This window comes from Mustela lutreola, chromosome 8 (genome assembly GCF_030435805.1).
Source record: "Mustela lutreola isolate mMusLut2 chromosome 8, mMusLut2.pri, whole genome shotgun sequence".
Classification (NCBI taxonomy): Eukaryota; Metazoa; Chordata; class Mammalia; order Carnivora; family Mustelidae; genus Mustela; species Mustela lutreola.
This window is the reverse complement of record NC_081297.1, coordinates 51,042,909-51,114,997: the sequence shown is the minus strand read 5'-3', so window position 1 is coordinate 51,114,997 and position 72,089 is coordinate 51,042,909. Positions and strand designations below refer to the sequence as shown.

Here is a 72,089-nt window from a genome sequence, read left to right as displayed (position 1 = left end):
ACCCCAACCATTCCCTGCCCCAGAGCGGTTTTGGGCTGAGGTGGTGCTGGTGATCGGGGCGAGCTCGGAGCTTGCCGAAGTCCACTCCGACGGCATCCGCGTCTGTCCCTGTCGCACTGCGGTCACTCGGGGTCATGGTGGCGGGCCCCCTCTGCATGGTCATGCATGTGGTCAGGCACGCGCACGTGCTCTCGCACGGCACACATTCCCTCTTCTGTACCACCAGCTGATATGTCAGTGTCTCCGTGCATGTGCGTGTGTCACATTTCCTCCCACAAGCGCCCACAGGCGCGCACCGAGCTGTCCCGTCCTGGCTGTCGTGAGCAACAACGACAACGGCGCCGTCGATACGGGGCACAGCTCCGGACCCGACGCGCCCGCTTCCTCACCTAGTGCGGAGGCCCCAGCGGCGTTCCCCGTGGTCCGGCTGCAGGCAGTGCGGTCCTGACCCGCGCTCCGACCACACGTCCGCGATGGTGCGCGGCGGCCGGTGTTCTCTCGCGCCCGCCGGCCAGCGTGGCTCCTGGGGCATCTGCTCGTATGTCCCACCTGGTGTCCAGCGGAGGTTCCAGCAGCAGCCGCACTGCGGTGTCCGGCCAGGGGACAGGTCAGGCCCCAGAGCCGCCCTCCAGGACCTGCGCCGCTTCTGCACTCCGCAGCACGCCACAGCGCCGGAGCCTGCGACAGCCGGCCTGCAGACAGCCGGGCAAGAACGAAGCGTCTTCTCCGCACCGACGCCTGCACGTGCCTGCGGCTCGCCCCGTGTACCGCTCGCCCCCGGCAGGCAGCGCCCTCAGCCACGCTCCGAACCAGCGGCTGCCCCAGCCGCGCAGCCCACAGACGCGCCCCTGCCTCCCACCCCTTCCTGGCAGCCAGCAGTCGCCCGCGGCCCCGCGGGCCATGGCGGCCCCCTGCACCCCCGCAGCCCCGGCTTGCCGCTGGAGCAGGAGAAGGCGCCCACTCCCACCGCACCACTCCGCGCCCGCCCAGCCAGCTCCGGCCGCCTCGCCCTCACCACCTGAGACAGCTTCTGGGGCTGCGCCTGCCCACAAGGCTCCACCGGGGCTATCCCAGAGTGCTGTGCGCTGAGCTCCCATGAGGGCCTCGGGGCGTCGCTCGACCCAGCGGAGGAGGGGACACGTGAGAGGTGCGGCGTGTGTCCCCGCGATGCCCACGAGCGTAGGTGGCAGTTGGCCTCGACCTGTTCCGCGTGGGGTGCCGGCCCCGCTCAAGCTGCCCTCTGGGAGCCTCTCCGCTGGCCTACAAGGCCGAAAGCCGGGATCGTAGGATGGTGGTAAGCTATGGACTGCGGGGGCGGGATGCAGGGGCGAGCTGCGGAGCACAGGCAGCCTGGCTGCTTGGAGGCCGGGACGGTGGGCCTGTGTCCCCTGTGAGCACGGACCTCCTGGGCCGGTGTTGGACGGCGCTGGTGACGGACCTCCCGATGTCCGTCCCCACGAGGGTGCCTGCTTCCTTTTCCGTATGGGGCGTTCCTGTCGTCCCACCTCCCTGGCGTCCCGGTAACCCCGACTTGAGCCACGTGATGCTCCAGTGCGTTGAGCTCCCGGCCGCCGCCTCCCGGCCGCCGCCTCCCGGACACTGCCCTTGTAGTCTCCCAGGGGTCCCAGGCTCAGCCCCTTTTCCGCGCTCCCAACCTCACGGAGCGACTGCCTCCCCAGGCTGTCAAGGCTGAAACCTGGGCTCATCTTCCCCATCCAGATGATCGTTAAGTCATTGGTCTCCCTTAAAGCCCATGCGTTTCTTATCTCAACTGTGGCTGCTGCCCCATTGCTCTGCCGTCCAGGTCTGGGACCACCAGGCAGCCTTCTAACACTGTGTTGTTAGTGACAGTCCTCAGCTAATGCGCCCAGTGCTTTCTGTCGGCAAGCTCCAGACCCTGCTGCAGTGCACGTGGGACCCTGGTCCGTCTGACTCCTGGCCCCCAGCATCCTGGACTGGTCTCTTTCACAAACACGGAGCGCTTTGTTCCAGCCACAGACACAGATTGCAGAATGAGCCGTGGTGCTTCACGCACCAGCATCAGTCTCTCTCTCACCCACCGCACTATTTACATCTTGGGCCAGATTCTTCTACCTTGTAGGGGACTGACCTGTGCTCTGCAGGGTGTTTGGCAGCCTGCGTGTTCTCTGCCCACTGATGCCAGTACAGCACCCACCCCACCTAGTTTTTACAACAACCAAAAAAAAAAACCCCACAAACTTCGGGATTTTAGCAAATGTTCCCTGGAAAATAGTCTTCAGGTGAGAACAACTGGTATTCGTATTTACAAATGCTGTTCGTTTTGCCTATGTATAATAGATACTTGATAGATAATTCTAATTTGAGAATATCCAATGAAGGGATAAGAAGAATAAAATTAAAATAAATTCACTAAGTGAGTCATTTTGCAAACAACAGCTCTTAGCTCTTCAAAAACAATGTCTTTTACCAGGCAGGCAGAACAAATCATTAAAAATCATTAAAAAATGAAGACTGCCAAAAATGATAAATATGTTGGTAAATATAAATTGTTTTTTTACAATAAGTTCTTGATAGTTTACTGCTTAAGCAGAAATAATACCCAAGTGTGACAGTGTAATAAAAATAGAACACCAGTACCATGCTGTCTTGGTGCTCACAGCTTTGTAGTAAAGCTTGAAATCAATGGAATGCCCCCAGTTTTGTTTTTCCTTTTCAACATTTCCTTAGCAAATTGGGGTCTTTTCCAGTTCCATACAAATTTTAGGATTGTTTGCTCCAGCTTTTTAAAAGATGCCAGTGGAATTTCGATACAGATGACATTGAAAGTATAGATGGCACTGGACAGTACAGACATCTTAATAATGTTTCATCCGATCCTTGAGCATGGAATGGTCTTCCCTCTTTTTGTGTCTTCTTCAATTTCTCTCGAGTTTTCTGTAGTTCCTCGAGTGCAGATCCTTTACCTCTTTGGTTAGGTTGATTCCCAGGTATCTTATGGCTCTTGGTGCTATAGTAAATGTAATCGATTCTCTAATTAACCTTTCGTATTTTCATTGTTAGTGTATAAGAAAGCAACTGATTTCTGTACATTGACTGAATTGCTAAATGAGCTCTAATAGTTTGGGGGTGGAGTCTTTTGGGTTTTCCACATAAAGTATCATGTCATCTGCAAAGAGAGAAAATTTGACTTCTTCTTTGTCAATTTGAATACATTTTACTTCTTTTTCTTTAACTCTCTCACCTCGCTCACTACTCTCGCATCTCGCACACACTACTCTCTCATTCCTTACACATTATTCTTTCATGTCTCGCTCACTACTCTCTCATGTCTCACACACTACTGTCTCGTGTCTTGCTCACTACTCTCATCTCTCACTCATTACTCTCTTTCATTCCACTCATTCATCTCACAACTATTTCACATTGGCTCTGGAGTCAGGGTCTCTGGCTTCTCTGTCTATCCTTTGTACCTACTTCATTAAAAGTAGGATTTTTTAAAATTCCTTGAAAGAGCACAAAAATAAAAATAAAAATAAATCCTTTTTATGTTAAGCAGGAAAAGTGAACAATGGAAAAATGAAATTCTTACAGAAAAGTTTCTGCAGCAGCACAGTCATTGAAAGGAGATGTCATTGAGCTGAGTCGCAGGGAGGTAGAAGGCAGGGAAGCTCAGGGAATCTCTAGCAGAGTCTCCTGGAGATTCTTACTAGCCCCTTGCAACTCGGGCAGCTGAGCATCAGAGGATGTTGTACCAAGAGTTGGTATCAGGTGGAGTGACCATCAACTCTACACTTTCTACAACTTGCAGATATCGTAAATATACAGAATGCGCAAGTGTGGTGTGTACTTATGCATTCTGTATATGTACAGTATCTCTGCAAGCTGCATAAATTGTGCCCATCTGCAGTTAGAACAATTTTCCACCTTTGATGCAGAGCACATTTTGTAAATTTGTATAGATAAAGGCAGCAATGAAATAAATAATAGTATTTTGCAGAAGAGGATGACAGGTTTTCAGTATTTAAAAAAATTTTAATGTAGCTGGTCTTAAAACTCTAAGAAGATGAGAATTTCTGATTAGCAATCTTCAGATTTCCAGCCAGTACTATTGGGGCATCAGTTAAGAAGCTGGAGGTCTTCTAAATACATTCAGATTTCTCATGATGAGAGGACTGCTGGTGTGTTCCAGGCATCTGCTAGCTTGTTCTGTAAAGGGGCAGCTAACAAATGTTTTCAGTGTTGTAGGCCATACAGTCTCTGTTGTAGCTCCTCCCTTGTGTGAAAGCAGCCACAGGCATTGTGTAAGTGAATGAATGTGGCTGTGTTCTAATAAAACTTTATTTACAAAAACATGCACTGGCTGCATTTGGCTTTGGGCTACAGGTTGCTTGATCCCTGGTTTAGTCCATTTTGTATCTGTCTAAGCTGTGAGGTAGGGATCCATGCTCATGAATTTTTCCAGATGGCTGCCTAGTTGCTACAGTATCATTTACTGAGCAGTGTTACGCAGGGAACAGGATTAACACGCATGTAAAACAGACACCTGCTCAGCAATCTGAAGGAGACCAGTGTTTTTCACGTTTCTGTCATGAGGTCTTATGGGTGACTTGTCTTCATAATGGGTCATCTTACTTAGGTAAAAAATAGTCTTTCCCCTTATTGTTTGTTCATCTCCAGATTAAGTTTTAAACTTCCAGTTCTGCCTTATTTCAGAACTTGTGTCAGAGATAATCAATCTGGGATATCCTTTACTTTTGAGAATTTGGAGGGCTTTTTAAAAGCACTTATCCCATGTGACCTTAAAAGGTGAACATGCAAAACCATCTTTTCTAAGCCTCTAACCTTACATTCTCAAGTTATGAAGTACATTCAGATAGAGAGGGAAATAATACAAGAGGCACAAAAATTAGAAATGAAGATAAATTATCATTGTATGTTCTTGGAGAACTATAGAAAATCTCCTGGGAAATAATTTTAAAAAATTAAATAATTCAGCAATATATCTCCTTATGAAAATAATTTCCAAAATTAATTAATTTCTCTTTGTACCTATAAGTAATTAGTTAAATGATAAAGGAACCATGGACTTCATTTATAATAGAGTCACAAACAATAAAATTTACAAGAAATGCTCCAAAAAATACTTAAAACACCATTAAGGAGCATCAAAGAAAAATTGGATTAATCCTTGTCCTTGGATATCAGGACTTGATAGTGTAATGATGTGTGATGTATGCTCTTCCTTAACTAAACCTGCAATAAAATAAAATGAAGGCTTTCTCTCTTTCTCTCTCTCTTTCTTACTTCCTTCATTCCTTTCTTTCTTTTGATTTTATTTATTTTACAGAGAGAGACAGTAAGAGAGTGAACACAAGCAGGGGGAGTTGGAGGGGGAGAAGCAGGCTTCCTGCCAAGCAGGGAACCTGATGCAGACCTCGATCCCAGGACCCTGGGATCATAACATGAGCTGAAGGCAGACACTTAATGACTGAGCCACCTAGATGCCCCCAAAATTAGGTCTTTCTAACTTTTATTTTAAAATGTTTGCATACAGAAGTAAGCACAGCAATTGGTAAAAAGAATATTCTTAAAGGGAATTATTCCTATTAAGTTAGTAAAATGCCTTACAAAGCTTAAGCATAGTTGTTTGAAACTACTTAATATTAATATTGTTTATATTATCATATTAATGCAAGATTAGTGAAGAAACATAGGGTTTGTTAATAAATATTTTTACATAATTAGCAAAAAATAAATGTGGCATTTCAAATTAGTGATAAAAAATGGATTATTCAATAAATGACAATGGGACAACCTGGAAAAAAAAAAGTTGGATCCCTATTTTATACCTTAAATAGACACAATTTAAAATAAGTCAGCCACAGAGAAAGGACTAGATGCAATTAGAAGATGTTTTGTGTGACTTATTGGAAATAGCATGCTAAGGAACATGGGAAACCCAGATGCTACAAAAAAATAAGAAAGATTGATAAATCAGATTAATTTAAAAATTATCTGTGGGGGAAAATTGCTGTGAGAAGACACCAAACATAAATTGGGGAAAATTTAAATATATATGACAAAGAGCAAGTTTTCTTCATTTATAAAGCATTCTTGTAAATAAATGGGTATGATTTAAAAAATCATTTAAAAAATGGGTAAAGATAGGGATGCATGGGTGGCTCAGTTTGTTAAGTGCCTCCCTTCAGCTCAGGTCATGACCTGAGGGTCCTGGGATCAAGTCCCACACTGGGTTCCTTGCTCAGCAGGAGCCTGCTTCTCCCTTTGCCTGCTCTGCTTGTTCTGCATGTTGCTCTCCGTGTTCAGCTCTCTCTCTCTCTGACAAATAAATAAACAAATAATCTTGAAAAAAATTGGGTAAAGATAGAAATAGGCTATAAACAAAATGAAAGAGAGAGTATTATAAATGCATGAAAAGTTGTTCACTCTCACAAACCTTGGAGGACAATTAACATAAAATTAAATAAAGGGGGTCCCAAACACCTGCTGTGTAGCTCTGAAGATGACAGTCCAGAAGGAGCAGCACCTTAAGTCCCTTCAGTACACAGTCTACACTGAGTAGAAACTCCACTCCTGGGAATGAGTGAGCTGCACAGAATACTCCTGTGAGGACAGTGCTCACTTCCTCACAGTCATGGTCTGGTTCTCTGCTGCTGGTGAGCGCAGAGATAAAGCATGCTACAGTGTAGTATTGCATAGAATGCCTTCCTTTGAAAAGACGGAGGTAAATCTATTTATTGATAACGAGCTTTAGGAAACAGTATTTTAAAGTGAGGATAAGTGATATGCACACTGTGCCTCCACCTGAAGTCCCCGAGATGAACGTGCACATATGCATGCATGTGTGCACACACAGTAATTCTGGAAAGACACACAACAAATTAGTAATAGCATTTCTCACTCTGCAGAAGGGGCTGAGGGCTAAAAATACAAAATAATTGTTATTTCTAACTACATGCATATATTGCTATTCGATTAAATACTGGGTTTGAAAGGATTTAGAAAAGAATATACAAAATGGTTAATTTATACTGTAGTAAAAAGCAAGTAACATTAAATTTATTATTTTAATGGGTTTTAGGTGTTTAGTTAAGTATAATTACTGAAGATAATTATATTAATATGTTAAGTATATTCATGTTGTCAAGCAACTATCTCTAGAAATTTCTCATCTTGTAAAATGAACACGAAGTTCCCCTTCCTCCTCTCCCTAGCCATCAGAAACCACATTTTATTGACTGTGTCTAGGACTCTGACTGTTTTAGGTGCTTCGTGTAAGTGGAATCCTATAGCATGAGTCCAGCTGTGGCTAGCTTACTTCACTCAGCATAAGGTCTTTGAGGTTCATCCACCTTGTAACGCGGGACAGGACCTTTTTCCTTGTAATGGTTGCATAATTTTCCATTGTCTTGATACACCATCTTTATCTGTTGTGAGGATCTAAATGCTTGTGTCCCACCTAAAGTCACCGCTCTAACCCAAACCCCCAATGGTGATGATGGTATTAGCAGGTGGAAGCTTTGGGAGGTGCTTAGGTCCTGGGAGTGGAATCCTCTTAAAAAGGACAGTGCCTTATCAAAGAGGCTCAGACACATGTCTACCCCCTTCTGCCCTGTGAGGACATAGTGAACGTGCATAGCCCACAAAAGGGTCCTCACTGGTCATGTTGGCACACCAGCCCCATACTTCCAGTCTCCAGAACTGTGAGCTGTAATTTTCTGTCATCTAGAAGGTACCCAGCGTTTTGTTTTACTAGTCTGAATGGACTGAGACTATCCCTTCATCCATCAATGGCCCCTTGAGTAGCTTCTACCTCTTGGCTAATGTGAATAATACTGCAGTGAACATGAGTGTGCAACTGTCTCTTGGAGATCCTGTTTTGAATTTTTTTGGACATATCCCTGGAAGTATAATTACTGGATATGGTGATTCTATTTTAAGTTTTTGAGGAAGCTCCAAACTCTTTTCCTCAAGGGCTGCACCATTTTGTATTCCCACCAACAGCACACCGGGGTTCTAATTTCTCATCTACACAGTGTGTTTCTCTGGTTCTCTTACCCTTGAGCTTTGTAAGGACAGTCAATCCCCATGGACCCTGAGCGGCCCCACACGTCCTTACTGGGTATGCCAGGTACACAAGACCCTGGCTGTGGTTAATGGAGGCCATTCTCAGGGTGTATCAGAATAGCAACCCTGAGAGCTGAGGGGCTGCCTCCCCCAGACCCAGTCCAGGTTTGCTTCTGATCACTCTATGTGGATCCCCTCCCAAGCTCTGTGCTCCTATCCTCTAAAGCAGCAGGACCCTTTGCATCTCTGTGGTTCCCAAGAAGGCATGATGAGCTGACCCCATATTCATGAAGCCACATCATCTCTGTCGGGTGAATGACTTCCAAAATGGTGTAATTCCTGGCTATTTTCCTGGATGACCATGACTTCCATGATGCCAGTCTCTCCCTGATGGCATTTGGAAACATCCAGTTACTGACTTCTCTCTTTCATGGTGCTCTGTGTTGGCTTTTCTCCCCAGATTATGCCCTTGACATAAATTGTGTTGATTCTAAGATCTACAGGTTAATGGCTACAAGGCACATCATTCATGCTGTTTTTATTACACATAAAAAAATAGAAATATGCTCGCTATTTATTTGAGATTGTCAGCTGAAATGAGGATTTAGGCTTGAATGTCCTTCATGTAAATAGAATCTTAAGTCATCTCCACTGTGACTATATTCCTAATATAGGCTTTTTGATGATACAGATAAGAATAAATACTATTCCAATTGAAGGAAAAATTCTTTAGGTGACTTTCATCTTGCATATGAAAGGGCAAGCTGCCTCTGGAATTATGGTACAGAGGCATGTGTGTATGGAGATGAGCATGTCTATCTGTCCCATTCCTGTACACCAGCTGAGCTCCATACCAGATCTCCTGCCAGTCATAGTCCCTGTGAAGTTTGAAATCCTCCCCATTTGATGTGCATTAGGCAAAGGCACTTTATTTGGATTTGATCCCGTCTTCTATTGTGTATTTTTTAATGGTCTTAATCATTCAAACCCAAGTGGCTTATCTTCCTTTCAGAGCTTTGATTACTGTATGATTCAATAGCCTTTTTTAAAAGAAGAAGAAAAAATTTTCAGGACCGTGGAAAGAGACTCCCAGGGAGCTGGGCGCATTCGGCAGCAAGAGCTTTATTATCGGAAGTTGCCACTGAGGGAAGATTCAGACCCAGCACAAACTCCTATTTCCTGGGAGGACACTTGAGGGTTAGCAGAAAAGTGTCTCAAAACAGAAGGCAAATTTACAGTGGTAGTGCTTTTTTCTCTATGCCCCCAAATAATAAGTGAAATGTTCAATGCATTCATCACCTTGTCAAAGATTTTCTACCCTTAAATTAAATAAATCCATTAATCAGTTATTAAGGAGGCACACAGTGATCTCCTGGCTCTCTTGGAAAACCTGCCTTTCAGAAACTCCTGGGCACCTTGAGGTGGGAAGGAATTAAGTCTATCCCTGTAAGATATTCCTAGGTACTGTTACTTAGTAACTCGGGCTCAACACAACAGAAATATATCTTGCATGACTCTGGAGGCTAGAAGTACAAACTCAATCTGTTGTAAGGGCCATGCTTCCCACAAGGGTCTAGGAGATAATTTTCCATGTCCTTTTAATAGTTTGATGCTGTTCGTGATTCTTGGGGCCCCTGGCTTGTAGATGGATCATTGCGATGTCTACGTTGGTCATCACATGGCATCTTCCATGTGTCTTTTTGTTGTCTCCCCTCTGCTCTCATCTCTCTTATAAACCGCCCAGTTGTACTGGACTGGGGCCCATCCCATTGACCTCATCTTAACTTGACTATTGCAAAGACCAGATTAACAAACAAGGTCTTATTCACAGGTCCCAGAGCTGGGATTCCAACACATCCCAACGTGACAATGGCCAGGAAGGACAAAAGCAGCTGTAGTCAAGTGATAGTTATTGGACAGAAGGAGAAAGACTTTCTCATTTTGTCTGTTGTGAGCATTTTTTATAAGGGAGGAAGAACATAATCTGGAATTGATAGGGAATTGAAAAAAAAATGCTTTTGAAAAATGTGGGAAGATGAGCAAACAGCACCCCAAGTGCAACATGCAGTGGGACCCAGAGAGGGAGTGGGGGTGTGAGCCAAGGTGATGCCAGAGGGCTGGCGTCTGACATTTAGTGAGCGTTTACTATGAGCCAGACGTGGTTTCAAGCATTCCAGGTGCCTTATGTCATTTTGTCTTGTTTAGCAGGTATCTTCATGTTGTAGAATGAGAAACTGAAGCTCCAAGTTACACAATGGTCAGTTTCAGGGCTACCCTGGAATAGTGTTAGATATGATCAACATAGTCCTTTATTTTCCTTTTCACCCTTGTTCTTGTTACCTGCTTTGAGATAACTCCCAGCACATGCAGAAGAAAGCCTGACAGAACAGGGGGAGGAGGCATGAGAGGATGGCTGTGCCCTTGGTGAGTTGAGGCAGATCTGGGTCCCCCAAGTCTTGGGTTTTGCAGGTGTAGGTGCACCCAAGGACCATGGTCAGGAGGTGTCTGAGCACTTGCTGCCCTCAGGGTCCTCTGTGGTATTCTAGAATGATGTGGTTTGGCTGATGTCCCAGCCCCACCTGGGCTTGGTTCCTAGAACTCTGGCATCTTGTTCAGAGTTCCTCCACGGTCCTCTGCTGATGATTTCTCTCCAGTGGGAGTGAGATGCAGAGCAGGCATGCCAGTTCCCTCCAGGTTTGGGCCCCAGCAAAGAGAGCTGCTCAGCATTGGGAAAACACATCGCCTGCCTCATCCTGGACAGGGGACTTGCTCAGCATCTTGGGGCATCTTAGTTCAGGGAAATGCAAGGCAGTGAAGATGGCCATCCTAGAAGTCTCTGGTTTTCTGTGGCCCTTGTCTGGAAACAGTGTCTCTGAGCTCACTTCTCTCTCTTCCTTTCTGGCTTTCATATCATTTCTCTCTGAAGCTGCTGTCATAGGAGATCCTCCTCTCCAGCCTTTGATCTCTGGATCACTCCAAACCTGGGGCCTGGTCCTGAGGAACCACTGTGGACTGATAATGAATCAGAATAATCAAGAGATTAGGAAAGGGGACACAGGGGAGAGGCAGCTAGAAGTTCCTGGCTCCATCACCACGTGCAGAGCTTCAGATGCCTGCCATTTGGCTGCCAGCCTCCCCCCAGCTCCCTGCAGGGGGCTGGACAGCACCCCAGAGCCAAGGCTCTCCATTCAGCAATTCCATGTCATTTTCAATTCTCATTTTAAGTTTCTCCTTCACACTTTGTGCTGAACATGTTTCGGTTTTGCTTTCTGTTTCATACTTCTGATTTTAGCATTGTGACTTCCAAGTTATACTTTATTATTATTATTATTATTAGACATTTTAGGTTGCCGAAGGTGGATTTTGTTACCTCGGTTCTGCTTAGCCTATTGGGCAGCCTCTGAAGATGGTCCCGCTCCTGGTTTGTGGTCCCCAAGAAGCCCAATGAGGACAGGCTCACAGACAACCTTCTGGAAGAGGCTGCTAACCGTTCTTGGGGCAGGAGGCAGTTTCAGTCAGACCTGGCTGCTCAGCTGTACGCTCTGCCCCTGTGCAAATCAGAAGGAGGTGGGAGGGGGAGCCTCTGCTTTTATCCCAATGGAGTCATGGATTGTAACTTCCTGTGTTAACTTCACTGCTCTGTGTGGATTAATGAGTCAGAGTTCATTACCCTGAAGATAAAAGGTATTGGTGGCGACTACATCTAGGTTAAGAGACTGGGCATTCTGAGTGCCTGGGGGGCTCAGGTGGTGAAGTGTCTGCCTTCAGCTCAGGTCATGATCCTGGGATCCTGGGATTGAGCCCCATCTCTAGCTCCCTGCTCAGTGGGGGAGCTGCTTCTCACTCTCTCCTGTCCCACCTCATGTGCTCTCTTTCCATGTAGGCACATGCATTTTCTCTCTCTCAAATAAATGAATAAAATCTTAAAAAAGTAAAAAAAGAAACACCAGAGTGGGCATTTTGAGGCCCTCAGTCTGTGAAGTTGGTGGTGGGTATATTCCCACTGTGTGAAGATAGGTGAGAAGTTGTGCCAAGCATTCTGCCACTCTGTGACTCCAAACGAGGCATGATGGCAGGTGGGTCCCATGTCACTGCCCTGATGTTGGGGGTGGGCATGGTGGCCAATGCACACTGTGACCAGGAGATCTTCACTGGGGGGCTGGGGTGGATGGGATTCCCCATCACCTCAGGGAGTGTATGTGCAGGAATTGGGTTTCTCACTGGATCACAAATCAGGCTGGGTCTCATTTGTTAATGAAAGGACACTTTTTGTTTAAATATTTCTTATTGTGGTAAAACAGGCATAACATAGAAGTTAACATTGTAACTATTTTTAAGTAGACGGGTCAATTGCATTACCATATACACATTGTGGTCTCCCCAGAATCCTTCCCATCTTCCCGAACTGAAACTCACTGCCCTCTAGATACTAATTCCCCATCCCTACCTTTCTCCAGACCCCAGCAACCACAGTTCCATTTTCTGTCTCCATGAATTTGACTCATCTGGGTACCTCATCTAAGTGGCATTGTACCATTTTTGTCCTTCTGTGATGGGTCGATCTCATGTAGCATAATGTTCTCCAGGTCCATCTGTGCTTGGGTGTGTATCGAATTCTGAAGAATGTTCTATGGCATGTATATTCCAGTTCTGCTCATCTCCAGAGGAATCCATGGATTTTTCCACCTTTTGGATGTAGTGAATAAAGTGAATTTGGGTGAAGAAATATCTCTTTGAGACCTTGCTTTCAGCTTTTGGGTGTATACCAACAAGGGCAATTCCTGGACGCTATGATAATTCTATTTTTAAGTTTTTGAGGAGCTGTCTGCTTTGCTGTGTTACATTTCCACCAGCGCACAATGACTCCAACTCACCCTCATCAACACATCTTATTTCCCATTAAAAAAAAGCCAAAGAGTGTGAAGTGGTGTCTCACTGTAGTTTTGATTTGTATTTCCCTAATGACTTCTGATATTGAGTATCATTTCATGGGCTCATTGGGCATTTGTATATTTTCTTTGGATAAATGTCTATTGAAGTACTTTGTGTATTTTAAAATCAAGGTGTTTGATTTTTTTGTTGTTAGGATGTACAAAATTCTTTATATATTCTGGATACGAACCCCAAATCAGATAGACGATTTGCAGATATTTTCTGTCATTCAAAATGGTTTGCTATTTCACTCTGCTGATGGCATTCTTTGATGCACAAAAGTTTTTTTTTTTTTTTTAAAGATTTTATTTATTTATTCGACAGAGAGAGATCACAAGTAGGCAGAGAGGAAGGCAGAGAGAGAGGAGGAAGCAGGCTCCCTGCTGAGCAGAGAGCCCGATGCGGGACTCGATCCCAGGACCCTGAGATCATGACCTGAGCTGAAGGCAGCGGCTTAACCCACTGAGCCACCCAGGCGCCCCACAAAAGTTTTTTTTAATTAAACTTATTTATTTTCAGCATAACAGTATTCATTATTTTTTTCACCACACCCAGTGCTCCATGCAATCCGTGCCCTCTATAATACCCACCACCTGGTACCCCAACCTCCCACCCCCCTGCCACTACAAATCCCTCAAATTGTTTTTCAGAGTCCATAATCTCTCATGATTCACCTCCCCTTCCAATTGCCCCCAACTCCCTTCTCCTAACTCCCCATGTCCTCCATGCTATTTGTTATGCTCCACAAATAAGTGAAACCATATGATAATTGACTCTCTGCTTGACTTATTTCACTCAGCATAATCTCTTCCAGTCCCGTCCATGTTGCTACAAAAGTTGGGTATTCATCCTTTCTGATAGAGGCATAATACTCCATAGTGTATATGGACCACATTTTCCTTATCCATTCGTCCATTGAAGGGCATCTTGGTTCTTTCCATAGTTTGGCGACTGTGGCCATTGCTGCTATAAACATTGGGGTACAGATGGCCCTTCCTATAGCACCAAGAACCATAAGATACCTGGGAATAAACCTAACCAAAGAGGTAAAGGATCGTACTTGAGGAACTACAGAACACTCATGAAGGAAATTGAAGAAGACACAAAAAGATGGAAGACCATTCCATGCTCTTAGATCGGAAGAATAAACATTGTTAAAATGTCTATACTGCCTAGAGCAATATATACTTTTAATGCCATTCCGATCAAAATTCCACCGGTATTCTTCAAAGAGCTGGAGCAAATAATCCAGAAATTTGTATGGAATCAGAAGAGACCTCGAATCGCTAAGGAAATGTTGAAAAACAAAAATAAAACTGGGGGCATCACATTATCTGATTTCAAGCTTTATTACAAAGCTGTGGTTACCAAGACAGCATGGTACTGGCATAAAAACAGACACATAGACCAGTGGAACAGAGTAGAGAGCCCAGATATGGACCCTCAACTCTTATGGTCAATTAATCTTCAACAAAACAGGAAAAAATATCCAGTGGAAAAAAGACAGTCTCTTCAATAAATGGTGCTGGGAAAACTGGACAGCTATATGTAGAAGAATGAAATTTGACCATTCTCTTACAACATACACAAAGATAAACTCAAAATGAATAAAAGACCTCAATGTGAGACAGGAATCCATCAGAATCCTAGAGGAGAACATAGGCAGTAATCTCTTCAATATCAGCCACAGCAACTTCTTTCAAGATATGTCTCCAAAGGCAAAGGAAACAAAAGTGAAAATAAACTTTTGGGACTTCATCAAAATCAAAAGCTTCTGCACAGCAAAGGAAACAGTCAAGAAAACAAAGAAGCAACCCACAGAATGGGAGAAGATATTTGCAAATGACAGTACAGACAAAAGGTTGATATTCAGGATCTATAATGAACTCCTCAAACTCAACACATACAAAACAGGCAATCATATAAAAAATGGGCAGAAGATATGATCAGACACTTCTCCAATGAAGACATACAAATGGCTATCAGACACATGAAAAAATGTTCATCATCACTAGCCCTCAGGGAGATTCAAATTAAAATCACATTGAGATATCACCTTATACCAGTTAAAATGGCCAAAATTAGCAAGACAGGAAACAACATGTGTTGGAGGGGATGTGGAGAAAGGGGAACCCTCTTCGACTATTGGTGGGAATGCAGGTTGGTGCAGCCACTTTGGAGAACAGTATGGAGATTCCTCAAGAAATTAAAAATAGAACTTTCCTATGACCCTGCAATTGCACTACTGGGTATTTACCACAAAAGTTTTAAATTTTGATTTATTTGAATTTATCTATTTTATCCTATGTTGTCTGTGCTTTTAGTGTCCTATCCAAGAAATCATCACCAAATTTAGCATGATAAAGCTTTTGTCCTGTTTTTCTTCCCTAAGAGTTTTTATAGCCCTAGGTCACATTGAGTTAATTTTTCTATATGGTATAAGGTGAAGGTCCATTTTTATCCTTTGCATACTATTATCCAATTTTCCTAGTCTTGGTTGTTGGGAAAACTGTCCTTTCCCTGTTGAGTAATCCTGGCACTCATGTTGAAAATTATTTGTAGATCCCTTTGCAAAGCATTAACATCTTAAAAATATCATGTTTTCCAAAACACGAATATGGTGTAGCCTTCCAGTTATAAGTGTTTTCTTTCATTTCTTTCAGCAACATTTCATAGTTTCTAGTGTACAACTCTACTACCTCTTGTCTAAGATTATTCCAATGTATTTTATTCTTTATGATGCTATGATAAATGAAGTTGTTTTCTTAGTTTCCTTTTTAAATTATTCATTGCTGGGGTATTGAATTGTAGCAGATTTTTTATGTTGATTTTGGTCACCTATCATTGATTTGTTCTAAAATTGTTGTTTTCCTGGAATCTTCAGGGTTTTATACATATAAGATCATGACATCTGCAAACAGATAATTTTACTTATTTCTTTCCAATTTGGATCACTTTCATGCCTAATGGTTCTAGACTGTACTGCCAGTATTATGTTTAGTAGAAGTGACAAAATCTGGCATCCCCAAATTATTCCTGATCTTAGAGGAAAAGTTTGTAACTTTTCCCTGTGGGGTATGATGCTCACTGTTTTTCATATATGGCTCTTATTATGTTGACAAAGTTTCTTCTATTCCTAGTCTGTTGAGTGCTTTTATCATGAAAACGTCCTGAATGTGGTCAAGTGCTTTTTCTACAACAGTCGAGATGATCATGTGACTTACCCTTCCTTTTGTAATGTGACCTATGACACGGATTGTTTCTTGTATATTGAATCATTCTTGCATTCCAGGAATTAATCCCACTTGGTAATGGTGCATAATCCTTTTCATATACTACCAAATTCAGTTTTCTAGTATTTTGTTGATGATTCTTGCACTTGTCTTAATCAGCGATGTTGGTCAGTAGTTGTCTTTTCTTGTAGTATCTCTGGATTATGGAGTAATGCTGGCCTCATTGAATGAGTCAGGGAGTTCTCTCTCCTCTTCATATTTCTGAAAATGTTTAAGAAGATTGGTGTTGGTTTATTAAAAAATATTTGGTAGAAATCACCAGTGAGGCCATCAAGTACAATATATTTTTTTGCTTTTTTTTAAAAAAAAATTTAATTTATTTTCAGCATAACAGTATTCATTGTTTTTGTACCACACTCAGTGCTCCTTGCCCTCTATAATACCCACCACCTGGTCTGATATTTTTCTTTGTAAGGAGACCTGATGACTGATTCTGTAGCCTTACTTGTTATGGATCTGTTCATGTTTTCTATTTCTTTTTAGGTTAGTCTTGGCGAGGTTTCATATTTCTAAGAATTAATCCATTTCATCTAGTTATTCAATTTGTTACTATACAGTGTTCTCAGTATTCTCTTATAATCCTTCCCTATCTATAAAATCTGTTGTAATGACCAACTTTCATCGTTGCCTTTAGCTGTTTGAGTATTCCTCTTGCCTTTAGCTGTTTGAGTATTCCCTCTTTTTTTAATTAGTCGTCATTGCTAACGGCTTGTCAATTTTTGATGTTTCATGACTCAACTCCTGGTTTTGTGGATTTTCTCTGCTTCTATTCTCTATTTTACTTATCTTGTTTTGCTAATCTTTATTATTTTCTTCATTCTGCTAGCTTTTGATTTAATTTGTTCTACTTCTTTTTTTCCTAGCTACTTGTGGTGTAAAGTTAGGTTGCTGACTTTGAGATATTTCTTCTTTTTTCAATGTAAGCATTGATAGTTATAAATTTCCCTATTAGCACTTCTTTTGCTACATCCCATAAGTTTTGCTAGGTTGTGGTTTCATTCCCATTTGTCTCAATAAATTTTAACATTTCCTTTGATTTATTCCTTGTTGTTCAATTTCCACATATTTGTAGATTTTCCAGTTTTCCTTCTGAAACCTTTCCGGTTCCATTTCATTTTGATCTGAAAATATATTTTTCCTGATCCCCATCTTTCTAAATTTTTTAAGACTTGCTTTATGGGCTAACATCTGGTCTATACTGGAGAATGTTCCATATATTTTTGAGAAAGTGTATTGTTCAATCTACTGTGTATTCTACTATTGTTGGATGGAGTATTTTGTAAATCTCTGTTGTGACCAATTGGCTTATAGTCTTATTCACATCTAATTTTTACTGATCTTCTGTCTGATTATTCTGTTTGTTATTGAAAATGTGGTATTGAAGTCTCCTTCTTTTCTAGATGAATCTATTTCTCCTTTCAGTTCTGTCAGTTTGATATGTAGGTTCTCTGATGTTGGTTGCACATTTATTTATAATTCTTATATCCTCTTGGTGAATTGAGCTCTTATCATTTTATAATGTTCTTCATTGCTTGAAACACTTCTTGCCATAGTCTGTCTTGTCTGATTTTAGTATATCCAATTTTGGTTACTAATTGCATGGAACATCATTTTTTATCCTTTTTACTTCCAAATCTATGTTTGTGTCCTTACATCTAAAATGAGTATGTTACAGATAGTATAAACTTGGGTCCTGAGTTTTTTGTTTTGTTTTGTTTTAGTTTTTTGGTATCATTCCACCAATACAGGTCTTTTGATTGGGGAACTTAATGCACTTTCATTTAAAGTGGTTACTGGGAGGGTGACCTACCATTGGCATTTTGTTATTTGTTGTCTTTATGTCTTAAATGTTTTGTTACTCCTGTATTGTCTTCTTTTGTATTTAATTTTTTTACTCATTTTTATTTAGTTTTCATTTCCTTTTCTGTAAATTCTATAAATATTTTCTTGGTGATTTCTATGGGGATTGCATGAAATATCTTAAAGTTATAATAACCTGTTTTTACCTGATATTTAATTTTATTGCATACAAAACCCCTTTTTTTAGCTCTTCTACCCACACATTATGTATGTATGTTTTTATTTATTTATATATTCACCCACACTTTACCTTATTGATGTCACAAATTACATTTTTATATATTTTGTACTTAGTAACATAGATTTATAATTATTATATATACTTAAATATATATTTATGGCTATTTGTTGTGAATCTTGTAGAAGAATAAAAAGTGGAGTTATGTATGTCAGTAATTTCTCAATAAAAGTGGAAAGCAGTAACAATTAAAAATTACAATAATACTTTGCTAGTTTTTTATATTTGTCCATGTACATACTTTGTCTCTCCTGGAGAATCTGATATCTTCATATGGCTTTGAGTTGCTATCTACCATCTTTAATTCCAACTCAATAGACTCTCCTTAGCATTTTTTGAATGGCAGGTTTAGTGGTAATGGACACTCTCAATTTTTGTTGTTGATCTGGGAATGTCTTTCTTTCTCCCTCATTTCTGTAGGACATTTGCCTATTGTTGAATTCTCCCTGACCTGCTGTTTTGCCCGAGGAACCCACTGATAGTTTTACAGAGGCTGCCCTATATGTGATGAGTCACTCTTCTTTTGGTGTGGGTCTGTTTTTATCCTACTTGGCATTTGTTAAGCTTATATTGCTATATCCATGACACTTCTCAGACTTGCAGAATGCATGGCCATTATTTCTCACGGTAACTTCTCTGTCTTTTTTAATGTCATTTCTCCCCTGCATGTCCCATAATGTCTGTATGGTCAGCTTGATATTCTCCCTTCATTAGTCTCTCAGGCTCTGTTCACTGCTCTTCCTTTTTTTTCTCATTTTACTTTTCAATCTCCATAGTTTCCAAGGACCCATATTCAAGTTCGCTGAGCCTTTCTTTCTGTTTGCCTCTGCAATTGAACCCCTCAAATGATTTTTTTTTCAATTCAGTTTTGTATTTTTCATCTCCAAAATTTCCATTTTATTGGGTTTTTTTTTTTAAGATTTTATTTATTTGACAGACCAAGATCACAAGTAGGGAGAAATACAGGCAGAGAGAGACGAGGAAGCAGGCTCCCTGCAGATCAGAGAGTCCAATGCAGGTCTCGATTCCAGGACCCTGGGATCATGACCTGAGCCGAAGGCAGAGGCATTAACCCACTGAGCCACCCAGGTGCCCCTCCAATTGATTGTTTCTAATAATTCCAAATTCTTTGTAGATATTCTCATTTTGCTCATATATTTTCTTGATTTCCTTTATTTCTTTTGTCTATGTTTTCCTTTAGCCTTTAGAGCATATTTAAGCAATTATTTTCAAGCCTTTCTCTAGTAGGTCCAAAGCCAGTGTTTCTTTAAGGATGGTTTCTGGAGATGTATTTTGTTCCTTTGAATGAGCCATGTTTTACTTCTTCTTTGTATGGCTTGTGATCTTTTATTGAAAACTATATAACTAAACTATATAAAACTAAACTAAACTATATAACTAAACTATATAAAACAGCTCCATCTCCCAAGCTCAGCATGCTGGCTTCATGCAGGGGAGACCCTTGCTAATCAGCGTGGCATGCACTTTTCTCATGCCTATGTTGTCCATACATCTGTGCATGTGCTCTCTTCCCAGGTCTCCCATTGGTATGGCTGCTTTTAATGTCTTCCTCTCTGTAAGGCTCTCACCCTTGCTCATTTTAGGGATGTTAGCTGTTCTGTTGTATTCCTCAATCAGCAGTCACTTGCTCCAGATGTCTGTGTCTGTATTTACCTTTAGGATGGTTTTCACAATTGTAGCTGCTGCTTCCAGTGATTTCCCCTTTTCTGAGCTGTGAGCCACTTTTGGTTGTCTGAACTCTGTCCTGGGTGTCCCAAAACCAGTCCCTCAGGTATCCCCTAGACAGGTTAGAAATCAGAGGGTCCCAGATTAGTCCACTCTGCTCTCTCTGGTTTGCAGAGGGGACTAGCTTGTGGTGACAACTCTGCTCAAGCTGTTCTGCCCAGCACGCTCACGGGATTTCCTGCCCTGCCACATGTGGCTCATTCTTGACCGGGCACTCACTTGGTTGCTGTCGCTCTTTCACTGTTCCCACAGTTCCCATATGTTATTTTAGTCAGTCTCTAGTTGTGTATTTGGTATTTCTGTGGAGGGAACAGGCATGGAGTTTTCTTGTGTGTCATCTTGCTGACATCACTCTCCTAAACTTTTAAGTAAGTTTTTAAAATATCCAGTCTATTTCAAAATGTGCTGGTGCATAAGTGTTCATGTTGTTATTTTTGTCCCCCAGTTTCCATATTTTTAAAATGAAAACACAGTGTGAGTGGGTTCCAGTCACTGCTGGAAGAAGTCTTTACCCTGCCAGCTTGATATGTGTGATGCCTAAGAGGACCTTTAAACCAAGTGACTGTGTGTGAGTGAAGATGCTCCTCCTTGCACACCGATGTGCTTCCTGCACTGAAGGCTGGTATCCATCTCTCTAGATGCTGCTGAAAACACCACGTGTCTGTGGACACTCATGGCATGAAAGGGTACCAGGCTCCCGGATACCAGGGACCATCCCACTGGTGCTCAGGCCATGACAGTGACTGTAATAACATGCCAGCAACCAAAGCAGCCTTCCCTCCTCAGGGGAGGTTTGTGGACAGCCTATGACACTGACGGAGAGCTGGAATCCACACCTGGGACGCTCCTCACCTGTCCCTGCTGACCTCTAGCCGTGTCCTGTGTGCCTCTGTCGCTGGCTCTGCAAAACCCCTCTGCCCTTCCCTCCTCCAACACATTTTCAGGCATCTGCACTTCCTGTTTCCTATCAGATGTTTCCTCGGGGGCAGCTGGATGTGACAGTCACCCGGGGGGGAAGCAGTGCCATCTCCGGGACTCAATAATTGACCACTTCTGTGGGGCACATCACCACAGCCCAGGGACCTCAACAAGCGCAGCAGGGATGCTGCTGACAAAGAACGGACAGGTCCCCAGCCCCGCCCCCCGTCAGGGCCCTCTCCAGGGCAACCCTTCCAGAGGAAGGAGGGACAGTCCTCTCTCTGACCTCAGGCTGTGGAGGCTCGAGGACTTGGGATCCACACAAGTCTCTCAGGGTCCTGGCCCTCCCCCCGGGGAGCCCTGGGTGAGCCGCATCCACATGAGAAGATGGGGACCCTGCTTCCTGTGGCCCCCACCCAGGCCCAGCTAGTCACTGGAACTCTGTCAGTCACTGACTTCACTGCAGGTGGTTGGAAAAGAAGGGAAACCCAACCACAACAAAAGCCAGGCTGGGCACCAGGAGGCAAACCACCTTGCAACCTTCCAAGAACTGGTCTTACTCCATTTTACTTAGTCCTGATTACTAATTAGCTCCATTTCAGATAGTCTAAAGATAGATTCTCAGCCCAGGTTTGCAGCAGCCCCACTCCCCTCCCCCACTCCAGGTCCTGCAGGGTTGTCCCACTGGAGCAGGTGCGGATATGCACCCCAAAGCCTCCCTGGGTGCCCCTTATCTGGGGACCACATCGCCCTTCCTGGCTTGGACACTCCTCACAGTGTGGCATCCTGACCCAGTTTGCAGTCTTGTCCCCTGGCCAGCCCGTGTCCTAAACGTCCTCCCATGTCCTGGGGGAGGCCTGCCAGCACCCCTGCGGTCTCCTTCCAGCTTGGTTTCTTCCCTGCAGGTGTGCCCTGCCCCAGTCGTCCCTGCTCTGGTGACCTCCGTCTAAAATCCATGCTATGAAAACCCCTCATCCACTGCCTCCTCCTCCAGGGAGCACCCCTGACTTCTGGACTAATACACCTACTGCATTTCACCACCAACCCTGGGCTCTGGGACTACCGATCTGGTGGTGCTGGCTCCTGGCCTGTAGTCCCAGCCTGCATTACCCTGAGAGCCTGGCTATGACCCATTGCACTCAGTGTCCGGTGTGTTTTCTCACCCGTCAGTCATTGTAATCTTGTAAGGAAAGTTTTTACTGTATTTTCAGGTGAAAGCAGCTGTCATATTATAGAAAATAATCTCTTTACATGATTCTCTGTATATAGAGCATATCATAGTTCTGTCACTGGTGGATGGGCAGGGCTGATATAAAATATTTTATAGGATTCCTAGTGCCCAATCACCAGAGTGATGATGAAGGGCAAGGACAGCTATGACAGCTTCTGCAGAATAATTTTGAATTCACAATACCCATTCATTGTAAGACTGAAAAGTCGTATATGACATAAGCCTATGGTGACAACATCCACAAGCACATTGTTCTGGGTCCCCTGCCCTTAGATTCTCTCTGCGCGGGTTAGACTTTCAGCTGTATTCAGGACTTCTGACTTACTCATGCTACAATATCCCATAGCTTTATGGTTCATCTCATTTAGTAAAATGAGGCTTAAAAATCACACTTGAATAAATACTGAGCAAAGGTCAAACTAACTCTTTTCGTAATCATAAAAAGATAATATCAGGAACTCTGTCCTTTTCGTAAAGCATTCTAATATTATATACATTAAGTTACATCTACTTAGCACACACTGTCTTCTTAAAATCAGTCATAGATCGTGAGTGTATGGGACAGAGCTACATAGCCTCCTGTGCTAGACGTCCTGACATCTTCTGATTCATATTTTAAGAAGTTTCATAGTGTTGTAAGAGACTGGCAGAAGTATGACTTCTTCTGTATCAATCATTTCTCATGCAAGGTCCTCCTTCTAGTGTATTTTACACAATCATATTTGTCATAAGCCACGGCTGATGGTTGTGAGAACGGGGTCAGTCATGAGCAGAGTAGCAAGGATTTGGGATGGAGAGGAACTGAGCTGTTGTGATCCACTGTGCAGGAAAAGGGCTCTCTGAGTTCATCAGGCATCTAGGATGCAGGGCACCTTCTAGAAGGCTGGTTTAGTAAGTCACTTAGCTTTCCCAGACCATGTTTATTTGTAATGAAGATTCTGTTTTCTGCCAATACCACTGTGTTGTGAGTGGGGGAGATTAGTCTCCCATGTGGGGTCTTTAAGGAACATTCCAGATTGATTGTGGAAGTCACACACAGGAAAGCTAAGAAATGACCGGATTTGTTATGCTCACAGGTGCTAGGGTGGGAGGCACAAGTGGCACTCTTTGCTCATGGCAGCATGGCAGGTGGGCCCAGGAGGTGACTGCATCCAGCAGGTGAAGACCTGAACCACTGAGAAACCCTGGGAAGGTCCCTGTATTCCAGGTTGGGATGGCCACAAAACCTTGAGGGTATTTCACTGTTACACTTGGAGTTCCTGGGTCACAGACAGTGGAGGGCAAGATGGGGACCTTGTGACAAGAGCCAGCCTGGTCACCCTGGTGGGCCCAGGAGGGCGCTCACAGCCTCTGCCTGGTGATGTTGACTCCTCAGGAACAGAGGAGGTGCTAACAATTTACGATCAGTCTTCACCCTTTATTCTCATTTTCAACCTTATTTTCCTTCTCAGCTAAGAGAACCAAGACTCTGGTACTGCCCAGGACAGTTCCAAAATATATAAACATCACCTGAATCTGACAGAGAGATAACATTTCTGTTCATTAATGGTGACGTGGAACTGAGGTTTGTGCATTCTGATAAGGCTCAGGGGTCTGTGGTGTCCTCAGGGCCCTGGACCTCAGCCCCTGGCCACCTTTAAGACTCCTCAGTGCATCTGTTACTGTCTGAAAGAAAAGGACACTGCACCATTCTATTTTTGTTCCTTCTTTTACTTCTTTCTTCCTACCTGGCCTGGTTCCACAAATCATCACCCTTGGGATTCCTGTGCTTTCTCTCAGTCTATAAATCACAAGCACCCCTTCCCTCCTCCATGGTGGGGGCTAGCCAGGGCATCACTGCCCCCTCAATTTTGCAGGGAAAGAGTGGAAGTCCATGAAGAGTCAAAGATTTATGCACAGACGCTACAGGACAGTCAGGAACTCTGCATTAGAGCTACTTAACAGATACTGTTTTCTTCCCTGGTCCTTCACTGCTTCAGTAAATTACATGTATGTCACATGTGGGCAGAAGACTCTCATAACCCTAGTTTGTAGCAGCCACCACTGCATCCTGGGAGTGGGTAGCCAGGAGCTGAGGTGGAGTGCTGCCTCCAGTGAGGGGGGCAGGGAGCCCAGGGGAAGCAGTGCTAAGCGTTCTCATTGCACTTGATCTTCCCTGTTACTACCCTGGGCTGTGGTAGGACTCTGTGGGCACATCATGTGGTCTCCAGGGCTCTCCCAGTGGGTCCAGCTGAGAAGCCAGGATCCCAGAAGACAGACCCTCAGCGGTCCCATAAACTCAGTTGGCTGCACAGAGGGGGCAGGTAAGCTCAGTGATGGGACAGGCAGAGCCCGCACGGCAGCAGCAGAACATGTCAGTGGCTCCTCTGGGCTGAAGTGAATCTTGAAGTAACAGGCATTGAATGGAAAACACCACCCTTGTATCAGGACACCCAGCACACACAGGTGACTTTCAATGCACAGCGTTCTCAAAAACAAACTAAAAGGCTTTGAGGCATGAGAACATAACAAGACAATTATATCTTTTAAGATTTCCACAATATTTGAAGTGGGTTTGTAGAGTGAAAAAAGTAGTCAAAGTATTTTTTCTAAATCACTGCTTAAGCAGCTATAAACATTAAGAAGAAAAATAGCCCAGGACAGAAACAAAAATAGAGACTGCACACATTCATGAATCTGTCTGACCCCTAACAAGTTTAGCTTGGGAGGCATGGAACATTTCCTGTTAGCAGCAGAATTATAAAACGCTAAAATGCCCACTTGATCATAGTACAGAACATCTTTATGGCTTCACTCGAATGCTCACTTAAGAATTTTCTCTGAGGGGCAACTGGGTGGCTCAGTGGGTTAAGCCTCTGCCTTCGGCTCAGGTCATGATCTCAGGGTCCTGGGATCAAGCCCTGCATCGGTCTCTCTGCTCAGCAGGGAGCCTGCTTCCTTATCTCTCTTTGCCTGCTGACTTGTGATGTCTGCCTGTCAAATAAATAAATAAATAAAATTTAGAATTTTCTCTGAAGAGTACTCAGAGCAGAGACAATTAAACAATAAAAGTGAGGTATTGTAAGACCATAATACTAACTTAGGAACAGTTGGGGTAGAAATCACGTCCCCTGGCTCAGCCTTTCCTCATGTTTTGTTTGTTTATTTTTTGGGTAGTAAGTTTTGAATGAAGGAAGGATGGTCTTTCCATGCTTCAGGAAGAAGTGCCAGAATTTTCTGCCTTCCTTCCCATGCAAAGCAGGCCTCTGAGGGGCTAAGCTGTACCTTTCTCCTCCAGATGTTCCTGGCTTCTTCTGATGGGGAATCTTGGCTCTCTCTGCTGTCCTTTAAACTCCTGGGCATTGGTGAAATCTTGTCATGGGGTCTTTCTTTTAGTCAAGAGTTTGTAGGGCTTCTGAGCCCATCCGTCCAAACCCTCCGCATGCTGACGGGGTAGTTGAAGGCATGAGACAGATGAAGGATTGACTAAAGACAGTCACTCAGCACACTAGTCTCCATGTTTCTTTCTTGGTGTTTCCCCTAAGAATTCCTACTGGTGTTTCCATCACTCATCAATCCTATTTGGTAGGAAAACCAAGGAGTGTGTATAGATAAAACCTCCCATCAGTAAATGGATTCCTCCCAGCACGTGCCCTAGTGTGGGGGACATTATTCCGGAAACCTCCCACACTCAGTGTCAGGGGCAGATCTCTCAGGGGATGACCCCTTGGCCAAGAAACTTTCCTGACCTCAACATCTGTTTTTCTTTCTTTCCATAAAAAAACAGCCTGATTAACCTTAACATCATGGCATGGATTTTTTGAGATCCTGCTTATGAAAAAAATCATGTTTAGTGTCCTGGAAACAGACCTCAGCACAGATGAGCCCCTTTTCTTCAGATGTCTGTCTGGTTCAAACCAGTAGAGGCTGATGGGGGTGTCCTCTTCCAGGCTCCATACCAACCCTGTCTGTTCGACAAATACGTTTGGATGAATAAATGAAGGAGAGAAAGTGACTTAAAAGAATGCCACAAAAGGGTAGTTCCATTTCAGAATGGGACTTCTCCAGATTGAAAAGCTTTTACGACTCATGGTAAATCAAAAATTCGAGGACTCTGTGGGAAAGAATAGGAGGAATGTCTTGAAAGACAATGGCCATTTCTAGGATTTTTCAAATCCCACATCATAGTTTGCCCTGTGATTGCAAAGTCGGCGTCACTTACTTGTACTTCCTTCTCTATAGTTGATCTGCTGTAGGTCTCTGCTGGTCTGCTTAAGCCTCAGACTTAAAGGCTTCAATCACTAATTTGCTGTCTTGTTTTCTTAGCATTTACATGAATGAGATAAATCTTTGCTTCTAAATAATTTGTAGAAAATATCATTACCTTGGCATTTCTGAAATGTTTGTAGGAAAGGTTTGTGATAAAATGTGGGAGGATCCAATCTCCTAGATGAGGGAGAACTTTCTTCTAAAGCATTGTCTAATGTCTGTGAAATAATCCAGAAGAGAAGTGGCAAAAAACAATCTTGCTTCACTAAGCAGACAACAGCAACTAACTTTCCTGCTCTTCATCACTTACATGGATTGATTCCTGTGAACATGGGAGCTGTTAGGGGAGCAGTTAGGGGAGTGGTTAAAGAAGGGGTTAGAGGATGGGATAGGGGAGCAGTTATTGGGCGTGGTTAGAGGAGGCTTTAGGGGAGAGGTTAGAGGAGGGAGTTAGGGTTGTGAGCAAGGTGCTCTAAGCCAAGGTCCTGACTCAGGGTTTCATGTGGAGGAAACCTTCCACAAGCACAGAACATCATCATCAATACCATTTTGTGAATACTTCGGTAACTTATTTCCTCCTCTTGCACGTACTTCAAATGTTAGTTAAAAAATGTCAGGGGCACCTGACTGGCTCAGTCGATTAAGGTTCCTCCTCTCAGTTTCAACTCAGGTCATGATCTCAGGTCCTTTTCCCCTCCTCCTTTGCTTCTCCCCCTCTGCCCCTCCCCCCCATAGATAGAGTCTAAGAAACAAAATTTTTAGTTAACTTAAATTTCACAAAATTTTGTAAACTGATGGTCTTCAATTACATTAAGTGGTCAAACACCATCAGAAATGGATTGTGAGGATGCATAGCAAAGCTCCTCCGTCAGAGGGGGAAGCGTGGTCTGTAGTGGTGTGCACACAAGCTTCTGGAGGAGATTCTCCTTGTGGGAATCAGCAGTGCAGGATGCCTGCCCTCAGGGCGCCCTCCCCACTCCCCATTCAAACCGGGGCGTTCATGGCCCATGCCATGGTGTTTATCACAGCCCAACAGCAACAGCTGCCAGGCGTCTCTCAGTACAAAATGGGCTTGGTCTCCGAGTGTTTCTGAGAAAGCCTTGCTGTCTACAAAGTGGATGATAATAAGTAATGGTAACATGATAAGCAGAAACAGTCCCTGCGCCTGTGAGTCTTTTATGGAGATCTCTGCATAGGGTTGTGCTGAGGGGTCTCTGTGGAGTCTCTGTGTGCATCTCTGCAGAGGTCTGTGTACACCATCTCTGTGTGGGACTCTGTCAGATGTCTCTGCACGTGGTGTCTGTCAAAGGTCGCTGTGTGGGGTCTCTGTGTGGGTCTCCATCAGAGCAATGTATGGGGGGCCCCGGAGGACGATGTTGGGCTGGGAGCGGGACATGCAGGGGGGCAGCCCTCCTAGACTCCACCCTCCTTCTGGACATGTCCCTTCCAGCTGGGGGTGGGAAAAGCCCCAACCGAAGGTCTCCTGCCTCTCCAGACTCTGGGATAACCAAAACCAGGAGCCAGGCCATTCCCTTGGTCCTGAGTCCCCACCAGTCCCCTGGGAGCCATCCTTGGTCCACATGTGTATGTAAAGAGCACAAACCACAAGTCCGTCCCGGGCCCTCAGTCCTACAAGTTTATCAAATTGTGTAGAAGTTAACTTCTCTGCCTGAAGGCCTTGCTGCCTCTGGGCACCTGGCCATCCATGTGGGAGCTCAGGTGGCTTCCGTACAACACCCACCCCACTCCTCCCCTCCCACCCCTGTGCTTGGCACATGGAGTGGGGCCAAGGCCCTGTGGCAACAGCCCTAGGGCCTCTTAACTTCTCCCCTCTGGGCCCTTGGGTGGCAGTGGGACACCAAGGGTCCTCAGTCATCACACCAGGCATGGGCACACCCTGTCACTTGGCCTCCTTCCTGGACTCCCATCCTAAGTGCAGGGTCCCCCCCACCCACAACCACACACTCCATCCCCCAGAAGGGGAAGGGTATGCTGGTGATCAGGTCCCTTTAGTGCCCTGGGGCTGGGCAGTGGTCCCTGGAGGTCTCTGTGGCACCCCATACTCATCCCTTGCTGCTCCAAGTGTGAGAAGAAGGACTGCATGGAGCTAAGATGGGATTTCCTTGGGAGAGGCAGCTCCTGGGGTAGCCGTCCTCTACTCCCTGCAGGAGACTGTGGGTGGGGTAAGGATTTCTCACCTCTCCTTCAGGGCTAGCCTTGTGCCTCCTCACTGCGGGCCCCACTCTGAGGGTCTGCCTCAGCAGACCCTCCCTACAGCCACACAAGTTCCAGATGGAGGGAAAGCAGGAGAGGATGGGCAGAGCAAGGTCCTGGTCTGGGTCTTGTTCACCTTCTCATGGAAACTGAAGGAGAGCGAGGAAGGGGACAGGAGTAGACCCCTAGGTCACCCATCCTCCAAGGCCCCATTTGTTCTGGAAACCAAAACAGGCCCTCGGGGAGAGCGGACCCGGATCCTTCCCTCCCACTCCAGCAGGGCACACACAGAGGCCAGCAACACTCATGAGGGGGGAAAAACACATATATTTTGAGGAAGCAAAATAATTGTGGCACATAGAAGCCATTAGCTCATAGTTGATGTGCTAATGTGAGAAAAAAAAAAGTTTTTCTCTGCACCGCTTGCATTTTTCCTTGAAGCAAAGTTGTCCTCCCAGGAAAGGCATGAGAAGCACACAGTGACTGGCCAGGTGAGATGTATCTTTGAAGGAGGCAGTGCCTGGAGCAGTGGCAGTGCTGGGTGTGGCCTGAAGGGCCCAGCACCAGCGACCTGTACTGGCAGGGTCTGCCTGGGCACCCTGGCACACTGGTGGTGAAGGGCCACCAGATCCACTCAGTCCTGTTGGAATAGCTCTGGCCCCTGGGGGTGCCCTGTGGACTGGCTGTCTCCCTCATCACTCTCCTCTTCTCTTGGTAGGAGAGGACCCTGTGGTAGCAGACATTGGGGTCTGCCAAAGCCTGGAGATCGTTTTTGCACCAGATGAACACCGGGGCCCTGAGCCCCTGGTGAGGCACCATTTTCTCCTCAGGATGGGCCCACAGCAGACGCAACCACCTGAGACTTGGCAGAAGTGCTGTCCATGGCCGACCTGCCCATGACTTGTCCCTGGCCCTGGGATGATGAAGCCTTTCCCTTTCAAAGGAAGTCTTCCAGTCTTTTGCCTCTATTGGGAAAGAACCACTGGAGCAAGTGTTTCATCCTTCTCCTGAAGTAGTTTTCTGGAGGAGCCTCCTCCTTCTTCAGCAAGATCTCACAGACCTTGCTTCCCGAGGCCTCTGCTGACTCCTTGCTCTGGATGGGACGTCTCACCTCACTGATCTGGAGGACCTTCAGTTCTGACAACTTTTTGGCAGGCTCTCTCAAGGGCGACCTCCTGGAACTTTCTCTCTCCTCGGGAGGGGGGAAGGGAGACATATGACCTGCTCAGGCTCTTACATTGGTGCTGTAGTCCCAGGGGTCCTGGTGACTTTGGGGGTTCTGGCCATGGGATCTTCAGCCATGCAGCATCTGGGAAGTATATATGTCTTCACTGGACCCGCTCTGGAAGCCAGACAGAGATCCTTGAGAAGCCAAGACATTGGCAGCAAGGAACACGTTGGACTAACAGTCTTGAAGGAGACTCTCGACTGCCCCAGCTCAAATCCTGGGACACAAGTTGAGCTTTAGTACTGTCATGTCCCATGAGACCCAGCCCCTATTCACCCTCCTTGGCTCCTTCATGGCCGTTGCTGGACTTGGACTTGATTCCAAGGTGCTGTTTCTAAGAGTCCTCAAGGCAGTCTCACTTTGCCAGATTCTGTCAGATTCTTCCCAGAAAGCTGTATGTGAAGGTACAAGAAGGTGGCCTGACCCCCTGTCCAGCCAGAAGGCCACCACCAGGTGAGTTCCCTGCCAGAGTCTGATGGATTTCCTCACACATAGGCTGGGGAGCATCGAAGGGACCCTCCATCACGTGGGATAAGACTCTTTCATCACCTCTCCTTGATCGGGCTGAGGAGGATTTCCCACAAACTTGGGCCCTGAGCCGGCCTAGGATGTGCAGGAGGAGTGGGGAGGGGAGGACCAGGAGAGGAGGAAGCCGTTCAAATTGAAGAGGTTTATAGGCTTGAGAACCTTGAGGGGGAGGCCCCACCAGTGCTTCATCCCATGTGCTTCTAGCAACCGCTGAGTGTATGGACTAAGGATGGAAAAATCATGGGAGGTGGTCATGCAGGGTTCCCAACCCTTGGAAAGTGCTGACTTTCCAGGTTTCCCATGAGGGCTTGGCTTTCCAGGAAGGTCCGGTGTGGTGGGCAGCGAGCTGGGAAGGATGAACATCCAAAGGGATCCGACCCTCTCTGAACTGCCCCAACTTCCTGAAAAGGGCTCTCAGATCCTTCGCTGGGCTCTTCTCATCTTCACTGCTTGTGGAGGGCTTCAGGTCTGTGTCTGACTCCTCAAGATTTATTCCTGGAGCCTTTCCTGGAGAGCTCGTTGCACCCTGTGTAGATCTTTCTGTATCCTCCCTGCACTGGACCTTGAATCCTTGCCCAGGCTTTTTCCTGGCATGGTCCTTCCTGGCTGTGTGGACCCAGTCTTCTGTGTGGCTGGCAGCTTCCATTAATAGACTCAGACTTGGACTTGAGACTGTGCCAGCCATGTGCCTGGGGCACCTTTTGGAAATTGTGGTGAGGCTGTCTCTTCAGGGATAGCTGGATCCTGCAGGGTGGGCCCCTTTCTTGCTTCATGAACCTCTTCCAAAGGTGCCACTCCAGTTGCTCCCAGAGTGCAGAGTCCATCAAGTCCCCAAGAAGGACAGAGATGGACCCTTGGCCTTCAGGGTCGTGACCTGGGCTAAAGACTTCCTGAGATTTTTTTCACCACAGCGGGTACCTTGCTGATTTCTAGTTGCTTCTTCAGAAAGTGACATTCCACGTTTTGAATGGCAGTTGACATGTAAGACTGTGTCTTCTGGGCTACAGGGCAAGACACCTCACAGGTCCCCATCTCCAGTGGCAGAGAAGGCGGTCCCACTGGGACAGAGGATGCAAGGCAGAACTGCGTCTGGGGCTGAGGGGGGCCTGGTCCAGAGGGAGTGGAGGGAACTGATGGGGAAGGGCTGGGCCTGGTCCAGAGGCTGGGGCTGGGGCTGAGTCAGAGGGTGGGGCAGGGGCTGAGCCAGAAGTAGGGGCAAGGGCTGGGACTGATCCAGAGGCAGGGGCTGGGGTGGGGACATGCTCAGAGTCAAGGGTTAGGATGGGGCCAAAGGGTCATTTAAGACATGGGTCAGTGAGAGGCAGGGAGCCACATTGGCCTGAATCTGGAGCAGCAAGGCATGAGAAAGCTCATGGCTGAAGGGCTCCAACTGGCAGTCCTCAGTGTACCTGTCCAGGGGCTGCTTGCCATAAAAACTGGTGAAAGCCCCCCTTGTCAGAGAGCCTCACCAGGTGGCTACAGGAGACAGGAAGTGTGAGATGCTTCTGCAGCACCTAGGGCCCGGAGAGGTACCCCCAGTCCTCCACGCCCCACACCCACATCACAATGCTCCTGCTGTCCCTCAGCCAGGGGCTTTGGTCACAGTTTGTTCTCATGGATCGTCCCAGGCCCACTAACAGCCCCAAAAGACATTCCCTGCAGCCCTGGGGTCACACCATAGACTTGGGGAGGCCCACCCATGGGAGAAGGGGGCAGATCCATTACCTTTGCAGAAGAGAGAACAGGTCCTGAACCTCTACCAGATCTTGCAGGAAATCTCTGAAAACTGGAAACAGGAGACCAGGTCACAGCAGAAGGAAGGGCCCAGGGGTCTTCCAGGAGGCTGGGTACTATGTCCCTTTAGGGGAGATCTTTAGGGGATTGGGCTCAGGACCCCCAAACAGCATTGTCCAAGGCCACGTGTACACACAGTGATTACAGGATTCATGATGGGAATCGCTTTGTTTTTTTCAAAGTGCTTCATCAGATTCAAGGAATCTGAGCAGAGTTGAACAGCTTGCCCACAGTGGGAGCGAGAGGTCCTGCCCCCAGTCTAGGCCCTGGGGCCCCTGCTGAGTGATACCCATTTCCAGCGCAGAATCTGTGAAGCCTCCAGGTCTCTGATTCCTCCCAGGAGCCCCCCACCTCCCACCCAGTGCTCTGTTTCCTGAAAGATGGGCTCAGGTCCTGGTATCCTGGAGACAGTGGGGCTGGGCCCTCAGAGTAGGGGTTTCAGTGTAACTGGAGCACGCAGGGTTGAATGGCAGAAGCTAACCTTTCAGAGTCTGGTGTTTCTTCTCTTGCTCGTTCTTCTCCGTGGCTCCCCTTGGTACTGAGATAAGAGAACACAGGGAGGCTGGGCTCCCCACCCCAACAGCAGGTGACCCAGTGCTCAGGAGCCCGACCTCCACTGGAGAGGCAGCTCTTAACCTCCGGCCCTTGGCCACTGGTCACTGTGTTTGGGATGCTGTCCTGGACCCCTCCACCACACCTGGACTCTAGCCAAAGATCTTCAGGGAGAAATCCTCATGTCCCTCTAACCCTTGCCCAGGCTGGCTTGTCCTGGATAGATGATGGTCTACTCTCCTGAGAATACACGTTCTATTTTTTCCAATCTCAAGAGTATCTCCATTGACTCAGAAAAGTGGAAAGAATAATAGAAAAGATAGAATCACACTTTGCTGGGTCTAGGCCAAGGGTTCCTTACCTTCCTGCTCTTCCTGTATTTCTTTGTGGTGGTAAGGACGCATCAGGCTGCAAATAGGAAACTAATAGGAAGAAATGCCCCAGTCCACATATGAAGGCAAGGATGGCATTAATTTGCCCAGGAAGTGGGACCGGAGTTCAGTCAACCATCTGAAAATAATTTCTGAGGAAAGAGATAACTGTCCATTTCTTCCCTCTGAAAAGTATTAGTATCTGATCACACTGCTGCCTTCAGGCAACAGAGCTCTGGGTGTGGAGGTGCAGAGACAAGCCCCATGCCCACATCACAGAGCTGTGGTCTGGTCACAAAGGGCCCTTGAGGGCAGGTAAGGGACACAAGTAGCTGGACCACATCCCCTCTCCACCACCAGCCCTGTGGCTCTGTCATCCCTCCACCCTCCCAGGCCTGACACTCCTACCTGCTCACCCTGCTGGAGACAGAGCTTTGTCAATTTGCCAGGTGGCTGTGGGCAAGAGGAGGCATGAGCTGCCACTGCAGGAGCTGTGGCCGGGAGCAGTCCCCATGGCCCTCCATGCCCCACACCCACGTCACAATGCTCCTGCTGTCCCTCAGCCAGGGGCTTTGGTCAGGGTTCCTGTACCCATGGTTCCTCCCAGCCCCCCCCCCCCCAGACAGCCCCAGTGGCTGTTCCCTTCAGCCCTGGGGTCACACCATAGACTCAGGGAGGCCCACCCAGGAGAAAAGAGGGCAGATTCTTTACCTTTTCAGAAGGCACAACAGGTCCTGAACCTCTACCAGATCTTACAGGAGTCTGGGTCACAGCAGAAGGTGGAGCCCAGGGGTCTTACAGGAGGCTGGGTACAGTGTCTCTATAGGGAAGACCTTTGGGGTATTGGACTCAGGAGCCCCAAACTGCACTGTCCAAGGCCACGTGCCCGCACCGTGATTACAGGGTTCATGATGGGGATCGCTTTGTGTTTTCCAATATGCTTCCTCATTCATGACCTTGCTGGGGGAGGAAAGATAGCATGGCCTCAAAGAAGAATCTGAGCAGAGTTGAACAGCTTGTCCACAGTGGGAGTGAGCGGTCCCACCCCCAGTCCATGCCCTGGGGGCCCTGCTGAGTGATACCCATTTCCAGCCCGTCAGGGCTTTGTTCTGGCCCAGAATCTTGGAAACCTCCAAGTTCCCTGCTTCCTCCTGGGAGCCCCCACCTCCCAACCAGTGCTCAGTTTCCTGAGGGATAGGCTCAGGTTCTGGGGTCCTGGAGACAGTGGGGGTGGGCCCTCAGAGCAGGGGGTTCAGTGTAACTGGGGCACGCAGGGGTGAGTGGCAAATGCTAACCTTTCAAGGTCTGGTGTTTCTTGCTTCTCTTGCTTCTCCTTCTCTGTGGCTCCCCTTGGTACTGAGATAAGAGAACAGAGGGAGGCTGTGCTCCCCACCCCAACAGCAGGTGACCCAGTGCTCAGGGGCCTGACCTCCACTAGAGAGGCAGCTCTTAACCTCTGGCCCTCGGCTACCGGTCACGGTGTTTGGGATGCTGTCCTGGACCCCTCCACCACACCTGGACTCTGGCCCAAGATCTTCAGGGAGAAATCCTTATGTCCCTCTAACCCTTGCCCGGTCTGGCTTGTCCTGGATAGATGGTGGTCTACTCTCTCCTGAGAATACATGTTCTATTCTTTCCCATCTCAGGAGTCTCTCCATTGACTCAGAAAAGTAGAAAGAATAATAGAAAAGATAGAATCACACTCTGCTAGGTCTGGGACAAGTGTTCCTTACCTTCCTGCTCTTCCTGTATTTCTTTGTGGTGGTAAGGACGCATCAGGCTGCAAATAGGAAACTAATAGGAAGAAATGCCCCAGTCCACATATGAAGGCAAGGATCGCATTGATTTACCCAGGAAGTGGGACTGGAACTCAGCCAACCATCTGTAAATAATTTCTGAGGAAAGAAATTCCATTTCTTTCCTTTGAAAAGCAATAATATCTGATCACACTGCTGCCCTCAGGCAACTGAGCCCTGGGTGTGGAGGTGCAGAGACAAGCCCCATGCCCACATCACAGAGCTGTGGTCTGGTCACAAAGGGCCCTTGAGGGCAGATAAGGACACAAGTAGCTGGACCACATCCCCTCTCCACCACCAGCCCTGTAGTTCTGTCATCCCTCCACCCTCCCAGGCCTGACACTCCTACCTGCTCACCCTGCTGGAGACAAACCTTGTCAATTTACCTTTCATTCTGCGTGGACCTCAGAGAATACCTGTTCCCCTTAGTATCTCCAGTTGCGCCCCATCAGTTTCATAGCTTAATACCCTGATGTTGTCCCTGGAATTTTGGTTAACTCCCAGGAACTTTTGTCCCTTGTCTGCAGCTCCAGTCTCCCCACATAGTATGTTCTTGCCTTGCATCACCCTAGTACAAAAGGAACTCAAATTTCTTTTGTGCTTCTTTAGCCATGTGCATTTTGAAATTATCTTAAGATGTTTTATTTCAATTCACTTTCACTAACTTCAGCTAGAGAGACTTGGATAATTCATGATTATTCAAAATTTTCAAAGCTAAGGAAGTATAAAACAAAGTGAAATAGTGAAACCTCCCAGGTATGTTTCTCAGTCATTTTGTGAAGGCCAACTTAATCAGAGGGAGCCATATTGTTGTTTATGTAGTAAACTTATATTGACCCTGCCCCTCACAGAGGAACTTACTTGCAAAACCTAGATATAAGGGTGGATCAGGCCAGGTAGAGACAGCCAATTAGTCATGCATGCATACTGTCTCCCTAGCTACCAGTCCCAGGTAGCAAAGCCCAGATACAAGGGCGGTTCAAGTCAGGTAGAGACATCCAATCAGTGGGGAATGCATATATCTACTAGGGGAATTTTAATTCAATTGGACGCCCATGTGTGACCTAACATGACTGTGCAATTTTCTCTGTGTATTGTAGTCTCATTGGCCACCTGTGTGTAGCCAGGCTCAACCACATAGCCTTTACTCTAAAAAAGTGAGTCTGTGAGGCAGGGAGGGGTCGCCTCTTTGCAAGAGGTGGCCCTGACCGGTCAGTTTGATTCTCCATGCTTGGCGTGAAATAAAGCTTTGCTTGACCTTCACTTTGGATCAGTTTTGCTCCTTTGATCATGGATCCTAACACTGGGGGCTCATCCGGGATTAAAGGATGAGAACTGAGCCAGCCTCAGAATTTCTGGGAAAAGCCTCTGGAGGTAAGATCATGGGATCCTGTCTGGTTATGGAGCTCCAGGGAATGGCCCTCTGGGGAGAAGTTGGATGCAGCCATGCTCCCCAGGGCTGGAGTGGATGCGGGGATGCCCCTTCCCTCCACTGGGGGATCACCAGGGTGTTCAAGTCCCCTGGGCAGTCAGGGGATCGCCGAGGGTTCTAGTCCCCCTAAGCGGTCTCTGTGGGTTTGAGTTCCCGTAGGCGGTCTCAGGGGGTTCGAGTCCCCCGACGTTTCAGAGGGTTAGAGTCCCCCTAAGCAGTCACCAGGGGGTTCATGATCCACTAAGGCAGTCAGAGGGTTCAAGTCCCGCTAGGCGATCAGGGGGTTTGAGTCCCCCTAGGAAATCCCCAGTGGCAGGACCGCTGAACCTGCAGTTGTGTTTGTCTTGTCTTTTTGTTGTCTGTTATATTGATTGCTGTGATGAAGGAATGGGGCAAGCAGAGAGTAAGGGGACTCTGACTTTAGTCTCTCTATTCCTCATAATAGATGTGGGGCTTCTCCCTCACTCATTTCGTGTGTTAAGGGCTATGACTGGAGCCAACTGGGTTTAGTGTAACTTGAGACAGAATTCAAGGAATATTCCCAAGCAGCTGCCAAAATCCCCTTTGTTTTGGGGAATTCCTGTCTTCTCTGGCCCGAGATGGACTGCCTATCCCCTTACCCTTGCTGGCGGGAAAGCATGGTGTCTGAAGTAGAGTGGGTCCAGGGGGAATGTGAAATCTGTTAACAAAGAGATGACTAAACTAATGGTTAATTGTCTGTCTCAGGATTTTAATGGGTAACTGTTAAAGTAGCTCTCAAAGTCTTTGGTAACCTGAAACTGTGAAGGGTTGCTTGAATTACAAATGGAATTAAATTTGTTGGACATCAAGGTCTTAACCAAATGGGATATAATGCTAGAGTGTTGGTTGCTGGAAATGGTTTTGTGCTTTTGAAATCTGTTGGTGAACATGTTTTGCGCTTAACTGATTCATTAATTTGCCTTCGAAGAATTCTCTTGTAAAATGACTTCTGCCTTAGAGGAAATTCATATGGAAAGACTCTCAGGACAAATACAGGTCTTTGATATGTTGAAATCCTGGAACTGAAATGGGTAAGAATTTACAGAAGTAAAAGCTGCATTTGGACTAAGCCAGAATTCGTAACATGGGACAGGTGAACTGAAAGATTTTAACTCTCAATGTTTTGTCTTATTTTAAACATTAATGGTTCTATAATGTTTGCTCTTACAGACTAGGGAAACTTTCTTAAGTTATCTGTAACTTACAGAGATGTAAAAGTACTCATTTGTAAACAAATTAAGGTATTCAACTCTTTCTCTCTATCTGAAACCTCTGAAACCAAAAGATCTCAGCAAGTATTCTTTCTTCCATGGCAATCAGTCCTTTGCATAAGTTCAATAAGAATCTGTTCTCCTCTCTTTTGATGGCTGCATAGTATCCCATTGTGTATATATACCACATCTTCTTTATCCATTCATCTGTTAATGGACATCTAGGTTCTTTCCATAGTTTGAGTATTGTAGACATTGCTGCTATGAACATTCAGGTGCACGTGCCCCTTCTGATCATACATTTGTATCTTTAGGGTAAATACCCAGGAGCGCAATTGCTGGGTCATACGGTAGTTCTATTTTAAACATTTTGAGGAACATCCATGCTCTTTTCCAGAGTGCTTGCACCAGCTTGCATTCCCACCAACAGTGTAGGAGGGTTCCTATTTCTCCGCATCCTCGCCAGCATCTGTCATTTCCTGACTTATTAATTTTAGCCATCCTGACTGGTGTGAGGTGATATCTCATTGTGGTTTTGATTTGTATTTCCCTGATGCTGAGTGATGTGGAGCACTTTTTCATGTGTCTGTTGGTCAGCTGGATGTCTTCTTTGCAGAAATGTCTGTTCATGTCTTCTGCCCATTTCTTGATTGGATTATTTGTTCTATGGGTGTTGAGTTTGCTAAGTTCTTTATAGATTTTGGACACTAGCCCCTTATCTGATATGTCGTTTGCAAATATCTTCTCCCATTCTGTCAGTTGTCTTTTGGTTTTGTTCACTGTTTCCTTTGCTGTGCAAAAGCTTTTGATCTTGATGAAATCCCAATAGTTCATTTTTGCCCTTGCTTCTCTTGCCTTTGGTGATGTTCCTAGGAAGACGTTGTTGTGGCTGAGGTCAAAGAGGTTGCTGCCTGTGTTCTCCTCAAGGATTTTGATGGATTCCTTTCTCACATTGAGGTCCTTCATCTATTTTGAGTCTAGTTTCGTGTGTGGTGTAAGGAAATGGTCCAATTTCATTTTTCTGCATGTGGCTGTCCTATTTTCCCAACACCATTTATTGAAGAGGCTGTCTTTGTTCCATTGGGCATTCTTTCCTGCTTTGTCAAAGATTAGTTGACTATAGAGTTGAGGGTCTATTTCTGGGCTTTCTATTCTGTTCCTTTGATCTATGTGTCTGTTTTTGTGCCAGCACCATGCTATCTTGATGATGACATCTTTGTAATAGAGCTTGAAGTCCAGAATTGTAATGTCACCAACTTTGGCTTTCTTTTTCAATATCCCTTTGGCTATTCGAGGTCTTTTCTTGTTCCATATAAATTTTAGGATTATTTGTTCAATTTCTTTGAAAAAGAATGGATGGTATTTTGATAGGAATTGCATTAAATGTGTAGATTGCTTTAGGTAGCATAGACATTTTCACAATATTTGTTCTTCCTGTAGGAGCATGGAACATTTTTCCATTTCTTTATGTCTTCCTCAATTTCTTTCATAAGTACTTTATAGTTTTCTAAGTATAGATTCTTAGCCTATTTGGTTAGGTTTATTCCTAGGTATCTTATAGTTTTGGGTGCAATTGTAAATGGGATTGACTCCCTAATTTCTCTTTCTTCCATCTTGTTGTTGGTGTAGAGAAATGCAACTGATTTCTGTGCATTGATTTTATATCCTGACACTTGACTGAATTCCTGTACAAGTTCTAGCAGTTTTGGAGTGGAGTCTTTTGGGTTTTCCACATATAGTATCATATCATCTGTGAAGACTGATAGTTTGACTTCTTCTTTGCTGATTTGGATGCCTTTAATTTCCTTTTGTTGTCTGATTGTTGAGGCTAGGACTTCTAGTAATATGTTGAATAGCAGTGGTGATAATGGACATCCCTGCTATGTTCCTGACCTTAGTGGAAAAGCTTTAGGTTTTTCTCCATTGAGAATGATATTTTTGGTGGGTTTTTCATAGATGGCTTTGATAATATTGAGGTATGTGCCCTCTATCCCTACACTTTGAAGAGTTTTGAGCAGGAAGGGATGCTGTACTTTGTCAAATGCTTTTTCAGCAACTATTGAGAGCACCACATGGTTCTTGTTCTTTCTTTTATTGATGTGTTGTATCACATTGATTGATTTGCAGATGTTGAACCAACTTTGCAGCCCGGGAATAAATCCCACTTGGTCATGGTGAATAATCCTTTTAATGTACTGTTGAATCCTATTGGCTAGTATATTGGTGAGAATTTTTGCATCTGTGTTCATCAAGGATATTGGTCTGTAGTTCTCTTTTTTGATGGGATCCTTGTATGGTTTTGGGAACAAGGTGATGCTGGCCTCATAAAATGAGTTTGGAAATTTTCCTTCCATTTCTATTTTTTGGAACAGTTTCAGGAGAATAGGCATTAGTTCTTCTTTAAATGTTTGGCAGAATTCCCTGGGGAAGCCATCTGGCCCTGGGCATTTGTTTGGAGATTTTTGATGACTGTTTCAATCTCCTTACTGGTTATGGGTCTGTTCAGGTTTTCTATTTCATCCAGTTTTGGTAGTTTATATGTTTCTAAGAATGCATCCATTTCTTCCAGATTGTCAAATTTGTTGACGTAGAGTTGCTCATAGTATGTTCTTATAATTGTCTGTATTTCTTTGGTGTTAGTTGTGATCTCTCCTCTTTCATTCATGATTTTATTTATTTGGGTCCTTTCTATTTTCTTTTTGATAAGTCTGGCCAGGGATTTATCAACCTCACTAATTCTTTCAAAGAACCAGCTCCTAGTTTTGTTGATTTATTCTATTGGTTTTTTGTTTGTTTGTTTCTATTTCATTGATTTCTGCTCTGATCTTTATGATTTCTCTTCTCCTGCTGGGTTTAGGGTTTCTTTATTGTTCTTCCTCTAGCTCCTTTAGGTGTAGGGTTAGGTTGTATATTTGAGACCTTTCTTGATTCTTGAGAAAGGCTTGTACTGCTATATATTCTCCTCTCAGGACTGCCTTTGTTGTGTCCTACAGATTTTGAAACATTGTGTTTTCATTATCATTTGTTACCATGAATTTTTTCAATTCTTCTTTAATTTCCTGGTTGACCCATTCATTCTTTAGAAGGATGCTGTTTAGTCTCCATGTATTTGGGTTCTTTCCAAATTTCCTCTTGTGATTGAGTTCTAGCTTCAGAGCATTGTGGTCTGAAAATATGCAGGGAATGATCCCAATCTTTTGATATCAGTTGAGACCTGATTTAGGACCCAGGATGTGATCTATTCTGGAGAATGTTCCATGTGCACTAGAGAAGAATGTGTATTCTGTTGCTTTGGGATGAAATGTTCTGAATATATCTGTGATGTCCATCAGGTCCAGTATGTCATTTAAGGCCTTTATTTCCTTGTTTATCTTTTGCTGGGAGGATCTGTCCATTTCAGTGAGGGGAGTGTTAAAGTCCCCTAGTATTATTGTATTATTGTTGATGTGTTTCTTTGATTTTGTTATTAATTGGTTTATATAGTTGGCTGCTCCCATATTAGGCGCATAGATATTTAAATTTGTGATCTTCTTGTTGGACAGACCCTTTGAGTACAATATAGTATCCTTCCTCATCTCTTATTATACTCTTTGGCTTAAAATCTAATGGATCTGATATAAGGATTGCCACTCCTGCTTTCTTCTGATGTCCTTTAGCATGGTAAATTGTTTTCCACCCCCTCACTTTAAATCTGGAACTGTCTTTGGGTCTAAAATGAGTTTCTTGAAGGCAACATATAGATGAGTTTTTGTTTTTTTATCCATTCTGATACCCTGTGACTTTTGATTGGGGCATTTAGTCCATTAACATTTAGGGTAACTATTTAGAGATATGAATTTAGTGCACTGTATTGCCTGTAAGGTGACTATTACTGTATATTGTCTCTGTTCCTTTATGATCTACCACTTGTAGGCTCTCTCTTTGCTTAGAGGACCCCTTTCAATATTTCCTGTAGAGCTGGTTTGGTGTTTGCAAATTCTTTCAGGTTTTGTTTGTCCTGGAAGCTTTTTATCTCTCCTTCTATTTTCAATGATAGCCTACCTGGATATAGTATTCTTGGCTGCATGTTTTTCTCGTTTAGTGCTCTGAATATATCATGCCAGCACTTTCTGGCCTGCCACGTCTCTGTGAATAAGTCTGCTGCCAATCTAATATTTTTACCATTGTATGTTACAGAATTCTTTTCCCAGGCTGCTTTCAGGATTTTCTCTTTGTCACTAAGACTTGTAAATTTTACTATTAATTGATAGGGTGTGGACCTATTCTTGTTGATTTTGAGGGGGGGTTCTCTGCACCTCCTGGATTTTGATGCTTGTGCCCTTTGCCATATTAGGGAAATTCTCTCCAATAATTCTGTCCAATATACCTTCTGCTCCCCTCTCTCTTTATTCTTCTTCTGGAATCCCAATTATTCTAATGTTGTTTCGTCTTATAGTGTCACTTATCCCTCGAATTCTCCCCTCATGGTCCATTAGCTGTTTTCCCCTCTTTTGCTGAGCTTCTTTATTCTCTGTCATTTGGTCTTCTATATCGCTAATTCTTTCTTCTGCCTCATATATCCTAGCAGTGAGAGCCTCCATTTTTTTTATTGCACCTCATTAATAGCTTTTTTGATTACAAGTTGGTGAGATTTTAGGTCTTTTATTTCTCCAGGGAGGGCTTTTATATCTCCAGAGAGGGTTTATCTAATATCTTCAATGCCTTTTTCGAGCCTGTCTAGAACCTTGAGAATCGTCATTCTGAACTCTAGATCTGACATATTACCAATGTCTGTATTGATTAGGTCCCTAGCCTTTGGTACTGCCTCTTGTTCTTTTTTTTGTGTGTGTGTGGTGAATTTTTCTGCCTTGTCATTTTGTCCAGATAAGAGTATATAAAGGAGCAAGTAAAATACTAAAAGGGTGGCAAAGACCCCAGGAAAATAGGCTTTAACCAAATCAGAAGAGACCCCAAATTGTGGGGCGGAGAAAGGGGATAAAAAGAGGTTTAGAAAAAAAAAAACAATTAAAAAAAGAAAACAAATAAAAATATAAAGAAGAATATATATATTTATACATATATATATATGTATATATATATTAGATAAACTGGTTAAAAAACATTAAAAAAGAAAAGGGTAAAAGTTAAAAAAAATTAGCAGCAGAAAAGAAAATGAAAAGAAAAAAATTAAATTAACTGCAAGACTAAAGAATCATGGGGAGAAAGCCATGAGTTCTGTGCTTTGCTTTCTCCTCCTCTGGAATTCCACTGCTCTCCTTGGTATTGAACCTGCACTCCTTGGTAGGTGAACTTGGTCCTGGCTGGATTTCTTATCTTCTGGGGGAGGGGTCTGTTGTAATGATTGTCAAGTGTCTTTGCTCCAGGCGGAATTGCACCACTCTTACCAGAGGCCCAGCTGAGTAATCTGCTCGGGTTTGCTTTTGGGAGTTTTTGTTCCCTGAATGCTTTCCGTAGAATTCCGGAGGATGGGAATGAAAATGGCGGCCTCCCAGTCTCCAGCCTGGAGGAGCTGAGGGCTTGGGCTCCACTCCTCAGTGCGCCCTCAGAGAAAAGCGCCCAATCACTTCCATCTCCCTGGCCTCTGGCCGTGCTCTGACCTCACCGAGCCTGTGACCGGTTCAAGGTAATCCCGAGCTGAGAGTTCACTCCTCGGCTCTGTCTCTGTAGCTGGCTTCCCTGTTCTAATACCTGCAAGCTCTGCGACCCTCAGAGGCCCCGACCCTTCTGTGATCCTGCAGGACCTGGGGCCATGCTATCCCCGCATGGGCTTCACCCCAGTTTAGCCTCTGGAGCGATGTCCCTCAGTGGAACAGACTTTTAAAAGTACTGATTTTGTGCTCCATTGCTCTGCTGCTTGCCGGGAGCCGGCCCCTCCCCCCGCGGTCTATCTTCCCATCGCTTTGGCTTCACTTCTCTGCTAGTCCTACCTTTCAGAAAGTGGTTGATTTTCTGTTTCTAGAAATGCTGTTCTTCTTCTCTTCCATCTCCCGTTGGATTTGTAGGTGTTTGCAATGTTTAGATAAGCGATCTAGCTTATCTCCTGCTACCTGATGTAGTCTCAGCCTGCTACTTATCCACCATCTTGACTCCCAAAATCCATATAATACCCTTTATAGAGAAAAATAACTTACTAGATCCTTGCATGTTGCGTTTATCATCTTCCATGAGGAGCCAAACACATTCTTCACTATCAATAGTGTGCATTTTTTTTTAACCTTACCCACACACCTCTCTCCAGAGAGGACCCTCTTCCCTCTCATAACTCTGGTTCCATCCCTACCTCTCAAAATCACCTCCTTTGAAGTCTATGGTCTTCACCTACACTTTCCTTTTTCCATTTAATCTCTGCTGGCTTTCTTAGATCAAATGCTGAAAGGTTCTGTGGTGTTTCTTAACTAGCTGTTCCACATTCCCCCTTCCCTGTTTCCTGCTCTGCTCCTGAGGGATCAAACTATCCACCTTGACTGCTTACCAAACACACCATAAATCAGCCAGAAACTGTTGGACACATTTCACTATTATAAATAATGCCTAAAATTTGTATCTCTCTATGGTTGTTTCCTTAGGTATGTTCCTAACCAAGAAAGTTCAATGCAACTGGAAGTTTAATTGATACTGAATTTTCTCTCAAATAGTACTAAAGTTTATTGACATTCTTAACAATGTGAATGACCTTGCCTAAGGAATTATTAAAATAGAAAGATAATATATAATATAGTGATGTATAGCCTATGCTATATAATGCAAAAATATAAGGGATTTTATTCATTCATTCATTCTTGGCTGACCTTTATTTTTCAGACTTTTCTGTAATAAACATAACTAGAGGAGACTTGTTTTGTAAATGATATTTAGACACACAGCGAGCAACCTATATGTTTAAAATTTAATATATGTACACGTCACAAGAACACTAAATGTTTGCAACATAGATTTAAAAAAAACAGTGAATTTCACACATTACTGAATGGGATTCAGAGCATTATCAACTCTTTGTATTAGGAAAGAAAAGTTTTATGACATGATTTCCTTTTTTGGTGCTTAAGAGAAGTCCATAAAGATTGTCCTTCCTGAAGATTTACTCTTTTGGGGTCATAGAGCTACCTTCTGTGTAATTTCAGAATTCTTTTGATAAACTATGTTTACTACATGACTCATCCAACAGAAGTGCTAGTACTTAGAAGCTGGCAATGAATATGGATCCTGTGGATTTAAATTCTTAAGTTTTTAAATATGGGATTTTTAGTTTATGTTTACCTTCCAGCACTGGTATATACCAGATGTTTACCATAATTCCATTTTATTTTGCTTTCTCTAATCTCTACCAATATTTTAACACAAAATTGCATCCAACTAATTTGGAAATATTTTAATCATATTAGACCTATGTGTTAAGAAAAATCTAAGTCATAAAAAACAAAAGCGTTGGGGGCGCCTGAGTGGCTCAGTGGTTGGGCCGCTGCCTTCGGCTCGGGTCATGATCTCAGGGTCCTGGGATCGAGTCCCGCGTCGGGCTCTCTGCTCGGTGGGGAGCCTGCTTCCTCCTCTCTCTCTCTCTGCCTGCCTCTCTGCCTACTTGTGATTTCTCTCTGTCGGATAAATAAATAAAATCTTTAAAAAAAAAAAAAGCGTTGGGGCACCTGGGTGGCCCAGTTGTTAAGCATCTGCCTTCAGGTCATGATCCCAGGGTCCAGGGATCGATACCAGAATCAGACTCCCTGCTCAGCAGGAAGCCTGCTTCCCCCTCACCCACTCCCTTGCTTGTGTTCCCTCTCTCACTGTCTCTCTCTCTCTCTCTCAAATAAATAAAATCTTTTTTAAAAAGTGTTCCCTAAGATATTTGTAATGAATGCATAAGCATCAATATGACAAATCTGAAGGGTTCAGTATCAAACAGGTCATAATACAATCAGATAAGTTTTGGGGCAATTCCTGGAAGACGTTCCATCATAAATTATTTTTAAAATTTACTAGTGAGGGACACCTGGGTCACTCAGTTAAGCATCTGCTTTCAGCTCAGGTTATGATCTCAGGGTCCTGGGATAGAGCCCCACATTGGACTCCCTGCTTGTACTTTCTCTCTCTCTCTCTCTCTCTCTCTCTCATTCTCTATGATTTTCACAAATAAATAAATTAATTAAATTTTTAAAAAAATTATTAGTGACTTCCCACTTTACCCAAAACTTTAATGTTTAATAGTATATTGTTCATCCTTTCTTCTTCCTTTTTAAGCCACCATATTACCTCAGAATAATTTTCTTCCAAATTTCTGAGTAAATGTAAAAAGTAGAAGCTTTTTACCAGAGGTAAGACTTATTTTAAATAATTTATTTAATAACATAAAACAAAGGATTTGTAGTAAATTATTCTGGCAGTGAATTGTTAAGTCATGTTGCTAGACTCTCTCTTTCCTAATAATAGGAATATATGAATGTTCCTACACAATGGATTAAGTAAATTTGCATCAAAACAATGCTAAAATCTGGTTTTAAAGTGGTAGAGTAATAGGAAAAGTCCTCAAAAGTCTGTATTTTTATTTATTTTTATTAATATTTTATATTTTTTATTTTTTTAAAATATTTTATTTCTTTTCAGCATAACAATATTCATTGTTTTTGCACTACATCCAGTGCTCCATGCAATCCCTGCTCTCTCTAACACACACCACCTGGTTCCCCCAACCTCCCACCCCCTGCCCCTTCAAAACCCTCAGATTGTTTTTCAGAGTCCATAGTCTCTCATGGTTCACCCCCTCTTCCAATTTCCCTCAACTCCCTTCTCCTCTCCATCTCCCCTTGTCCTCCATGTTATTTGTTATGCTCCACAAATAAGTGAAACCATAGGATAATTGACTCTCTCTGCTTGACTTATTTCACTCAGCATAATCTCTTCCAGTCCTGTCCATGTTGCTACAAAAGTTAGGTACTCATCCTTTTTGATGGAGGCATAATACTCCATAGTGCATATGGACCACATCTTCCTTATCCATTCGTCCATTGAAGGGCATCTTGGCCCTTTCCATAGTTTGGAACCTGTGGCTATTGCTGCTATAAACATTGGGGTACATATGGCCCTTCTTTTCACTACATCTGTATCTTTGGGGTAAATACCCAGGAGTGCAATTGCAGGGTTCTAGGGAAGCTCTATTTTTAATTTCTTGAGGAATCTCCACACTGTTTTCTGAAATGGTTGCACCAACTTGCATTCCCACCAACAGTGTAAGAGGGTTCCCCTTTCTCCATATCCCCTCCAACACATGTTTCCTGTCTTTTAAAACAGACACATAGACCAGTGGAACAGAGTACAGAGCCCAGATATGCACCCTCAACTCTATGGTCAAATAATCTTCAACAAAGCAGGAAAAAAAATATACAGTGGAAAAAAAGACAGTCTCTTCAATATATGGTGCTTGGAAAATTAGACAGCTATGTGTAGAAGAATGAAACACGACCATTTTCTTACACCATATACAAAGATAAACTCAAAATGGATAAAAGACCTCAATGTGAGGCAGGAATCCATCAGAATTCTAGAGGAGAACACAGGCAGTAACCTCTTCAACATCAGCCATAGCAAGCAACGTCTTTCAAAGGCAAAGGAAACAAAAGTGAAAATGATTTTTTAGGACTTCATTAAGATCAAAAGCGTCTGCACAGCAAAGGAAACAGTCAACAAAACAAAGAGGCAACCCACAGAATGGGAGAAGATATTCGCAAATGACACTACAGACAAAGGGCTGATATCCAGGATCTATAAAGAACTCCTCAAACTCAACACACACAAAATAGATAATCATGTCAAAAATGGGCAGAAGACACGAACAGACACTTCTCCAATGAAGACATACAAATGGCTATCAGACACATGAAAAAATGTTCATCATCACTGGCCATCAGGCAGATTCAAATAAAAACCACATTGAGATACCACCTTACACCAGTTAGAATGGCCAAAATTAACAAGACAGTAAAAAACATGTGTTGGAGAGGATGTGGAGAAAGGGGAAACTTCTTACACTGTTGGTGGGAATGCAAGTTGGTGCAGCCATTTTGGAAAACAGTGTGGAGATTCCTTAAGAAATTAAAAATAGAGCTTCCCTAGGACCCTGCAATTGCACTCCTGGGTATTTACCCCAAAGATACAGATGTGGTGAAAAGAAGGGCCATCTGTACCCCAATGTTCATAACAGCAATGGTCACAGTCACCAAACTATGGAAAGGGCCATGATGCCCTTTAGTGGACAAAAGGATAAAGAAGATATGATCCATATATACAATGGAATATTATGCCTCCATCAGAAAGGATGAATACCCAACTTTGTATCAACATGGATGGGACTGAAAGAGATTATGCTGAGTGAAATAAGTCAAGCAGAGAGAGTCAATTATCATATGGTTTTGCTTATTTGTGGAGCATAAGAAATAACACAGAGGACATGGGGAGATGGAGAGGAGAAGGGAGTTGGGAGAAATTGGAGGGGGAGTGGAACCATGAGAGACTGTAGACAATGAAAAACAATATGAGGGCTTTGGAGGGGTTGGGGGTGGGAGGTTGGGTGAGCCTAGTGGTGGGTATTATGGAGTACACGTATTGCATGGAGCACTGGGTATGACACATAATGAATTCTGGAACACTGAAAAGAAATTTTTAAAAAGTATATTTTTAAATGTAAAAATTTTAATCTAAGTAATAGTTGTTTATAAAAAATAATTCTGTAAGACATAGAGGCTTGCTGTAAATAATAAATTTTCAGATGAATAAATAATATATCTGAATATCTTCTAATATCTAAAATAATAGTATTTCACATTAAAACTTCCTTGGGCTAAAATATTTCCTGGACCTACCTGATGTGCTCTTAGAGTTTTAAGAGAGAAATCATAGGTTCATAGCTATCATAGCAAATCATAGCTATCAGTGGGGAAATGATGACAAAGAAAATGTTTGATTTTTCTCTTTTTCCTGAATCTTCTGATTACTGAATTTGCCATAATAAGTTAGCAGCATTGTTGGGTATACATTTGTTCATGCTAATGTTATTGATACCAGCTTAGTTTCAATTGTGGTAACTTTTCTTTCTGATGAATAAAAAGGAGGAAATTTTTAATAAATAAATACATAAAGTGATAGAGTAAGATAACTCTGCCTCTTCTCCCAAAAATACATTGAATATAAGAGAGAATAGGATCTAGAAGATATTATACTAGATGAAATAAGTCAGACAGGTAAAAACAAATAGCAGACAAATAGGAAGACAAATACGATTTCACTATATGTGGGATCCAAAAAAAAAAAAACAAATTAATAAATGAACAAAAGCAGAATCAATCCTATAAATACAGAGAACAAACGAATGGTTGCCACAGGTAAGGGGGTAAGAGGATGAGCAAAATGGGTGAAGGTTTCCAGTTATGGAATGAATAAGTCATGAGAATGAAAGGTAAAGCATCAGTAATACAGTCAATGATATTGTAATAGCATCATATGGTGACAGGTGGTAGCTACACTTGCAATAAGTATAACACAGTATAAGCATAACATAACATATAGACTTGTTGAATCTCTATGTTGTGCATTTTACACTAATGTACTGTTGTGTCTCAACTATACTACAGTTTTTAGAAAGGGAATAAGAAGCAGAAATACATATCTTCAAAAAAATAGAACCATCTCAACTGAAGCACAAAACATGAGGATTAGCTACCACACGTGAAAATCAAACAAGAGAATGAAATGAGCATTCACCTCAGAGGCGTAAAGTTAGAAAGCTATTGTTCCATTATTAAAAGATGAAACCTGAACAAACTCTATATCAGTGACTTTTCTTGACCACATCAGAAATGGTATTTTTACAACAAGCAATCAACTCAAAAACTTGAAAGGACAAATGCCTGAAGGAGAAACAGGATTCAGTCTTCTCTGAGATGTAAAATGCAGAGCTCCATATAATCCAGAGGAAAGGCCTCGAAATCATAAGTCTCAGATGTTAGTAGGTATGCACTGGAAACCAAGGAACAAAGTGGGGAAAGTAAAAGATGCTCTACCCATGTGGAAGGACCAATAATATTTGTGAAGACCATGTTTACTGCCAAAGACAGAGGTCTAAAGTAGCTAGAGATGCAAAAAGACCACCCCTCTAGGAAGTATAACACAGGAAGGACCCACAGTCAAGCAGAGAGACAAAACAAGGTCATTCAAGGCATTTTTCTCTGGTGTGAATAAGAACAACAACCATCAACTCTGGCAACCATAAGAACAACAAAGATCAAACCAAATCCAATTCCTGATTAGATTAACAAAATTCCCCATACTAAAGGATTGAGAAGGGAAAACAAAACCCCTCAATATCTACTGGCAAAAACAAAACAAAACAAAGAGGAGGCATAATGAAAGTCACAGTCTGAAGAGATAAAGCAAACATCAGAACCAGACTAACACAAGACACAAATGCTGGAATTATCAGACACGCAATGTAAAAAACTATGATAAATATGGAAAAGTCTCCAATAAAAAAGATAATATGGAAAATAAGCTTGGAAATTTTATCAGACAGATATGAGATATAAGAAAGAATCCAATATAAAAAAGAAAGAAAGAAAGAATCTAATAGAAATGCTAGAAATCAAACACACTTAACCTAGCTAAAGAATATATTCAACAGTTTCATCAATGGATTCAACATAGCCATGGGAAGAATCAAGGTTAATTCCCCACATTCAAATGCACAGATAATAAAAAAGAGTGGGAGAAAATAGAGGGAAAAAACTAAACAAAAAATTCTATATCTGGTAAAATTATCCTTCAAAAATGAAGGAGAAGTTAAAATATTCCTACATTAGCAAACAGTGAGGGAGTTGTTACGAGATTATGTACCCTACAAGAAATGCTAAAGAGAGTCCTTCAAGCTGAAGTGAGAAGACACTAGATGGTAACTGAAGGCCATACAAATAAATAGCTCTGGTAATGGTAAATATGTAGGCCAATACAAAAGTTAGGAGTATTGTACTTTTAGTTTACAATTCCTCATTTTAATTCCTACATATTTAAAAGACAAATGCATAAAACAATGATTATAAATCTATCTTAATCAGTGTACAATGTATAAAAATGTAATTTTAGAAAACAACAACATAAAGAAGAAGACAGCTATACAGGATCAGCGATTTTTTAACCTGGTGAAACTAACCTGGCATCAATTCAAATTAGATCATTTCATGTCTGTAGTGTTAATTGAAATTCCAGTGGTAACCCTAAAAATTATCTAAAAATATATAGAAGATAAAATGAGAAGGAAATCAATATGACATACTACAAAAAGAAAAATCAATTAAACCCCCAAAAACAGCAGTCATAGAAAATGAGGTACAGAAAAGGAAAAAGACATAGAGGAAGTAAATAACAAAATAGCAGGAGTAAGTCCTTTATTAATATAAAGATAAATGGATTAAATTCACTAATCAGAAGTTAAGGATTGGCTGAGTGTATTTTTTAATTATTAAATATGTGCTTCTTACAACAGATTCACTTGATATTCAAAGATTCAAATATATTGAAAGTGAAAGTATGGAAAATACACTTCATGCAAAGTCACCACAAGCAGGAATTAATGAAAAACAGGATGGAAAACAGAAAGGATTAATGAAACCAGAACTTGATTTTTGAAAGGATTAACAAAATTGACAAACCTTTTTAGCTGGACTAAGAAAAAGAGATAAAAGTCAAATAATTAAAATGAGAAATAAAAATGGGGTCATTATATCTGCACTTATAAAAATATGATTATAAGAGAATACTATGAACAACTGTACACCAACACATTGGATGACTTAGATGAAATAGAAAAAATGCTAGAAACACACACTACCAAGACTGACTCAAGAAGAAATAGAAAATCAGAATAAATATGTAACAATAAAGATTGATCAGTAATCAAGTGCTGATACATGCTACAATGTCAATGAAACTTGAAATCATGCTAAGTGAAAGAAATGAGTCACAAAAGTTACAAATTGTGTACTTCCATTTATGTGAAATATCCAGAATAAGTGAAGACAGACAGAAAACATAATGATGGTTTTTAGGGGCTTAGGAGCAGGGAGAATGCTTAATAGGTATGAGATTTCATGGGTGCCAGGGTGGCTCAGTGGGTTAAAGCCTCTGCCTTCAGCTCAGGGCATGATCTCAGGGTCCTGGGATGAAGCCCTGCATTGGGCTCTCTGCTCATCAGGGAGCCTGCTTCCTCCTCTCTGCTTGCTTCTCTGCCTACTTGTGATCTCGTTCTGTCAAATAAATAAATCTTTAAAAAAAGTAGGCATGAGATTTCTTTTTGGTGTGATAGAAATGTTTTTGAACTAGACAGATACTGGTTGTACAACATTGTGAATGAACTATATTCCTCTGAATTTTTCACTTTAATATCATTTTACATTGTATGAGTTAATTTACTATCCATTAAAAAATACATAAGCAAAACTCATAAATCTCAAAGAAAAGGTGTAAGAAAACATAGTTTTAGGTAGAGATTTAACTATTCCTCACTCAGGAATTGATAGGAAAAAAAAGGTCAGAAAATCAAATATGATATAGGTAAACTGAACAGCACTTAGAATCAGCTTGAGCAATGGATGCTCACAGAACATGCCCTCTAAGAATAGAACACGTTATCTCAAATGCACATGAAAGACTGTATTCTGGACTACAAATCATAACAAGCCTGAAGTAATAAAATTTAAATAATGTAAAGTACATTCTCAGGTAATAATATAATTAATAATAATAGCACAGTAGCTGATATATAAGAAGAAAGTTCCTTTCAACCCTCTTAGGGTCTCTGGGTAGGTCTAAAAATTAACAAGGACAGATTAAGGAAGAAGAACATGCAAGTTTATTTAATAAAAAGTTTTGCATGACACAGAAGCTTTCATAAGGAAATGAAGACCCAAAGAAGAGTTAGGTCTCAGCATCTTTGCTTAGATGAGGAAGCAACCCAAGTGAAGAAGATGTGAGATAAATATCTAGATATATAGATATATATAAAATCAATATTAGTCATAAAGAAGAATGAAATCTTACCATTTGCAACAACATGAATAGATCTAGAGGGTATAATGCTAAGGGAAATAAGTCAGTTAGAGAAAGACAAATACATATGATTTTATTCATGTGTGGAATTTAAGAAATAAAAAAATGAACAAAGAAAAAATGAAACAAAAAGACTCAAATACAGAAAACAAACTGGTGGTTGTCAGTAAGTTCATAGGTAATGAGTAATATAAAGGGAATCAAGAGCACACTTATCCTGATGGGCACTGAGAAATGTATTGAATCATATTGTACACCTGAAATGGATATAACACTATATGTTAATTATACTTCAATTTAAATAATAGAAATAAAAATGAAAACATAAAAATAATAATAGAAGCAAAATTGCAAAATTCGCTTTCAGACAGACACCAGAGAAAAATAATTTTTCTCTGTGATTCTTCTGTGATTCTCTGCAACTATTGACCAGAAAACCATGCCTGTGCCACGTTGGATCCCTTCTCCTGACTGCCCCCCGGCTGCCCCAGCTCTGCCCTGAATCAGCGGGGCTCAAGGACACAGCAGCCACAGTGAGCAACTCTCAGATTCCTATCAGGCAGTAAACATGCTGACATGTACCCCCAAGCACAGTCAAATGAGAAACCACACAGTGATTAAATCTGGAGCAGCAGGCAATCATCCTCTGAGATGACTCGCAAGCATCAGACAAGCAGATCAACCAGTGACAGTATGTCCGACAACAGCTGTCCACCTGTGATTTTGGAATTATTTTTAAATACTAACATAATAAAAATAATAGTAAAAAATTAAAAATAACTCTCAGAACTATCATCAAATGACCAATGGGATCTTCTGTGACAGAACCCAAGGTATGAGCCTGTGTTGTGCTGATATTTCTTGTCACCACTCTCCCCATCGAAGAGCAGTGGCCATCAGCACCCAACAAATACGCTCATTCTACAGCCTGAAGAAGACACATCAGACAAAAGAAAAAGCTGTCCTAAGACTGTCTTTGTCAGCCCCTAATCGGTGCATTTCTGTTCTCAACGGTGACAGGACAGATGACTTTTTAGAACCAATTAACAGGTGTAATGATCACTCACTGCCATATTTTACCAAAACTGAGGCTAGGCCTGATGCACGAAATAGACACAGCCAACTACCTTTAGCACATGATGTCTCATCCAGTGACACATGGTAACTCCTGCTCAGTGTTGCTATTAGAGCATGGCTCCATGAGAATGTTGAGGATGTCTAGTCCAAACTTCAGGTCCTCTGGAATCAGGCCATGTCTCCACTCCTAGTGTCTTCCAGCTCTAAATATAAAACAGGTCGGCTGATCCCCCCGGGAACCAGTCCCTAAACATCCATGGAGCTTTAGACTCTGCTGGATTCCCTAATAGCGACAGGTCCAGTACTATCCTCTGTCAGTCTTCCAGGTGGAAGCCATTCTTTGGAACATAAATTATGAAAAGAAAGGTCTCCGTGGAGTAGACATCACACATCACAGAATGCTTTCAACATTCGGGGCAGACATGAAGGGCTCAGGAGCAGACAGCAATTGTGCTTACTGCATTTTCACTCAGGACAAGTTAGTTGAGTATGTGAGATAACAAGGAATGAGGGAAAAAAAAAAAAAATATATATATATATAGAACCCACATAAAGAACCAGATTCCATGAGTGACCCCTTGGAAAAGAGTTTCCAGGAGGATCAGGTCACTTGGTCATCTAACTGGTTACAGTTTAACATATAGGCAGGAAACACACTTTCATTGTGTTGAAGAGTTTACTCCAGAGATTTGGGGACAGGTTGTTCAGACAGTAGCGGTGCACATGACCATCTGTGTGATGTTCAGAGCCCACTGCATGTGAGGGCACATAGCATAGCCTCACACCTCTACTGTTGGCCAGGCACAGTGTCAGTTTCTCTGACTCATCTGCTCTGTGCCATCCACTGTGAAATGGGAGCATGCCGACGACCTCCCTCTCTGGGATATCAGAACACCTGAAAAACAAATCAACAGAAAAATGTTCAAGTATAACTGGGCCCTTTCCAAATACTGGAAGATATTTTTAAAAATCTCTCACGGTAGCTTTCTCTAATACTTTAAACAAAGACACGATGGTCACAGAGCAGAGGCTCTGGGATCAGGCAGGCAGGACTTCATGTTCAGGACATATGTACAAACTAGGTGTGTGGGTCGAATGAAGTTAGTAGGCTGATAAGGTGGCCTTGGACTTTACCTAAAGATTAGAGAACACTAGTTAGTGTCTAGGATATAGCAACTCTAAATATTGGTAAGTCTTGGGACACCTGGGTGGCTCAGTTGGTTGGACGACTGCCTTCAGCTCAGGTCGTGATCCCGGAGTCCTGAGATCGAGTCCCGCATCGGGCTCCCAGCTGCATGGGGAGTCTGCTTTTCCCTCTGACCTTCTCCTCGCTCATGCTCTCTCTCACTGTCTCTCTCTCTCAAATAAATAAATAAAATATTCAAATAAATAAATAAATAAATAAATATTGGTAAGTCTTACTGTGGAGAATATTTTCTTAATTACAGTGCATTCTAGCTAGCTATCTCTGGCCTGAAATGGGTGAATTAAAACAAAAATATCTTAAAAACCTGTAAAATCTGTAAAAATAAGGTCCTCAACTTTGCTTTTACAAGGTAAGGAGAACCCCAAGAATTATGCCCCATTTTGCAGAATCATTGAAACTTTCCAAAGAGGACCTACACAGGCATAGACGACAGCCCAGTTTCATGGCCACACCTCCCAAGTAGAATTTCCACCTTGTCAGTGGCTGAACACAACTTTGCTGGGGAGCAACATATTTTCTGTGATTTTTTGAGATCCTCCCACCTCCTTCTTCCCTTCCTACAACGTCTCCAGGATAATCCCTGCTCGATCTCCCTAGATTCTCCACTGCTGATTGCCTTCTTCATTCACTGCATCCTCTCATAACCCTGCACAAACCCCAGGCAAAATTCAGCCCCCAGAGAATGTAGAGAAAGCTCTGTTCATTACACATATGCCTGTTTCCCGGAGAAGCTGACCTCATAACCGTAAAGTGGGAATTGATTAAATAAATGCAATATACCCAGACCACAGCATATCTTGTAGGCATCAGTAAAATAGCTGAATTATGTTAATCCATAAAACAGGCATGTGGTGTTAAGTACCGAAAGTAGACTGCAAGTAGTCTGAAACAGTGTGTACATATATGTTTGGAAAGCTAGGTAACTGTGACATGCAGTTCATCACCATGGGGGGACCGAAAATGAACATGCATTTATTGATTATGTATCATCTACCATTTATTATTATTCTTTTTTATTAATTATTTTTATTAGCATAAAATGCATTATTTGCCTCAGAGGTACAGCTCAGTGAATCGTCAGGCTTTCACATTATTTCTGTTTGAATTTTGTACAAGTGTATTTTCTAGTCACAAGTAGTAGACAATGAACAAATTTATTTTATAAGAAAGATAACATACTGTAATTTGGTAATACAAAGAAGAGATATATCAAAACTAAAACTTAGATTATGAGATTATTTCCTCCAAAAATGGATTCTTCTGTTTTGGACAATTTAGTCATCAGAATTTATCTTTTAAATGGTACTTTATGTGGCTGCCTGTTTATGTGGGCCCAGACATAAACTCCTCGCTTGGGATCCTAGGAACAAAAGTAATAACACAACGATGCAAAATCAAAATATTAGAAGATACTCAGTCTAAACTCTAAACATAATTAAGGTAAACTTTCTCTAAAGCTATTATCTGTCAGTGAACATATCCCACCTACAAGAAAACCCCACTTAAGTATAACTTGTATAAAATTGCATTTGCTTTTTTTAAATTTTTTTTTTATAAACATATATTTTTATCCCCAGGGGTACAGGTCTGTGAATCACCAGGTTTACACACTTCACAGCACTCACCAAAGCACATACCCTCCCCAATGTCCATAATCCCACCCCCTTCTCCCAAACCCCCTCCCCCCAGCAACCCTCAGTTTGTTTTGTGAGATTAAGAGTCACTTATAGTTTGTCTCCCTCCCAATCCCATCTTGTTTCATTTATTCTTCTCCTACCCACTTAAGCCCCCATGTTGCATCACCACTTCCTCATATCAGGGAGATCATATGATAGTTGTCTTTCTCTGCTTGACTTATTTCGCTAAGCATGATACGTTCTAGTTCCATCCATGTTGTCGCAAATGGCAAGATTTCATTTCTTTTGATGGCTGCATAGTATTCCATTGTGTATATATACCACATCTTCTTTATCCATTCATCTGTTGATGGACATCTAGGTTCTTTCCATAGTTTGGCTATTGTGGACATTGCTGCTATAAACATTCGGGTGCACGTGCCCCTTTGGATCACTACATTTGTATCTTTAGGGTAAATACCCAATAGTGCAATTGCTGGGTCATAGGGCAGTTCTATTTTCAACATTTTGAGGAACCTCCATGCTGTTTTCCAGAGTGGTTGCACCAGCTTGCATTCCCAACAACAGTGTAGGAGGGTTCCCCTTTCTCCGCATCCTCGCCAGCATCTGTCATTTCCTGACTTGTTGATTTTAGCCATTCTGACTGGTGTGAGGTGATATCTCATTGTGGTTTTGATTTGTATTTCCCTGATGCCGAGTGATATGGAGCACATTTTCATGTGTCTGTTGGCCATCTGGATGTCTTCTTTGCAGAAATGTCTGTTCATGTCCTCTGCCCATTTCTTGATTGGATTATTTGTTCTTTGGGTGTTGAGTTTGCTAAGTTCTTTATAGATTTTGGACACTAGTCCTTTATCTGATATGTCGTTTGCAAATATCTTCTCCCATTCTGTCAGTTGTCTTTTGATTTTGTTCACTGTTTCCTTTGCTGTGCAAAAGCTTTTGATCTTGATGAAATCCCAATAGTTCATTTTTGCCCTTGCTTCCCTTGCCTTTGGCGATGTTCCTAGGAAGATGTTGCTGCGGCTGAGGTCGAAGAGGTTGCTGCCTGTGTTCTCCTCAAGGATTTTGATGGATTCCTTTCACACATTGAGGTCCTTCATCCATTTTGAGTCTATTTTTGTGTGTGGTGTAAGGAAACGGTCCAATTTCATTTTTCTGCATGTGGCTGTCCAATTTTCCCAGCACCATTTATTGAAGAGGCTGTCTTTTTTTCATTGGACATTCTTTCCTGCTTTGCCGAAGATTAGTTGACTGTAGAGTTGAGGGTCTATTTCTGGGCTCTCTATTCTGTTCCATTGATCTATGTGTCTGTTTTTGTGCCAGTACCATGCTGTCTTGATGATGACAGCTTTGTAATAGAGCTTGAAGTCCGGAATTGTGATGCCACCAACTTTGGCTTTCTTTTTCAATATCCCTTTGGCTATTCGAGGTCTTTTCTGGTTCCATATAAATTTTAGGATTATTTGTTCCATTTCTTTGAAAAAGATGGATGGTACTTTGATAGGAATTGCATTAAATGTGTAGATTGCTTTAGGTAGCATAGACATTTTCACAATATTTATTCTTCCAATCCAGGAGCATGGAACATTTTTCCATTTCTTTGTGTCTTCCTCAATTTCTTTCATGAGTACTTTATAGATTTCTGAGTATAGATTCTGTGTCTCTTTGGTTAGGTTTATTCCTAGGTATCTTATGGTTTGGGGTGCAATTGTAAATGGGATGGACTCCTTAATTTCTCTTTCTTCTGTCTTGCTGTTGGTGTAGAGAAATGCAACTGATTTCTGTGCATTCATTTTATATCCTGACACTTTACTGAATTCCTGTATAAGTTCTAGCAGTTTTGGAGTGGAGTCTTTTGGGTTTTCCACATATAGTATCATATCATCTGCGAAGAGTGATAATTTGACTTCTTGTTTGCCGATTTGGATGCCTTTAATTTCCTTTTGTTGTCTGATTGCTGAGGCTAGGACTTCTAGTACTATGTTGAATAGCAGTGGTGATAATGGACATCCCTGCCGTGTTCCTGACCTTAGCGGAAAAGCTTTCAGTTTTTCTCCATTGAGAATGGTATTTGTGGTGGGTTTTTCATAGATGGCTTTGATGATATTGAAGTATGTGCCTTCTATCCCTACACTTTGAAGAGTTTTGATCAGGAAGGGATGCTGTACTTTGTCAAATGCTTTTTCAGCAACTATTGAGAGTATCATATGGTTCTTGTTCTTTCTTTTATTGATGTGTGTATCACATTGACTGATTTGCGGATGTTGAACCAACCTTGCAACCCTGGAATAAATCCCACTTGGTCATGGTGAATAATCTTTTTAATGTACTGTTGAATCCTATTGGCTAGTATTTTGTTGAGTATTTTCGCATCTGTGTTCATCAAGGATATTGGTCTATAGCTCTCTTTTTTGGTGGGATCCTTGTCTGGTTTTGGGATCAAGGTGATGCTGGCCTCATAAAATGAGTTTGGAAGTTTTCCTTCCATTTCTATTTTTTGGAACAGTTTCAGGAGAATAGGAATTAGTTCTTCTTTAAATGTTTGGTAGAATTCCCCCAGGAAGCCGTCTGGCCCTGGGCTTTTGTTTGTTTGGAGATTTTTAATGACTGTTTCAATCTCCTTACTGGTTATGGGTCTGTTCAGGCTTTCTATTACTTCCTGGTTCACTTGTGGTAGTTTATATGTTTCTAGGAATGCATCCATTTCTTCCAGATTGTCAAATTTATTGCCGTAGAGTTGCTCATAGTATGTTCTTATAATAGTTTGTATTTCTTTGGTGTTAGTTGTGATCTCTCCTCTTTCATTCATGATTTATTTGGGTCCTTTCTCTTTTCTTTTTGATAAGTCGGGCCAGGGGTTTATCAATTTTATTAATTCTTTCAAAGAACCAGCTCCTACTTTTGTTGATTTGTTCTATTGTTTTTTTGGTTTCTATTTCATTGATTTCTGCTCTGATCTTTATGATTTCTCTTCTCCTGCTGGGCTTAGGATTTCTTTCTTGTTCTTTTCCAGCTCCTTTAGGTGTAGGGTTAGGTTGTGTACCTGAGACCTTCCTTGATTCTTGAGAAAGGCTTGTACCGCTATATATTTTCCTCTCAGGACTGCCTTTGTTGTGTCCCACAGATTTTGAACTGTTGGATTTTCATTATCATTTGTTTCCATGATTTTTTTCAATTCTTCTTTAATTTCCCGGTTGACCCATTCATTCTTTAGAAGGATGCTGTTTAGTCTCCATGTATTTGGGTTCTTTTCAAACTTCCTTTTGTGGTTGAGTTCTAGCTTTAGAGCATTGTGGTCTGAAAATATGCAGGGAATGATCCCAATCTTTTGATACCGGTTGAGTCCTGATTTAGGACCGAGGATGTGATCTATTCTGGAGAATGTTCCATGTGCACTAGAGAAGAATGTGTATTCTGTTGCTTTGGGATGAAATGTTCTGAATATATCTGTGAAGTCCATCTGGTCGAGTGTGTCGTTTAAGGCCTTTATTTCCTTGCTGATCTCTGCTTGGATGATCTGTCCATTTCAGTGAGGGGAGTGTTAAAGTCCCCTACTATTATTGTATTACTGTTGATGTATTTCTTTGATTTTGTTATTAATTGCTTTATATATTTGGCTGCTCCCACGTTGGGGGCATAGATATTTAAAATTGTTAAATCTTCTTGTTGGACAGACCCTTTGAGTATGATATAGTGTCCTTCCTCATCTCTTATTATAGTTTTTGGCTTAAAATCTAATTGATCTAAGGATTGCCACTCCTGCTTTCTTCTGATGTCTATTAGCATGGTAAATTGTTTTCCACCCCCTCACTTTAAATCTGGAGGTGTCTTCGGGCTTAAAATGAGTTTCTTGGAGGCAACATATAGATGGTTTTTTTTTTTTTATCCATTCTGATAGCCTGTGTCTTTTGACAGGGGCATTTAGACCATTAACATTCAGTGTAACTATTGAGAGATATGAATTTAGGGCCATTGTATTGCCTGTAAGGTGACTGTTACTGTATATGGTCTCTGTTCCTTTCTGATCTACCACTTGTAGGCTCTCTCTTTGCTTAGAGGACCCCTTTCAATATTTCCTGTAGAGCTGGTTTGGTGTTTGCAAATTCTTTCAGTTTTTGTTTGTTCTGGAAGCTTTTAATCTCTCCTTCTATTGTCAATGATAGCCGAGCTGGATATAGTATTCTTGGCTGCATGTTTTTCTTGTTTAGTGCTCAAAAAATATCATGCCAGCTCTTTCTGGCCTGCCAGGTCTCTGTGGATAAGTCAGCTGCCAATCTAATATTTTTACCATTGTATGTTACAGACTTCTTTTCCCGGGCTGCTTTCAGGATTTTCTCTTTGTCACTGAGACTTGTAAATTTTACTATTAGGTGACGGGGTGTGGGCCTATTCTTATTGATTTTGAGGGGCATTCTCTGAACCTCCTGAATTTTGATGGTCGTTCCCTTTGCCATATTGGGGAAATTCTCCCCAATAATTCTCTCCAGTATACCTTCTGCTCCCCTCTCTCTTTCTTCTTCTTCTGGAATCCCAATTTTCTAATGTTGTTTCATCTTATGGTGTCACTTATCTCTCGAATTCTCCCCTCATGGTCCAGTAGCTGTTTGTCCCTCTTTTGCTCAGCTTCTTTATTCTCTGTCATTTGGTCTTCTATATCACTAATTCTTTCTTCTGCCTCATTTATCCTAGCAGTGAGAGCCTCCATTTTTGATTGCACCTCATTAATAGCTTTTTTGATTTCAACTTGGTTAGATTTTAGTTCTTTTATTTCTCCAGAAAGGGCTTTTATATCTCTCGAGAGGGTTTCTCTCATATCTTCCATGCCTTTTTTGAGCCCGGCTAGAACCTTGAGAATTGTCATTCTGAACTCTTGATCTGACATATTACCAATGTCTGTATCGATTAGGTCCCTAGCCTTCGGTACTGCCTCTTGTTCTTTTTTTTGTGTTGAATTTTTCTTTCTTGTCATTTTGTCCAGATAAGAGTATATGAAGGGGCAAGTAAAATATTAAAGGGTGGCTACAACCCCAGGAAAATATGCTTTAACCAAATTAGAAGAGATCCAAAATTGTGAGGGGGTAGAAAGGGTCTAAAAAGAGGTTCAAAAAGGAAGAAAGAAAGAAAAAGAAAAAAAAAAGAAAAAAGAAAAAAAAGAATTTAAAAAAAAAGAAACCACCTAAGAAAAATATAAAAAAGAAAAAATACATATATTAGATAAACTAGTAAAAAACCGTTAAAAAAGAAAAAGGTAATAGTTTAAAAAAAATAATTTTACCCGAAGGCGAGAAAAAAAAACAAAAAATGAAAAAGATAAAAATTAAATTAACTGGAAGACTAAAAAAATCACAGGGAAAAAGCCATGAGTTCCGTGCTTTGCTTTCTCCTCCTCTGGAATTCTGCTGCTCTCCTTGGTATTGAAATCGCACTCCTTGGTAGGTGAACTTCGTCTCGCTGGGTTTCTTGTTGATCTTCTGGGGGAGGGTCCTGTTGTAGTGATTCTCAAGTGTCTGCCCCAGGCGGAATTACACTGCCCTTCCCAGGGGCCGGGGCGAGTAATCTGCTCGGGTTTGCTTTCAGGAGCTTTTGTTCCCTGAGTGCTTTCCGTGAGTTCCGGAGGACGGGAATACAAATGGCAGCCTCCTGGTCTCCGGCCCGGAGGAGCCGAGAGCCCAGGGCCGCATTCCTCAGTGCGCCCTCAGAGAACAGCACCCAGTTACTCCCGTCTGCCTGACCTCCGGCCGCGCTCCGAGCTCACCGAGCCTGCGACCGGTTCAAGGTCACCCCAAGCTGCGAGCTTACTGTCGGCTCTGTCTCTGTAGCTGGCTTTCCCGTTCCAATACCTGCAAGCTCTGTGACACTCAGACACTCCCGATCCTTCTGTGACCCTGCGGGACCTGAGGCCACGCTGACCCCGCGTGGGCTTCGCCCCGGTTTAGCCTCTGGAGCGATGTCCCTCAGCGGAACAGACTTTTAAAAGTCCTGATTTTGTGCTCCGTTGCTCCGCTGCTTCCCGGGAGCCGGCCCTTCCCCCCGGGGTCTATCTTCCCGTTGCTTTGGATTCACTTCTCCGCCGGTCCTACCTTTCAGAAAGTGGTTGTTTTTCTGTTTCCAGAATTGCTGTTCTTCTCTTCGATCTGCCGATGGATTTTCAGGTGTTTGCAATCTTTAGATAAGCTATCTAGCTGATCTCTGGCTAGCTGAAGTAGTCTCAGCCTGCTACTTCTCCGCCATCTTGACTCCTCCTTGCATTTGCGTTTTTTAAATGGAAGATTCGCTTGCATTCCTGCTTGTTTGGAGGGCAGCACCTCTTTTTCCAACATGGCTATGCTCTCTTTTGCAGCTGGCCAGCAGGCTCTTCAGCCTCCTCCAGGCAACAGCACTGTCTTCCAGCACTAAGCACCCGCACAAAGGGGCAGGTGGGAGGCCTTCACTGTGGGCTCCCATGCCCTCACATTGTTACACTCTTCAGTGATCTTTTTGTATCTTTGAGGTTTGGGCTCCCTCTTCCGGACAACCTGTTTCACATCGCCAGTTTGCTTCCCTAAAAGCAGAGCACGCAGATGACGGAGCGTTCTGGGCAAAATGAAATCAAACATAATTTCTGACAGTTAGGGGTAATCCTATTTCTAACACCCGAGTTAGGTTGTTTGCTGAGTTCCCACAGGAGTCAGAGAAGGGCTTGTGGGCTTTAGCAACCAGAGCGTCTGAAATTACAGCACACGCCTTCCACCCAGACCTGAGAACCATCAGCTCGAGCCTCTGTGGCTAAGCATTCTGCTGTAAATAACACTGAGAGACGGCAAAGGAGCTGACAGGCAGCATATCCAATACAGCTGCTCTTAAAGGATGTGAGGTCTGGTGATGTAAACAGGCTGGTGAGACCCAAATTCAGGGCACTCAGGACTGTCTGCAGCCCTTACACATGTACCCCATTATTTTACAACCACATAGGGGCTTCTCAGTGAGCCCAAGCAAAGACATGCATTATGTCTGAAATGCCAGGGTCATGGGCTTTGGAGAGATGTTTGGGAGCTAGGGGTGCACCCTGGGTATTGCCATTAGAGCTCTGGTCCCCAGGTAGGAGGGCTTGATTCCCTTTCAGACTCTGCCGCCAACATGGAGCTAGACCCTTGTGGATCAACGCTTCATGTGTAACCTAAGAGAACTGGGTCAAGAGTGGTACCTTTGGCTGCCATTGGCGCCTGCTGTCCACAGGCTGCTCAGGCAGATGACTGAGGTAAAACATGCTCCTCTGTCTGAAAATCTGGGCTATAGCAAGTGTTTGTCCCTTTTTCACATGGCTCCCAGTGACTGGGTTCATCTGTAGGAACAAGCTGAAGCAACATAGGCAAACACAGGACGACATCTGCATAATGAAAAGTGTTCACCACCAAACTCTTAGTTTAAAAGTTTGGCTTAAATATGGTGTGCGAAGAGCAAGTCTTGTTAACAGGGTAAAGAGGAGACTGGTACTAAACTTTGGCTCCCCTTTAATTTGGCAGATGTTCCCAGACATCAGAAGTCCAGTGGGGATGTGGTAATGCCAACACCACACTGTCATTAACAGCCTCATTATGAGCAGTCTCATTGCTCTTGTCAATGGATGATGGCACTCCCTTGGGTGTCAAGTGAATCTCATTACAGTTTTAACTTGCATTTCCCTAATAACTAGCGATACCCAGCAACTTTTCAACTTGTCACGTACCTGTTGGTGATCCATTGATATTCTTTGGGGAAAATGTCTATTCAGGTCCTTTGCCAATTTTTTAGTTTGATTATTTGGCATTTTTTACTATGTATTCTATGAGTTCTTTATATATTTTGGATATTAATCACTTATCAGATATATAATCTGCACATTTTCCCCATTCCATAGGTTGTCTTTTCATTTTGTTGTCTGTTTTGATGCCAATATCATATTCCTTTGATTGATAAGCTTTATAATATAGCTTGAAATCAGAAAGTACAATGCCTCTCACTCTGTTCTTTCTCAGGATTTCTGTTTATTCAGAGTCTATTCATGGTTCCGTATACATTTTAAGATTTTTTTTTTTACTTCTGTAAGAAATGCTATTGGAGTCTTGATAGCGATTGCTTTGAATCCATAGATGGATTTTGGTAGTATTGATGTTTTAACAATATTAATTCTTCCAATCTATGAACACAGAATAACTTTCCCTTTATTTGTATCTTCTCTCTTTTTCTTTTTTGTCAACATCTTATAGTTTGAAGGGTAGTTACCCTTTAGTTACCTCCTTAACTAAATTTATTCCTGAGTATTTAATTGGTTTGGATGCTATTATAAAGGAGATTTTTTTTATTATTTCTTTTTCAAATAATTTGTTATTAGTGTATAGAAATGCTACTAATTTTTGTATGTTAGTTCTGTATCCTACAACTTTACTGAATTTGTTGATTAGATTTAGTAGTATTTTGGTAGAGTCTTCAGGATTTTCTGTACATAAAATCATGTCATCTGCAAATAGAATTTTACTCTTCCTTTCCATAATTGGCATATTTTATTTCTTTTTCTTTTCTGATTGTTCTGGCTATGTCTTCTAGTACTATGTTTAATAGGAGTGGGAGGTTAATGGGCACCCTTGTCTTGTTCCTAATCTTAGAGGAAAAGCCTTAAAATTTTGGTGTCAGGTGTACTCTTGTCAAAATATGGGCTTGTCATATACGGCCTTCATTATGTCAAGGTATATGCCCTCTATACCCACATTATTGAGAGTTTTTATCATGAATGACTGTTGAATTTTGTCAAATACATTTTCTGTGTGTTAGAAATATGATTTTTTCCTTTCTTTCTACTCATGTGGTATAGACTATTGATTGATTTACGTGTGTTAAATCATCCTTGCATTCCACATTTAAATTCCACTTGGTCATGGTGAATTATCCTTTTACGTGCTGCTGAATTTGGTTTGCTAGTATTCCATGCAGGACTTTTGTATTTGTATTCATGAGGGATGTTGGCCTATGGATTGTTTTCTGGTGATACCCTTTTCTGGCTTTGTTATCAAAGTAATGCTTGTCTCAGAAAATGAGTCTGAGAGTTTTTCCTACCTTTTTTTTTTTTTTTTTTGAGAATATGAGAAAGATTAACATTAAATCGTCTTTAAATATGTGGTAAAATTCACCAGTGAGGCCATTTGGTCCTGAGTTTTTCTTTTTGGGGAGATTATTGATTACCGATTTAATCTCCTTACTAGCAATTATTCATTCAGATTTTCTATTGCTTCCTGATTCATCTTGGTAGGTTGTATGTTTCTAAGAATTTTTCTATTCTTAGATTTTCCATTTTGTTGATGTATAGTTCTTCCTAGCAGACTCTTACAGACCTTTTGTATTTCTGTGCTATCTGTTTTATGTCAGTTTCTCATTTATAATTTTAGTGATTTGATTCCTCTTTTTTTCCCTAGGTTATTTTAGATAAAGGTTTATCAATTTTGGTAATCTTTTCAAAGAACTAACTCTTGGTTCTCTGATTCATTGGTCATTCAGAAGACTTTCCATTTCCATGCATTGTGAATTTTTCAGTTTTCCTCTTGTAATGGACATCTAGTATAATGCCACTGTGGTTACAAAGGTTAATTGCTGGATCTTAATTTTCTTGGATTTGTTAAAACTTGTTAGGCCTAACCTAAGGTCATCCTAGGAAATGTTTCATGCGTACTTGAGAAGAATCTGTATTCTACTATTCTTAGAGTATTTTGTATGTCTTTTGGGTCCATTTACTCTACAGTGTTGTTCCAATCTGCTGTTTCTTTATTGATTCTGTCTGGATGATGTATCCAATGTTGAGTGGGGTATTAAAATCCCCAACTATTATTGTACTGCTGTTTATTTTTCCTTTTTAGTTCTGTTATGGTTTGCTTTACATATTTAGATGCTCCAATTTGGAGTACATAAATATTTATAATTGTCACATCTTCTTGATGTGTTGATCCTTTTATCATTATATAGTAACCTTCTGTACCTCTTTATTATTTTATTTTAAAGTCTATTTTATCTTATATAAGTATAGCTACCTATACTTTTATTTTTTTGGCTGTTGCCATTTGCTAGAAATACACTTTTTCATCCCTTTATTCTCAGTCTGTGAGACTGTGTGTTTTTAACACAGTGTTTAACACAAAAACATGTGTGTTTTTAAAGCTAAAATGAGTCTCTTTTAGGAAGCATGTTGTTAGATCTTTTTTTTTTTTTTAATGTCAGCTGTTCTATGTATTTGAATGGATAATTATCTGTTTATGTTTAAGGTAATTAGTAGGTAAGGAGTTATTGCTATTTTATTAATTTGTTTTCTGGTTGTATTGTAGATCCATTGTTCTTTGTTTCTTAACCTAGTGTCTTTTTGAGCTCTGTTTTGTTTTGATGTCTTTAGGTATCACTATACTTAACATCTCTATCATGGGTGTGTGTGTGTGTGTGTGTGTGTGTGTGTGTGTGTGTGATTATTACAGGTTTTTCTTTTTGTGCTTACCCCAAGTCTTACGTAAAATATCCTGAAATTATGCACCTTATTTCAAACTAATAACAACTTGTCATTCTGGGATGCATTTATTTTCATGTCCTTTGTTCTCTTCAAAATGTTGCAAGTTAAGGAGTGAATCCCAGATATATTGATTACATCAAAATACTTGTTCTTGGAGTAGGGAACCCAGAGAAGTAGTACTCATTCAAAAACCTGTCAGTTACCACTTACTTCTCTTGAGGAGGGCAAGACATTACCCTTTCACATGTATTAGTTCATTAGGTCCATCCAACCAGATGATATTGCCCTTTTTTTATGAAAAGAGATATTTAAGCTTACACATACTAATAAATGATTATTCAGGATTTATCAGACTGAAATGTCACTGGAACATGGGTCATCTACTCCTAATTCAGTGGATACAAACAGTGTTTGGAACAGTATGTTATGACACTCCAAAAACATTTGTTTAATATAGTAAAATTAATAAAATGGACAATTACTGCTTAACATTAAAAACTAAAATAAAATTTCAAAAAAAAAATAAAATAGTAAACTAATAATGACTTAATTTTAGTAGAATCCCTAAGCTTTACACTTCTTCTTCTCTTTCCCCTCACATTTTAGATTATTGATGCTACAATTTATGCGTCTCTTATGTTGTATAGCTAATAACAGATTATTATTGTTATGGATTTTTTTTTTTTGCTATTTTTTCTAAGTTTTAAACTGGAGTTATAAGTGAATTACACATCATTTTCATGTTGTAGATTCTAACTTTGACTACCTGTTTACCATTACTATCTCCTAATGTTTTTATGAAGTTAATTAACATCATTTTCTTTGACTTAAAGAACTCCCTTAACATTTCTTGTAAGACAGGTCTCACAGTGTTGAATTCCCTCACTTTGGTTTGTTTGAGAAAGTTATTATCCCTTTTCATTTCTGAAGGACTGCTTCAATGAGTGTAGAACATTGAACTGTTTTGAGCAGAGGGAGACACTGTGGAACATCACAGGTGGTGTACTTGCAGTATGTGTCTTAGAGGCCTAAGTGCCTCACCCTGCCCTTCTCTCACAGTATGCAACCTAAACTCTGTCCGTCCTTATTCTATCTTCTTTCCTCCACTGGAAAGACACTGTCAGAAATGAGAATCCGCCTGAAGGAGTTTCCCTGAAACAGAACTTCCTATGGTCAAGGGGATGGATGTCTGAGATTAGACTCCTATACACGCCTATTCCAGTTTACCACACAGTCAGTCCCAACAGCTTCCTTCTTTGACAGACTCAACTCTGCCATGAATCCCTCCAGAAGCACACTTCCCTCACAATGTTTGAAGCGTTTTTGACACAGAAAGACAGTGTGGATGACCACAGGTCGTGCTCATCCAATATGTTTTGGATGCCTAAGCACCATAGCCTGCACTGCACTCACAATATGCAAACTTCCCAGAGAACATCCTTTTCTATCTTCTTTCCTCAGTGGAGAAGATACTATCATCAATCAGTATCTGCCTGCACGAGTTTCCCTGAACAGAGAACATCCTATATTCACCAGCAAGGGCCCTGTATGCGACACTTCATGATTTCAACACAGACAGGTCCCACAGCTTCCAACCTTCCACAGACACATACCTGTCATGAGTACGTCCTATAGCACAGTTCCCTCATGGCATCTGAACAGTTTTGAGCAGAGGGAGACACTGTAGAACATCATAGGTGGTGTACTTGCAGTATGTGTCTTAGAGGCCTAAGTGCCTCAGCCTGCCCTTCTCTCGCAGTATGCAACCTGCCTTCTGTCCATCCTTATTCTATCTTCTTTCCTCCACTGGAAAGACACTGTCAGAAATGAGAATCTGCCTGAAGGAGTTTCCCTGAAACAGAACTTCATATCGTCAAGCGGATGTACGTCTGAGACTAGACTTCTATACGCGCCTATTCCATTTTACCACACAGTTATTCCCAACAGCTTCATTCTTTGACAGACGCAACACTACCATGAATCCCTCCTAAAGCACACTTCCCTCACATTGTTTGAAGCGTTTTCGACACAGAAAGACAGTGTGGATGACCACAGGTCGTGCTCATCCAATATGTGTTTTGGATGCCTAAGCGCCATAGCCTGCACTGCACTCACAGTATGCAAACTGCCCAGAAAACGTCCTTGTTCTGTCTTCTTTCCTCAGCGGAGAAGATACTGTCATCAATCAGTACCTGCCTGCAGGAATTTCCCTGAACAGAGAACTTCCTATGTTCACCGGCAAGGGTTCTGTAGGAGACACTTCATGATATCAACACGGACAGGTTCCAGAGCTTCCAACCTTCCTCAGACACATCCTTGTCGTGAGTACATTCTATACCACAGTTCCCTCACGGCATTTGAACTGTTTTGAGCAGAGGGAGACACTGTGGAACATCACAGGTGGTGTACTTGCAGTATGTGTCTTAGAGGCCTAAGTGCCTCACCCTGCCCTTCACTCACAGTATGCAACCTGCCCTCTGTTCGTCCTTGTTCTATCTTGTTTCCTCCACTGGAAAGACACTGTCTGAAATGAGAATAAGCCTGAAGGAGCTTCCCTGAATCAGAACTTCTTATGGTCAAGGGGATGGACATCTGAGACTAGACTTCTATACGTGCCTATTCCAGTTTACCACACAGTCAGTCCCAACAGCTTCCTTCTTTGACAGACTCAACACTGCCATGAATCCCTCCAAAAGCACACTTAACTCACAATGTTTGAAGCATTTCCAACACAGAGAGACAGTGTGGATGACCACAGGTCGTGCTCATCCAATATGTGTTTTGGATGACTAAGCGCCATAGCCTGCACTGTACTCCACAGTACCAAAAGTGCCCATAGTCCATCCTTGTTCTATCTTCATTCCTTAACGGAGAAGACACTGTTATGAATGAGTATCCACCTGAAGTAGTTTCCCTGAACAGATCCCTTTCTATGAATCACCTGTTAGGGCCCGTTGCGTCACTTCATGATTTCAACACAGACAGGTCCACAGCTTCCAACCTTGCACAGACTCAACCCTGTCATGAGTACGTTCTATAGCACAGTTTCCTCATGACATTTGATGTGTTTTGAGCAGAGGGAGACACTGTGGAACATATAGGTGGTGTACTTGCAGTATGTGTCTTAGAGGCTTAAGTGCCTCACCCTCCCCTTCACTCACAGTATGCAACCTGCCCTCTGTCCGTCCTTGTTCTATCTTCTTTCCTCCACGGGAAAGATAGTGTCCTAAATGAGAATCCACCTGAAGGAGTTTCCCTGAAACAGAACTTCCTAAGGTCAAGGGTATGGACGTCTGAGACTAGAGCCCTATACCCACCTATTCCAGTTTACCACACAGTCAGTCCCAACAGCTTCCTTCTTTGACAGACTCAATACTTCCATGGTTCCCTACTAAAGCATACTTCCCTCACAATGTTTAAAGCATTTTTGACAAAGAAACAGAGTGTGGATGACCACAGGTAAGAACCATCCAACTGTGTTTTTGATGCCTAAGCGCATTAACGTGCACTTCACTCACAGTATTCAAACTACCCAGAAAATGTTCTTGTTCTATCTACTTTCCTCAGTGGAGAAGATAATGTTATCAAGTTGATGTTGAATGTCGAAGTTGATCCTGTGGTGATGCATGCCACCAGCATTACCCAGGCCTCCTGGGTGCTTCTGGTGCTTGCTGATGCGGCTGTGGCCATGGCTCACATGGCCCCGAAGTTTCCGTGTCTTCCTCAGTCTGGAAGGCATGTGGGCAGCCCAAATGGAAAAGCTCTTTTAATTTTTTTGAGCAACTTTTAAAACTTGCAAAATAAGGGCATCTAGCTGGCTCAGTGGGTTAAGCCTCTGCCTTCAGCTCAGGTCAAGATCTCAGGGTCCTGGGACCGAGACCCACATCGGGCTCTCTGCTCAGTGGGGAGCCCGCTGCCCCACCCCCTCTGCCTGCCTCTCTGCCTGCTTGTGATCTCTGTCAAATAAATAAATAAAATCTTTTTAAAAAACTTAATACGTAGTAAAATCATGCTTTAACTCTTCATTACTGTAATGCCACGTCCTGGACAATGCTGAGAACAATACGCTCTCAATAAAAATCTATTCTATCTGTTGACTGGCAGTATTAGTTTCTCCTTTATTCTTACATAAAACACAGACATTTAAACTCTTGGCAGGTGCAACACTCAGAGTAAGTTTTTTCCTTTAAATATAATTGATTCCTAGCAACATGTGGGGATGTCTTACTTATCTCTGCATGCAGATTTATTTTCATTTGAGTTAAAGTTTACCTTTTTCATAGGTCATGATCTCAGGGTACCGGGATCAAGTCCCACATTGGGCTCTCTCCTCAGCGGGGAGCCTGCTTTCCCCCACCCCGCCTGTCTCTCTGCCTACTTATGATCTCTCTCCTCTCTGCCTACTTGTGATCTCTCTTTGTCAAATAAATAAATAAAATCTTTTTAAATAAATTAACTCTAAACGTAAGGGGACTTGCTATTATGGGTGGGTGTGTTTCCAGATTTTCTTTCATTGTGGTATTTTTCTGTCCTTGCAATATATTTACTTCATTGAATAAGTATTAGTATGTGGTAGGATAAGTCTCCAAGGCATGTTTTCCTCTAACAGTTTTTCTTTCCTCTTTTGTTTCTTTTCCCAATTTAAAAAATAAATAAATAAATGTTAGAGTAAGATTGTCCTTTTCCATCAAATACAAACTTCTGGAATTTTGTGTGCAATTCAACAGAATCTATAGATCAATATGAGCTGGAGCCATATCTTTACCATAGTGAGTTTTCTACTCTGTCATATAGTCTTAGATTTTCTTTAATTTAGCTTAATACTACCCTGGAAGATAGCACATTTTATATGATACATTTTTAATTTTGTAGGATGATCTTTACATACAGAGACTATTTT

At 42.4% G+C, this 72,089-nt stretch overlaps 1 long non-coding RNA gene across 1 annotated transcript; it reads right to left on the bottom strand.

Annotated features, from left to right (window-relative positions):
- Positions 1 to 32,002: 32,002 nt before the first annotated feature.
- LOC131838510 (uncharacterized) lies at positions 32,003 to 35,181 on the bottom strand. Its single transcript, XR_009356626.1, has 5 exons — positions 34,957 to 35,181; positions 34,519 to 34,579; positions 33,935 to 34,183; positions 32,782 to 33,676; positions 32,003 to 32,292 (listed from the first exon to the last, which is right to left on the bottom strand). It is a non-coding gene; the product is annotated as an uncharacterized LOC131838510 (long non-coding RNA).
- Between the last annotated feature and the right edge of the window lie 36,908 nt (positions 35,182 to 72,089).